The 72,089-nt window shown below is 36.7% G+C and overlaps 5 protein-coding genes and 2 pseudogenes across 6 annotated transcripts; 2 read left to right on the top strand and 5 right to left on the bottom strand.

The window, feature by feature from the left end:
• Window positions 1–12,805: 12,805 nt before the first annotated feature.
• On the top strand, window positions 12,806–15,016 carry LOC143597096 (ABC transporter G family member 10-like). Its single transcript, XM_077075692.1, has one exon. It carries the CDS (start codon window positions 13,099–13,101, stop codon window positions 14,935–14,937), a length of 1,839 nt encoding a protein of 612 aa, XP_076931807.1. The 5' UTR covers window positions 12,806–13,098; the 3' UTR covers window positions 14,938–15,016.
• A 3,900-nt stretch (window positions 15,017–18,916) lies between these two features.
• LOC143597098 (peptide-N4-(N-acetyl-beta-glucosaminyl)asparagine amidase A pseudogene) lies at window positions 18,917–20,759 on the bottom strand (annotated as a pseudogene).
• Window positions 20,760–23,254: 2,495 nt separating this feature from the next.
• On the bottom strand, window positions 23,255–29,083 carry LOC143597100 (polynucleotide 3'-phosphatase ZDP-like). Its single transcript, XM_077075694.1, has 15 exons — window positions 28,778–29,083; window positions 28,361–28,420; window positions 27,231–27,284; window positions 26,802–26,876; window positions 26,500–26,703; window positions 26,349–26,408; window positions 26,041–26,094; window positions 25,730–25,804; window positions 25,324–25,380; window positions 25,162–25,238; window positions 24,055–24,136; window positions 23,867–23,983; window positions 23,668–23,789; window positions 23,520–23,589; window positions 23,255–23,426 (listed from the first exon to the last, which is right to left on the bottom strand). Exons 1-15 carry the CDS (start codon window positions 29,081–29,083, stop codon window positions 23,379–23,381), a joined length of 1,461 nt encoding a protein of 486 aa, XP_076931809.1. The 3' UTR covers window positions 23,255–23,378.
• A 14,949-nt stretch (window positions 29,084–44,032) lies between these two features.
• Window positions 44,033–45,876, bottom strand: LOC143597099 (peptide-N4-(N-acetyl-beta-glucosaminyl)asparagine amidase A pseudogene; annotated as a pseudogene).
• A 2,484-nt stretch (window positions 45,877–48,360) lies between these two features.
• Window positions 48,361–54,192, bottom strand: LOC143597101 (polynucleotide 3'-phosphatase ZDP-like). Its single transcript, XM_077075695.1, has 15 exons — window positions 53,887–54,192; window positions 53,470–53,529; window positions 52,340–52,393; window positions 51,911–51,985; window positions 51,609–51,812; window positions 51,458–51,517; window positions 51,151–51,204; window positions 50,840–50,914; window positions 50,434–50,490; window positions 50,272–50,348; window positions 49,161–49,242; window positions 48,973–49,089; window positions 48,774–48,895; window positions 48,626–48,695; window positions 48,361–48,532 (listed from the first exon to the last, which is right to left on the bottom strand). Exons 1-15 carry the CDS (start codon window positions 54,190–54,192, stop codon window positions 48,485–48,487), a joined length of 1,461 nt encoding a protein of 486 aa, XP_076931810.1. The 3' UTR covers window positions 48,361–48,484.
• Window positions 54,193–61,608: 7,416 nt separating this feature from the next.
• LOC143597097 (uncharacterized) lies at window positions 61,609–63,704 on the top strand. Its single transcript, XM_077075693.1, has 3 exons — window positions 61,609–62,526; window positions 63,340–63,435; window positions 63,650–63,704. The coding sequence occupies exon 1, from the start codon at window positions 61,609–61,611 to the stop codon at window positions 62,380–62,382; it is 774 nt and encodes a 257-aa protein (XP_076931808.1). The 3' UTR covers window positions 62,383–62,526; window positions 63,340–63,435; window positions 63,650–63,704.
• A 3,562-nt stretch (window positions 63,705–67,266) lies between these two features.
• On the bottom strand, window positions 67,267–68,609 carry LOC143597095 (protein DOG1-like 3). Of its 2 annotated transcripts, none has more exons than XM_077075690.1 (2): window positions 68,105–68,609; window positions 67,267–67,613 (listed from the first exon to the last, which is right to left on the bottom strand). In XM_077075690.1, exons 1-2 carry the CDS (start codon window positions 68,570–68,572, stop codon window positions 67,275–67,277), a joined length of 807 nt encoding a protein of 268 aa, XP_076931805.1. In that variant the 5' UTR covers window positions 68,573–68,609; the 3' UTR covers window positions 67,267–67,274. The 2 variants fall into 2 exon arrangements, with proteins under 2 accessions (XP_076931805.1, XP_076931806.1); XM_077075691.1 differs by having other exon boundaries at window positions 68,150–68,609.
• Between the last annotated feature and the right edge of the window lie 3,480 nt (window positions 68,610–72,089).

The raw sequence follows: 72,089 nt of genomic DNA, 5'->3' as shown, positions 1-72,089 counted from the left end.
CAAGGATGGGAGGCTCGCACACCTCGTGGCATCTATCAAGAAGGGAGGAAGGAACGACAACAGGTACAGGGGTAACGGACGAAAGCCCGTCGACATTAGCATCAACATGGTCCATGGTAAGGTCAGGGGAAGAAAGAGACCGATAACCGAACCATGCGCATGGAAGGAAGCAGAAGTGCGCTTCCCGCGAGTGCCGGGAGGCCCAAACAAAGAAGGCCCCATTGTCATTAAAAGCCAGCTGGGGCACTACATCACCTCCCGCACCCTCGTTGACAATGGCGCATCGTCGACAGTGATGTACAGGCAGTTCTTCGACAAGCTCGACGATGAAGACAAGGAACGCCTGGAGACGGTCTACGCTTCAATGGAAGGGTTTGACGGCAGCATGAACACTCCCTTGGGCATCCTATCTTTCCCCGTCACTCTCACCGATGGGAATTATTCACGCACGGAGGATGTGGATTTTGTTGTAATGAAAAAACCACATCATACGTATGACATCCTATTCGGGAGAGACGGGATGGCAAGATTCAACACCGTGGTATCCTCAGTCCACGGCATGATGGGATGGCCAACAACTGAAGGCGTAGCGATGATCACGGGCATTCCCCAGGTATGCATCGCATCTGTCTCCTCTAAACCCAAACCGAAGATGGCCAAACAAACCATCACTGAACCTGAACAGTGGGCATTCAATGGGAAATATCCCGATCAGGCCGTTACCATTGGCCCGACAATTGTTGATCCAACACGCACCTTACTCAAGCGCTTACTGCAGCGAAACGCAGACATCTTCGCGTGGACACCAGCCGACATGACTGGTGTACCCCGGGGTAAGGCAGAGCATAAGCTCAAATGCGATCCGGCCGTTACGCCGATCGTACAAAAGCGCAGAGTAATGGGGCCCGAGCAAACCAACGCGTGCAGAACCCAAGTCAAGGAACTCCTTGATGCGGGCATCGTGCGCGTTAGCAAATATCAAACGTGGGTTGCAAATCCCGTAATGGTACCGAAGAATAACAAACAATGGCGCATGTGCATAGATTTCAAAGATTTGAATAAAGCATGCCCCAAAGATTGTTATCCGTTGCCAGAAATTGATCTCAAGGTGGATTCGGTGGCACCATTTCGCCTTAAATGCTTCTTGGATGCGTATAAGGGGTACCATCAAATCCACATGGCTGTAGATGACCAGGACAAAACCGCCTTTCGGACGCCCGATGGCACATTTTGTTATAAAATGATGCCATTCGGACTTAAGAACGCGGGATCCACGTACCAACGACTAATGGACAAAGAGTTTCACGCCCAAATTGGGAGAAACTTGGAAGTCTATATGGATGATTTGGTCATCAAAAGCCCCGAGCCAGAGGCGATGTTGAAAGACATTGAGGAAACTTTCAACACACTTAGAAAGATAAACATGAAGCTCAACCCGAGCAAGTGTTCATTTGGGGTGGAAGAAGGGAAGTTCTTGGGAGTCATTATTACTAAAGATGGCTTCAGAGCGAACCCTGAAAAGGTCGAAGCCATTGTCAAAATGGAATCACCTACCACCATAAAACAGGCTCAAACACTGAATGGACGACTAGTCGCGCTTAACCGCTTTTTGGCAAACCATGCGGATAGGTCGTTCCCATTTGTGTCAACGCTAAGAAATTGTTTAAAGAAAACGCACTTCCGCTGGACACCAGAAGCGGAAGCAGCTTTTCAGGAGATTCGATCACGCCTGATCGAACTCCCAACACTCACAGCACCACAAGCGGGGGAGGAGTTAATCCTATACCTCTCCGCAACAGATAGAGCAACCGGGGCAGTCCTGCTTGTAGAACGAAAAGGCATCCAGATGCCAATCTATTATGTTAGCCGCGTGCTGGCAGACGCGGAAACCCGGTACTCTACCCTGGAAAAACTGGTCTTGGCACTTATTCACGCTTCACGCAGGTTGAGACGATATTTCCAGGGTCACCCAATCACTATTCTCACCAACTTCAAACTCTCAAATGTTCTAGGCAAACCCGAGTTATCGGGACGTCTAGCCAAGTGGGCAATTGAATTGGGAGAATATGCGATTCAATACAAGCCGAGACCAGCCATTAAAGGCCAGGTCCTGGCTGATTTTATTGCAGAAGTCCCTGCTTCACGGGAGAAAGAGTGCCAGGAGGAGGTTCAACCCTCCCCAGCACACGAAATCAATGAGGTCTGGCGACTCTACACTGATGGAGCAGCTAGTAACGAGGGTTCAGGCGCAGGGTTAAAATTAACAAATCCAGCAGGCCAGGAATATACTTATGCTATTCGGCTGGATTTTCCAAGTACGAATAACGAGGCTGAATATGAAGCATTCCTGGCCGGATTGAGGATTGCGCGTAAAATGGGTGTAAAAAATTTGGAAGCCCATGTAGATTCCATGCTAGTGGCAAACCAAATAAACGGGACGTACACGGCTGTGAACGACACAATGGCCCTGTACCTTGCCCAGGCCAAAGCCATCATGCGCGATTTTAATGATTGTAAAGTGATACACGTCAAGCGCAGCGAAAACAAATCTGCGGATGCGTTAAGCAAGCTTGCATCACTGGCCTTCACCCACTTGGGAAAGGACATCCGCGTGGAACTCCTCGAAACACCATCAGTCCCGCACAAGGAAATTTGCGTCATCCAAACCGGTACAGAAACATGGATGACCCCAATAATAAAATACCTTGAAACAGGAACGTTACCAGAGTCGAAGTCACAGGCAAGAAAACTACGCTGTAAAGCATTGAATTATCAGCTGGTCAATGACATCCTTTACAGACGTAACTTTCTTGGCCCATTGTTAAGATGCGTGGACAACCAAGATGCCGACTACCTCCTAAGGGAGGTTCACGAAGGCATCTGTGGAGTACACGCAGGCCCCCGCGCTGTGGTAGCCAAGCTAAACAACGCGGGATACTTCTGGCCGGGGATGCATATGGACGCGTTGGCATACATCAGAAAATGCAGATCTTGCCAGCTTTACGCACCCAACACGCATCGCCCGAAAAATGAACTTGTTCCTGTCACTTCCTCGTGGCCATTTCAGAAGTGGGCCATTGACGTGACAGGCCCATTTCCTACAGCAGCTGGGAATGTTCAGTTCCTAGTGGTAGCCATTGACTACTTCACCAAATGGATAGAAGCGAAACCTTTAGCCCAAACAACCGCAAAGCATATCAAAAAATTTATTTGGGAATTTATTATTTGTCGTTTTGGACTTCCACAGAATTTGGTAAGCGATAATGGCACCAACTTTGCTGACAAGAAGCTACAGCAGTGGCTGAAAGAACTTCAAATCACCCACACCTTTACCTCAGTGGCACACCCGCAAGGTAACGGTGAGGTGGAAAGAGCAAATAAGAGCATCGTCGAAGGCATAAAGAGAAGACTCTTGGAACATAGATCCGGTTGGGTGGACGAGCTTCCACACGTCCTTTGGGCAAACAGAACGCTGAAGAAGACCAGTACGGGAGAAACCCCGTTCAGTCTCACTTATGGCACTGAAGCCATGATCCCAGTCGAAATCGGTTTACCCTCACCAAGGGTCTTAATCCAACCAGAAGACAATGATGCGGAAAGACGGTTAGACCTTATGCTAACCGAAGAGCGCAGAGACTTAGCCGCCGTGCGTGAAGAAAACTACAAACGACAAATGCAAAAATACTACAACACGCGGGTAAAACTCTGCAATTTCAATAAAGGAGACTACATACTGCGTAACAACGAGGCTTCGAACCAACAACGCCCAGGAAAGTTGGCCCCGATTTGGGAAGGGCCATACGTTATCAAAGAAGTTCTGGGAAAGGGCGCATACCGGCTCGAAAGGCTCGATGGCACTCCCATCCCTAGAACATGGAATGGAGCTCAATTACGCAAATGTTATATGTAGATCAATTCCAACTTGTAAAGAAAAGGCCTAGAGCCACTTCTAATGGAAATGATTCTCCTTTCATGATGTATTGATAGCTTGTAACCTATGAACTTCCCTTACGGGAAGAAGTAGTTGCGTGTGGAAGGCGGCAATACCCGCATAAACACAACGCCAAAATGTTAAAAAGTTCTAAGGAAAACCTACACGCAGGTCAGATGTAGGTAAAGTTTAGCCATCCTTGTAAGTGCAAGTGACGGTCTTACCCGCACAATCACAAACAAGGAAGCCAAACTTAACTTACCATCTACCACGTTAAAAGGTTAACTTATGAACACTTAAAAAAGGATAAGAAAAACCTACACGCAGGTCAGATATAGGTCTAAAGTTAAAGCCATCCTACTAAGTGCAAGTGACGGTTGCACCCGCACAATCACGAAAGAGGAAGCGAAAACTTTAGTCCATTATCAACCACGTTCAAAGGTTTAACTTAATGCCTTAGAAATTTCGAAAAGGAAAACCTACACGCAGGTCAGATAGAGGGTAAAGATTAGCCATCCTACCAAGTGCAAGTGACGGTTTTACCCGCACAATCACGAAGGAGGAGGCAAAACTTTAACCCATCATCAACCACGTTCAAAGGTCCTTATTCTAAACACTTGGAAAATTGTTAATTCAAACTAAGTATGCAAGTCATAAGTTTATAAAGCAAGGAACCCAAGGAAGGAAATAACAATCTTATACGCAAAAAGATTAATATTTCACAATCTATTACAAGAATGGCTGGGTAACTACCCGCCTAAAAGAAATCTATACAAAGCCAAGTCTATCCTAGCAGTGGGAAAAGATCTTCAGGATCAGGCTTCAGGGCCACCTCCGCTTGGACCAGCACCGTCAGAGCGCGGCTGCCCAAGGAAAGCCTTAAGGATGTTCAGCCCATCATCAGCAGCAGCAGCTTCATTCACCTTTTCCACCACTGGATGCGGGAAGGAAGCGTACTGGTTCACAGCTTGGTCATAAGCAGCTTCAGTATTAACATTGAATAAAGGGAAGTTGGAGGGCGGAAAGCCTCTCTCAGCAAACCCTAGACCAAGCAGGAAGCCAGTCTTCTCCCCATCCTCATGAGAAGCGTTGAGGGCTGCGCTCATCGCATCGTCATAAGAGGTCTCTGAAAGGACCCGACGCACAACCTACAAAAGAATACAAGTTAGAACATTTTCTAATTACGAGCGGAAAGCGTAAAGAAAAAGATAAAGATACCTGAGGCAACGCTTCTCGAAGCAGCCATTGGAGGGTAGCTTGACTTTCTTTGTAAGCACGTTCGGCTCCGCTTTTATCAAGGTTGGCAAGTTGAACTTCCTTGGCGGCAGCCTCTTCGACGCTTTTGAGTTTCCTTTCAGTACGGTCAAGCACCCCCCTCTGGTCAAGGATCTCCTGCAGCTTCTTGGCATCTTCCATTGCCAAGGCGTCATGAGCATGCTGAAGAGCCTTTAATTTGCATTTAAGCTGCTCATTCTCTTCGCGAAGCGGCTCAGCAACAGCTTCAGCCTTGGCAGCCCTCTCAGTTGAGTTTCGCGCAGTCTCCTTAGCCAGCCGAAGCTGTTCATTCACAGCTTGGGCAGCCTTGGAGCGGGCCTCGAGTCGCGCCTGGACCTCAACCTCGAGGGCCTTGAATGCCTTCTCCTTCTCGGCTGCGGCAGCGGCCAACTGCCGGTTCTCCTCCCGAAGAGCCCGCGCTTCAGATACATCTTTGGCGCGAGCTGCTTTTAACTTGTCGTTTTCACGACAAAGCAGCTCGACGCGGGGCTGCGTCCGGGCCTGGAGAACCCGAAGCTCATTGGTTAGCCTACCCTCTTGGTAGCTAGCCATGGCTTCCCCCAACGCACCATGAGGAGCAGCGTGGCGAGCCCAGTCCACGCACTCCACAGGGGTACGAAGGGTTGTTCCTCGGCGTATGTTCCATCTTGGAACATACACTTCATTGGAATCCGACACTGCAAAAGAAACAAAGGCAGTTAGGAAAAGATGATAAAAATATACAAAGGAAAAAGAACCCTACGTACCTGTAGGGTCAATAACAGGCCGATAGCCGCCAAACCCATCACCTGAACCTAAAGGAAATCCATCCAACAGGTCAGGTAGACGGGAAGGTGGCATAGATCGGCGGGAAGCCCGGCGCGTACCTGATGGTCCGGCCATCGGTGCCGGTGGCGCAGGTATAGTGGCAGCCGCTGTGGTAGCCATTGTTGGCGCCACCTCCTCAGCAACAGTAACCGCCGGCTCCGTGAAAGATGCTGTAAAAATTGCACTCACGGCCGGCGGAGACAACTTCTCAGCTGGAACAGCCTCAGGAAGGCTGGAACCAGCGGAAGCAGGCACAGACGCCTGGGTCGACGCCTCGGGAAGGCTGACCGAGCCTTCCCTCATTGGCGGAGGAATACTTGCTCCAACTCCACCCTGGAATGCGTCAACATCCACACCTGCACAAGCAAAAGTGTTAGAAAAATTTATTTGAAACAACAAATCTAGACAAGAATTATGGGGGCACTTACGGGGTTTCTTGAGCTTGAACGTACGGACGAGCGGGGGCGAACCCGATGGAGCCGGCCTCTTGACACCGGTAACCGTCGTCGTCGCTGCCTCCCCGGAGGTAACAGCTACAGCCTCCGGAGCGGTGGTCTCCTCACCACCGGGCTCCCCCGCCACCTCTGCACTATCTGACTCCGAGTCAGATAGGACTACCGGGTCGGCCGTAGAGGCCACCTTCTCCTTGCCTTTCCCGACGGCAGCCTTTTTCTTCCGCACCAGTGGAGGACCTTCTGCGGATTCCTCAGAAGAAGAAATGTCAACTCCAGCAGCAGGCACAGCATTGAGAGGTTCAGGGTAGAAGATAGGCTTACCTGGCCGTCGGTGGCTCAGGATCTCTTGGCCTGGCGGGTAAACCTCCACGAACCGACCCGCGGTCTGCTCTAAGATGGGCAACTCGTTCTCGTCCAGAGCACGAGTACCCATCCGCGCGGGACCATCTTCCTCCCGCGGGTTCAGGAGCGACTGAAGATCGTTCCCCTCTGAAATCAACAAGAAAGTTAGAAAAAATCGAAGTCAGCAAAATGAAACAAGACGTACCATAAGGGATAGAGTTCGAACCATATTCAAGGACGATCGGAACCTTATCCGCATTCGCCGCCTTCCACACCCGGCTCATCCCCAGCATCACCATCGCCGACTCCGGAAAACGGAAAACCGGGGACTGGACCCGGGATATCTTCGAGAACCATTCCGCCTCCTCGTAGTTGAGGGCGGGAAGGTTCGGAAGCGCCTGGCCATTCTTGAACTTCATGGCGATGGGGATGGCGCGAGCGGATATGAAGAAGAACTCTCTTCTCCACGAGCGAAGACTCCGCTCGGTGGTACAAATCTTTAAACCCTTGATACGGGTTGTAAGAGTGTACCACCCCTGGATGCACCTCCAAGTGTAGAAGGTCATCAGACGGTCAACGAGGGGCTCAAGGCCCAGTATCCGGCACACCCACTCAAAGTGCCGGACCTTGGCAATGGCCATGGGGTGCACCTCTGTCAGGTGCACACCGTGCCTCTCCAGAACACGGTACACAAACTTTGTCAACGGAAACCTAAGGTTTCCGTAGACAAAGAATGCAGCATAAACCCCGATCTTGCCACTAGGGGCATCGTACACAGTATGGTGGGGTTCAGGAAACTCAGGCTCGAGAGACTCGAGCATGAACTTCCTGACAATATACTGGTACAGATCGACAGGAAGAGAGCACTGGCATTCGCCAGCAGTCTTCTGGTCATCAGCATCATGAGAAGGCATGGTGGAAGAAAGAAGAGATTTCAGAGTAATGCTTTACTGAAAAGAGAAATTCGCCGGAAATTACTGGAGAAGAAGAGATGAAAGTGGAAAGTGTGAATTGCAAATAACCCTCTCCCCCTTTATATAGTAATCGCAATTAATGCGATGAAATTAATACGGAAGAGAGAGAAGTCAAAGGTGCAATGAAACTATGACACGTGGCAAAGGCAAGCTGGCAACAGCTGTCAAAAGGACGTGTGCCAGAGATTTCGCGGCTACGCGCCCGGAATCCCGTGCCCACGCGCCTGAAAAAGCAACTGGAATGACCACATAATGTCATGTCGCCATAACTTCTGGCACGTCCTGACACAGTCAGAAGAAACCGTCGCACGACGTTTGAGGTATTGGGTTGTTATCCATCCACCAACTCTTCAAATTTCAAAATTTAAAAAATTTTTTGAAGACTAAGGTTCAAAAAAGTAAGCGGGAAAATACCCCTTACCTTGGCAAACAAGTAACCATAAGCCGGGTGTGGGTACAGTGTAAAGGCAAAACCCTTCACATACCTAACACCCGCAGGGAATTGAAGCCAAAATATTTGGCAACCAAGTAACCATAAGACGGGTGCGGGTACAGTGTAAAGGCAAAACCCTTCACATACCGAGCACCCGCAGGGAATGGACGCCAGGAATACCTTGGAAGTAAAGTAACCATAAGACGGATGCAGGTACAGTGTAAAGGCAAAACCCTTCACATACCTAGCACCCGCTGAGAATTGAAACCAGGAAGGATCTTCTGGGCAATGCTTGTGAAAACGGAAATAATATCCCCGCATAGCGGGAACATCGAGTACTACGTTGTTTGAGGCTCCAAGATGGAATTGGTGGTTTAAACATAATTGATCACTATGTTCAAAAAACTACCAGAACCACAGGGAGAATCCGCACAACTAAGACTCAATGCTCCTGACTTGCGAGGAGGTTACAGACCTACCCGCATCATACCCAAAGACCAAGCAGGAAACTCGGGAATTTCTGCAAGTGACAAGGACTTCCGCGGGAAGAACCCCCACGGAAAACCTTACAAAAACCCCTTTTCAAAACCCTTTGCTTATAAGTCCAAAAGTTCACCTCACTTTATTAGACATTCGTGAAAGGAACATTGGACTGGGGGGACTTGAAGAGGTAGGTCCCAGCAGGGCTCAGTTGGTCCCGCATGACTCACCTTGAACAGGGATGTCTGCGCAAAGACCATCTACTCCCGCAGGACCCACCATGCTCAGAGAAGCCTACGCGCAGTATGCAAGCTGCATACGCAGGGAAAAGCCTCCCAATGGTAAAGTAACCCGCCTGTTCCCGCAGTTGCGGATACAAGCCATCAGGGAAGGCTACCCGCACAGCATAGCTACACGCATAAGGCTTAACACTTACAAATATTCAGTGTCACCTGAAAGAATGAGCAGAGGCGGGAGGGGGAAAACTCCCGCCAAAATGGGCCAGTCTGTATGATGGAGGATCTTTTGCGTGATACCTGACGAGGTAAAGACAAAAGATCTGACCAAGAATGCGACAGCTCACTGACAGCAGCGTGGCAGACAGCACGCCACAGCACTGTGACCAATAGCCGCCGCCTGCCCACCAACTCCTGCCAGACCACGTGCCTAGCCTGCAGTGGGTAGAAGACGAAGAGTGCACGGCACGCCTGCTCTGTGTCAGCCGCTACCTATCCACCACTCACAGGTAGGGCACGTGCATAGGTTACAGTTGGTAGCGTGTTGGGCCGGCTAAACCCCTTGGAAACCCACCTTCGGCTATAAAAGACAGCAAATGGTATTATCATTTCATCATCTACTATCTCGTATAACTTACTTGATAATTGCTCTGATAGTATTCATATACTTTTATATTTAAAGAGCAATATAGACTGATTCTCACGCCGGAGGGTGGTCACAAGGAGGAACCCCCCCCCCCCTTCTCAGTGACGAGCTTACGGTGTCTGTTTTGCAGGTTCCTTGAAGTACAACTTACTCTGCTGGACCTAACCTTCGTGGGTAACATTACTTAGCCCCCAGATTACCCATAATCTGCCCGGGGTCACTTAGTGTTTCTTCAGTTATTAATTAAAAAAGTAATGATACCATACAATAATTTATTATAGAAAAATTGGATTTTAATTATCAAACTGTTAACCTTTGGCCATTATTAATCATAACTAACAATGTAACTACCAATTATCCAACTTTCAGTTTTGTTATCTACAATAATCCCAGTCTAACAAATCGCTAACTCTGTTAGTTAAGTTTTTTAAGATGATGTGAAATACCCAAATAATCACCCTTGATTGAAATAATTACAAAACAAATTAGGCGGGGCCCTTAAAATATTAAAATAACTAATAAAATATTATCTTGGCTCTATCCCCAAGACCAGCAGTCACCACCAATGACGTCGCCGGAGCCTTAACATCGTCGGAAAATCCACCATCAACTGGCGTTCTTTCGGTCAAGCTCAATAACCGGTTAGGATTTCTAAGGATTAAGGGATGAAAAAGTAATTCAGTTAGACTCATTTGTCCGATTTGCAACTGCTTGATCCGTCGCTGAATCATTGTCTTCGGAGGTTCGCACACACCGCTGCTTCCATTATACGCCGGTGGAGGCGATTGTAGACGAATCGTTGTAAAATGCCTTATTCTTCCGACGAGCACGGGCGCGGGGAAGAATGTCCGAAAACAACGAAGGCGGCGACGTTACCGATGGCGTGGCCCAGCTCCGTTCGAAAGAAGTTGAAACTAAAACCCTAGGATTCGAATGGGCGCCTCCGTTACGACTTACGACAATTAGATCTAATGAAATTCGAAATTGGTGGAAACTAATTAGAGCTGGATTCTTTCGGTTTGATAAACTACCATCGCTAAAACCTCCGGTAGGTAGCAATCGACGTCAATGATAGGTATAAAAGTTCCATATATCTTGTAGCTCCGATTTGTTGTTATAGTTGGAACTTGGTGTGTTTGTTGGAAGCCGTTGTCTATGGTAGTGGACGGCCGGTGAAGGAGGGCTAGCTACTGTGGTGGTCACCGGTGGCAAAAGATGACGGAGATGGACAACAAAGTTGGACCACTTTTATTAATAAAATACATTTAAATATATTAATTATTTTCGAATATGTTGCAAGTCCCAACCCATACTTTGAATATTTTTCTTTCTTTTTTAACAAAGGATATTTGGGTAATTTCACAATATCTTATAGAACATAACTAACGGAGTTAGCGATTTTTTAGACTGGGATTGTTGTGGGTAACAAAACTAAAAGTTAAGATTACTAATAGTCATATTGTTAGTTGGGATTAATAATGGCCAAAGGTAAATAGTTTTGATTATTAAAATTTAATTTTTCTTTATTATATTTATATATTAGTTGTGTTATCCCTCTCTTGATGCTAGGAGATGGAAAAGCCAAATAATTGATATTTAGAGATGGGACCATATATATAGTCTCTCTTTTGTTTTATGCATGAAAATCTAATCCATGCTGTATAATAAATCATTTTTTTTATCACATGTTATTCTCTTATATATTCTTACTCTTTCTTCTCTTCTTCCTATCCTATTAACTATACATACCTTTTAAAGCTTTTTATATATATATTTTGTTTAATAATTTCTCCAATTGCTTTTACAAACGTATTTTATTTTTAAAAAAACGTTAGGCTTGATTATAAAACATTTTTATTAACTGAACATTTTCATTATTTAACTTGTCTAATATAAATTATACTATATTATATATATATATATAAGAAACATTTATATATATATGAAACATTTTAATTTCTAAAACTTACTCAACGGGTTCATTGTTAAAAACACGTGGATCTTTCACTGAACCCGACCAGCCTTATTTTCTCCTGTACATCGTAATGTCATTCTTTCTATCAATATATTGCCGATCAATACCCTATTGATTCTCTTTTACCGCACATTATTCGACTAATCGAAAGCTTCGAATTGTTCCGATTGTACCGTTTATGTTCTCATAATATATTTTACTTTAGTTGTTACCATGTTTTTAGTGTATCATCTAATGTTGTATCGAAAGAAGTATTTAGAGATTTATGATTTATTTTAAGTTTGTAAATAGCATTTGTAATTTACCTTCGTACTTATTTAATGTATTACTCAACTTTATTTATCAAAAGTTAATACCGAATTTAAGTTGTCCAACCCGTGTAAGATATACGTACCTAATCTAGTATAATTATATAAATGAGTTTGATTACAGGGAGTTATTTGAAAATCTCAGAGAATGCTCAAAACGGATAAAAAAATAGACCCTTAAAACAAAATTAAAATAAATAAGATGTAAATTAGGCTCCCGGGAGAGCTTGCCAGGGCCTCCTCCGGACCAGCCCTCGATTTCGATATTTTTTCCCAGTCTATATGTATTAATCTTAATACATCTTAATCTTAATTTTAATCTTAAATTTTAAACTTAAATACATATAAATAACACCTTTAAAAGTTTTATGGTTGCTTCATACATCCTCTCAAGCCACCATATTGTTTTATTTGTAAATGGATGCTTCTCATGCAATTGATCCGAATTCACGGGTATGGGTTTCACCAAATCCAGATAACTCGTTATAACATCTCATTATATTAAAAATTAATCTCACAAAATATTTTATATAAAAATCCTATAAAATAGGAATATCCTAAAATTCAATATCCAATTTTATTTAAAAAAAGACATTATTTATAATTAAAAACAATTTATAGTAAAAAAAATAAGCAGGCCATAGGTCTCACCAAACCCAAATAACTTTTAAACGAATTATAACATCACATTTATTTGTGAAACTCTTTTATCATCAAACCTTAAATATATTATTAAGTCTTTTACAATAAATAAAATTATATATATATATATATATATTAGAAACGAAAAATGAAAACAACCCCCTAATACGTGAGATAAAACCTAATTTTATATAATATTTAAAGATTAAATTACACCACAAAATGTAACTCCAAGTCGAAATATTAAGGTTTTTCTTATTTTGCCTTTTTTCAGTTTTTGTAACTATGATATGGAAATATCCTTAATAGCCATCAAACCAAACACTATACCAAATGGTCAACCAGCAGTTCACCTAGTAAAACCACTCACAAAAACACACAATCACTGGATTTGTCTTCTCTATTTACCAATATTCCACCCTACCCTCACCAAATTTCATTTATTCTTTGCCAAAATAGTCAACAATACTTTTGCATGGAAACACACAACAAAAGGTGGTTGTGTTAGCTCATCTCCTCTTTTCTTTTCTCTTGCTTCTTTCACAAATCAAAATAACACTTATTTACATCATTCCGCCTTTCAAACACACCCAAATGGAGCTGCCGGTCAGGTCACCGGTGTCCGGAGTTGACCGGAAAACTTCATACAAGATTGAAACCAAGAATCTTGCATACAAAAGTTCAAACCTTTATGATGATCTCAAGGAGGGGTTTCTTCAAAATTATTTCAAGAAGAAACCAACAAAGTTTATCTTAAATGACGTGAGCTGTGAAGCTCACCCTGGGTGCCTTACAGCAGTTGCCGGCCCTAGTGGGGCCGGAAAGACAACCTTGTTGGATATTCTTGCGGGGAATCTCTCTTCAGGAAAAGTGTCCGGACACGTTTTGATCAATAGCCATCCTATTGATACAAAACGGTTTCGGAGACTTGCTGGCTATGTAACCCAAGATGACGCTTTATTCCCATCGTTGACCGTCGAAGAAACGCTCATGTATAGCGCGCTTTTAAGGTTAAGATGTACTCGGAAAGAAGCGGCTGATCGCGTCAAGATCTTGTTAAACGAGCTCGGTTTGGACCATGTGTCGAGCTCGAGAATTGGCGAGGGTTCGAACCATGGGATCTCGGGTGGTGAACGGAGGCGGGTTTCGATTGGAGTTGAGTTAGTTCATGATCCTTCGGTTATTCTAATCGACGAACCAACTTCCGGGCTTGATTCGAATTCAGCTTTCGGTGTTGTGTCACTCCTTAAATCAATGGCGATAAGTCGAGGTAAGACGATCGTGTTGACAATCCACCAGCCCGGTTTTCGAATCTTGGAGCTTATCGATCAACTTGTTTTACTCTCGAATGGATTCATCCTCCACAACGGATCGTTAAAATTGCTAGAACATAGACTCAAAGGGTCCGGTCATTATATCCCGCCTCGTGTCAATGTTCTTGAATTCGCCATTGATGTCGCGACAACCTTGGTCATACAAACCCCTAAAACATCATCAGAACCGATCAAGATTCATCAAGAACACGAAGAACACGAAAAACACAAGAAAGAACAGGAAAACGCCCTCGAATTCCCATACCCGAATACCCCTCTCCAAGAAGTAACAATTCTAAGTAAAAGATTCTTCAAGAACATATTTAGAACCAAACAACTATTCCTCACAAGGATCATTCAAGCCATACTTTCCGGCTTAATCCTCGGAACCATCTTCGTAAACATGTCGAATAATAAAGGGAAACTCGCCTTACAAGCGCGACTAGGGTTCTTTGCATTCAGTCTCACTTTCTTGCTCTCTTCATCCACAGAAGGATTACCTATTTTCTTACAAGAAAGACGAATCTTGATGAGAGAAACATCAAGAGGAGCATATAGGGTTTCATCATATGTGATCTCAAACACTCTCATTTTCCTTCCATTCTTGTTAATAATCGGAGTTCTTTACACGATCCCGGTCTACTGGCTCGTGGGATTACGCGAAAACATCGAAAGCTTCTTCTACTTTGGATTGGTGGTATGGATGGTGATCTTGATGTCAAACTCATTCACAGCTTGTTTCAGTGCACTGGTACCAAATTTCATCATGGGGACATCTGTGATATCTGGTTTGATGGGATGTTTCTTTCTGTTTTCTGGATATTTTATAGCTAAAGATAGCATACCAAAATACTGGATTTTTATGCACTATATGAGTTTATTTAAGTATCCATTTGAATGTTTGATGATCAATGAATATGGAGGTGAAAAAGGCAAGAATATGTGTGTGGAAATGGAAGGTGGGAAATGCAGAATGTATGGAGATGAGTTCTTGAATCAGCAGCAAATAAAGGAGACACACAAGTGGAGTAACTTATGGGTGATGTTAGGGTTTATATTTGGATATAGAGTTTTGTGTTTTTTGATTTTGTGGGTTAGATGCCATAAAACCAGGAATTGATTATTTATTTATTTTACTCGTTTTATTATTTTGATTTAGGTGTATTAATGTTGGTAAATGTGTTTATGATTATTTTTACAACTGGCCGGAAACATACAATATATCGTATACTCATTTTTTATAGTTTAATATTATGATGTGCATGTGTTAACTATTATATAATGATAACCCTTCTCCTCAAAGAGCACTAGTTGCCTTTCAAATTCTAAAAGATCCAAATGGTGTTCTCCAACTGCTTATATGGTTTGATTTGATTCAAAAGAAGTTCGCTTTCTCTGCTCTTCAAAAAACCTAACATGGTAGTTTTCTATTATAGGGCTTTCTATCTATAGATTAAGTCATTATCAAACCAAGGAGTGAATTCGTTCAGAAGTCATTCGTTAAGAAGTCAGTTGACTGCTTCTATAAATAAGGTGGAGCGTCCTTGGCCCAACATTATAGCCCTTCTTAGTACAGAAATGTGGTTAATATCACGAAGAATAAAGAGTTCCTGTACACAGTAAGACAGTAGTAGCAGTAGCTATTGTAGCGTAAGACAGTCACTCTCAGGCTTTATCGTCTAAAAGCAGGGGTGAGCTTTCTCACTATACCTCGCTCTTCTTTTATCCTGCCTGCTTTCTTATCTGGTTGACTTCTCAATTGAGAAATGGAATGAAACTGGCAGTGCTCTCTTCGGAGCAGTCTGTTCTCGCGTATCGATAGATAGCAGGTTTGTTTCCACGCTCAAACCAAGCACCTTCTTGGACTGAGACGGGGAAGCTCCGCGCTAGGGGCTCATGTTTTTTGGCTCCTTCCAAGCCCGGAAGTTCGCTTCTGACGACTAGCTTCTACCGCTAGCGTTTGGACCGGATCCACTAGATTTTAGTGTGCTGAAGATTTTAGTGGAGCGTCCTTGGCCCAACATTATAGCCCTTCTTAGTACAGAAATGTGGTTAATATCACGAAGAATAAAGAGTTCCTGTACACAGTAAGACAGTAGTAGCAGTAGCTATTGTAGCGTAAGACAGTCACTCTCAGGCTTTATCGTCTAAAAGCAGGGGTGAGCTTTCTCACTATACCTCGCTCTTCTTTTATCCCGCCTGCTTTCTTATCTGGATGACTTCTCAATTGAGAAATGGAATGAAACTGGCAGTGCTCTCTTCGGAGCAGTCTGTTCTCGCGTATCGATAGATAGCAGGTTTGTTTCCACGCTCAAACCAAGCACCTTCTTGGACTGAGACGGGGAAGCTCCGCGCTAGGGGCTCATGTTTTTTGGCTCCTTCCTGGCCCGGAAGTTCGCTTCTGACGACTAGCTTCTACCGCTAGCGTTTGGACCGGATCCACTAGATTTTAGTGTGCTGAAGAATTATCTTCATACTCCAATCCGTACGAAAGGCCCCCTTTCTTTTGGCATGGTATCGCCACGTGGAGGAAGGATATGCATTACTCAAATCACTTGGACTGACTGGTCAGGTACTAAAAGTCTAAAAGTATTAATCTGGTTATATAATACAACCCCGGTCTAATAAATACGTTTCACCAGCATAATAGTTAAGGACTAAACTTTTTTTCTTTTCAATCATCTTTACGTAATTAGCTTTAGAATTCAACTTTAACAAAACTAAGTTAAAAATTCTAAATTCATGTTTTAAAATCCTAGTACTGAATAATCAAAAAACCCACTATCACAAATTATAATAAAATATATTATTTACATCAAAACAAATGACAAGGGGACAACAAGTTGTGTCGCAAGCCTCTAGTATTTGAAATTTTTTTTAAAAAAAAAACCCCGCAAAAAAAGGGTTTGATAAGACTTGAACGGATGACCTATTAGTTTAAGGATATATATATATATATATAGGATTAGTTTCATTTGAGAACTTAAAAAAGGTTAAGAACTTTTAGGAACTCTTAAAAACCAAATATTCTTTTTAACTTTTTTTATATATTAACATTATTTGAGACTTGCTTTATCATATTTATAAAAAAAAAAAAATTTGATTACATATATAAATCACAAGTTACACATGTGTAAAATTTATGTAATAAAAATTTACATATGCGTAAAAAAACATAGATATGCGTAAAAAAAACTAATGTTCATAATTGTAATCGTAAATATAGATGTCAAAATTGATAAAACTACACTTAAATAACGTCAACATACAAAATTTTTTATAAAAAACGTTAGTTATTAAGAGTTCCTTCAAGTTCTTAAATAATTTAAGAGTTCTCAAATGATACTAATCCTATATATATATATATATATATATATATATATATATATATATATATATATATATATATATATGTATATATATATATATGTATATATATATATAATTGTTTTACCACTACTCCAAGTTCAACCTTGATATTTCGTGTTTTGTCTATTTATTTTGACGGGGTTACTGAAAATTATTAACATGCAATCTCTATGAAAATTTTAAAAAATATTGGAGTCCTGGGACCCCAACACGTTTAAGAAGTATGAGTTTGTCGTAAAATAAAACTAGACTATTTTATTTTACTTTTCTTTTAAGTATAAATAGTTGATGAAAATAAACACTACTGAAAATAGAATCATCTATTAAAATGTCATTGAGCGTCGTATCAGCCGGTAATTTACGAAATCTAACAATAAGCAAAAGATAGTAAACTAAATAAAATTGTCACTAACCATCGAAGGACATCCTAACCTAGGGAAGACTAACAATGACTGGCAGATTACTAATTTTTATTAACCAATAAAAACCGTTCCAAAACAAATCAAAAAAATTAATAAAAAAATCATAACTCAAAATATAAATAAAAAACAAAAAATGTAAAAACACCAAAACGTTTCCTCCATTGCCCTCGTTCTTTAAAAAAAAACCCGAGAAATGAACTGAAAACGAATGTCGGCGAAAACGAAACATAAACCAAAACTGAACCGAATTGATCGAAACCGAAAAAATCGATCAAAACGAAACTAAAAAACTGAAACTGAACAGAAATGAAACTAAAAAACAGACCACAATGAAACAAAAGGCCGAAAACGAATCCGAATTCGACCAAAAGCAAACAAAAGAAACCGAAAACCCAACCCGTCCAGTGCTCCGAAACCGACCAAAAAGAAACAAAGGAAACCGAAACCCAACCCGTCCAGTGCAAAACTCATGTCGGCTCGAAACCTAAACCGAACTCGTTCCAATCCAAAACCCGTTTCAACCCGAGCTTGCCCCTTTTCCTTAAGACACTAACCCACATCGACCCATTTCTTTAAATTTGTCGACCCAATTTGACCCGAAAATAAGATGGTGGAATTTCAAGTGACCCATTTTGACCCATCTTATTAAAATCTATGACCCAAACCAACCCATATGATTTTTAAAACAACCCAAATTGACCCATTTGAAATGGTTTGGGTCAAGATTGCCACCTCTAGACTTTAACTTAATGCCCGGTATACAGTTTATAAAGAGAACTTTCAAATGATTAGAAACCTGCAAAAATAGTTAAAGCTTAAAAGCTATACATATACACTAAATAAGTTTGGCAAAATGGGCAGGTCAGTTATCTCCTTAACAGGTCAAACGGGTTGTTTTAAAAAATAAAAAAGTATCAATTTGGTTCAAGTCACGACCAAAATTGACTCACCTTGAAATGAGGCAGTTTAGACATAAGTACGAAAGCGGGTACAACGGCTATATATTCCTTTAAGGCGGTTACTAACGGGCCTAGTGGCGGTAGAGGTAACAGCGATAGTTGCAGGGTGACGGGTGAAATCATAAGGTTTTACCTGCTAATAAAGGTCAAGTGGGTTCAACGTGTCGATATAAATATATAAACAAAAATTGCCAACAAATATTTCAGGTCAACCCCACCCGTTTGATCCCGTATCAATAAATTACTCATTTTCGCCTTTGGCCCGTTACCCAACACGTCCAGTTTTCCACCTCTGGTCTTAAAAAACATACCCAACTCCGCGATAAAGCTGCATAAATTATTTATTATTTCATTACTCATCAAATTTTCACAAAGAAACCAAAAGGAATAATACAAGTACAAATCATACGAATACCCGATTAAACCGAATCAACCCTTCTAAATCGCATGACGATCCGGACCACTGAATCTCGAATTTTCACTTTTACTACACGTATAACCTTCGTTATCATAAATAACCGTGTAGTTCGAGCTACTTACATCTCTAAAATAACAATATTCATCATCGCCATAATTATACATCTGTTGTGTACTCCCCAATCCACTAACCACCAAATTCCCCTTCACAAACATCACACCCTGACCATTTTGTACATTCTCAAGAACACTCGTCAATCGTTTACCACCCGAATCATCAACTCGTTTCTCATTAAACCCCAATGTAATATTTGCTACCTCAGCATAACTGTCATTTCCTTTATCCTTCGTATCCGAATATATATCAAACAAAAACGATTTTAACGATTGTTTCGACACAACAGAAGGGTTCTTGCCATACACAGAGTCGTTAAACTCGATTATCTGATTAACAATTTGTAGATCAGCATCTTTTTGCATCACCATAATGTTAGTGTAGTTAAACTCTTGTGTTGACTCGGTTACTATCTTCCCGTGTGATGATTCGACCCACCCGGATGACTTTATCGACCGTGTGACCTTCGTGACAAACTTCCCGTTTAAACCCGTGTAATTCGAGACCAACGAAACATGAAGAGGCGAAACGCTTTGTGTCATAAACTTCCCAGTTGTTTTCTCCCGGGTTTCATCTACCCACACGTGTAAATTCGCGTCAACGTACCAACGTTCAACGCGTTCGTGACACTAAACCCGAACTCATGCGACTTTCTGTTTAAAACCATCCCCAAAAACGGCGTCACCTCGATATCATACGTCGGTAGATCAAACGACCCGATGCCAGTAATCGGCCTCCACAATAATGGGTTAACCCCACCCGTGTAAACCACGGTAAACGGCCAGACCGCACCGATCACCCGACCGTCTAAACTAACCACAACCTCCCTAAATGGCCCGTTACCCGGGAAACCCGTCAAATTATTATCGGATATGTACTCGTTCGGCACGTTTGTCGGCCAAAACTCATCGTTTTCGTGAAACGAAACGTATACTTCGAGAACGGCCCGATACGCATTTTGCGGGACCGTAAATGGTTTCACCTTAGCATCGGTCGAGTTCTGGATTTCGAACCATAACCCGTCGTTTAACGGTGAGGTTCTCGAAACGGGTATGATTAAATCCGCCCACTGACCGTTAAACAAATCAAATTCCATTTTGCTTAATCTATTATTGTTATCAAAAGGGTAAAAGTGGAAAGTAATATTGACATGGTAGACGCCCGTGTAGGTGTCATCAACAATGTTTCCTAAATAAACTGATAGGGTGTGGTTTGCCATGAGCAGGGAATAATACCTGGTGATGTCTTTCTTGACATTCCACTGGATCCCGGTGGCGCGTGGCTCGGCGGTGCAGCTGCGGAGGAGCTCGACGCCGCCGAGCCAGACGCCGAAGATGCGGTCGAACTGTCGGCCTTTGCAAGTGGCGGACCATTCAAGGACGATTTTAGAGAAATTGGTGGCTGGGCAGTGAGACGGGGGCGAGTATTGGGTGGTGACTGGGGGGCTGCCGTAGGTGTAGGCGAAGTGGTGTTGGAGGATGAGGGTTGAGCAGGGGTTTGTGTTTGGGAGTTGGATTGGTTTGGTTACTTCGAAGTAAGTGTAAGTGGTGGTGGTGGTGGTGGTGGTGGAATTGGTGGTTAGGTGTGGGCGGAGTTTGGTGGCGGAGATGAGAGAGAAAGAGAGGAAGAGGAGGAGGAGAGAGAGGATGGTGGAAGCCATGGAGTGAAGTCAATTTACAGTCTAGCCATCACAACGTATATACCAAAATTGAGTCTTCAAACTTACTGGTTTCTATTGCCTTTACTGCTCTAGTTAACAAAAGAGAAAATCATAATCTTTTTTTTCCATAGAAACATAATTCAAGCGGGTTATCAGTATTCCTTTTTCGAATCGCAAAACTTAATCCTTTAAAATTCGCATCCGCTGATTTTAGAGACATAACATTACTATACATGACCCGTTAAACTCGGATAAGTAGCTCCACAGCTTCAGACGCGAGAAAACCAAAAGTGTTAAAAGCAAAAGAAATAAATAAATATTGGTTTTATAAAATATATTTGTAATTTAAGCAAACAGGTATGGAAACGTACTGGTGTCATTGTTTTATATTATGTAACATTTAAACTCGTGGTAACAAATATCAAATGAAAAGTAAAAGCCCAGAATATATAATGTGTTCGTTTAACAGGTTATTTAAATATGTGTAAAAGAAATAAAGAAAGAGGGAGGAAGGGAGAGAAAGCAGTGGCGAAGCTTGGACTAAGACATCGGAGAGGGATCAAAACGTATACAAAAATTCACAAACAATGGGGGGCGGACTCAAATTTTCGGCCGAAAACGCCTAAATTTACACCACGCATAAAAAATTTCGGACAAAGACGGGTAAATTTACACTACTAAACAAAAAAAACAGGGGGGCCGGGACCTCCCCCGGCCCTAAGTAAACTTCGTCATTGATAGAGAGACATAGACGTCCGTGCAATTATATCGTCAACTTTTCAAATTAAATTGGCATAATAATAATAATATATTGAAACACTTAAGATTATTTAACATTTTGTTTTTGTATATATTTTAATAAAATATGACATAAAAAAATAAGAGATCACAAAAATAAAGGATATAACATCTAGGAATGAGCTCGGGATGGTACCGGTACCGACCGATACAGATCCCGAAAATCCCAATCCCGAAATTCAAAAATAGTTGGTACTGGTACCGGTATCGTACAAATACCGAAAACTCAAAACTGGTTACCAACGGTACGATATCGATACCAATCGATACCCGTACAGAAAACGCTCATCCCTAGTAACAATAATAATATTTATAAACAATAACATAAATATAAGGGATCACATAAAATTGGGGACACGACATAATAATATTTATAAAAAAAATATTAAAATAGGGGATCACAAAAAATATGGTACATGACATAATATATTTTATAAAAGATGACAAAAAAAATAAGAACTCACATAAAATAAGGGCATGCCATAATAATTTTTAAGAAAATGACATATTTAATATTCTTAAATATTTTTTATATATTTGTAATAGGTCCTTCAATATTATATATTTTTTTCTTTTAGGTTCTTTATTTGTTGTTTTATTTTATGTTTTTTTATAAAGTTTATTTTATTTGATAATGTTTTAAATTACATACATTAGTTTAAGTTTAATTTAGTATTTGAATTAAATGTAAAATAGTGATATAACAAAACTCGTCGAAGCCCCTTTTAACATAAAACCACAACAGGCTCAGATAGCTTTAACAGAGACTTTAACGAGTATACAGTCAGCATCCAGTCATACTGTATAACATAATATTACATGATGAATTTTGGATAGAACTCAACAACAACACACAGTTAATGATTATTATAAAAATATAATTATTTAAATGAAATCTCAAATAACTAATAAGTAACTTCTTGTCTTTTGCCCCCTTTTTAATTTACTTTAATTTATTTTATTTCAGTTTTGATTACTTTATCCATATATCAGAAATTATCATGACTTACAGTGGAAGACAAATATTTTAGGGAGAATTCAAATATACTACTCTACTAGTTACTCACAAACGGACCCATATCAATTATTTGTTTAGCTAAATTCTTTTTCAAAAGCCTTTTCTGGTTATAAATTATTTTGTTTTGTTATATTTATCTTTACTTTCAGTTCTTGCTATTTTAAACACATTGAATATAAGTTAACCTAGGTAAAATAATAGTAAAATGAATTCTAATAGTTCAACTATGATCAATTGACGATAATAATTAACATTGACAATGTGACGAATAAGACCAATAACACTTTCAAGTTTCAATATCGTTGCAAACCGCTGGGCCAAACCCGAATTCCTTGACTTAAGCCCCCAGTTTCGTCAATCAAGTTTTTTTCTCCAATTTGCCAATCTTTCGTTATTTGTTTATTATCAAGATTAAGTTACCAGTTACATGTTTATGTATGCTGTTAATATTGTCATCACTGAGAACTATTTCAGGCTTATATCTTATTCAGCAGTTTTTTTACGCCCTCTTCTGAAGCTCGAACCACAACTTATTGCGTAACACCAACACCTTTACCACCACACTACAAGGGGTGGGGTTGGTTCAAGAGTTATAGTCTCAATTTTCCATTTAAATATTTGTTTCCACTAGTACACCATCACAAGAGAAGAACTGAGCTTACCATTAAACTAAGAAGTTTAAGTATTAACCCTTCATAGATTTCATGCAAACCTACTTAGGTAGAGCTCTCTTCATACATCAGAGCAAGTCAAAATAACAAAATAGTAGACTTAGTGCAGCTTGTTATAATATCCTTCCTTCTTCATGCATCAAAGTATTCCTCAGGAAGGTAAAACCTCAACCCAATTTTCTTCAACCACAATAATATTACACAATTATAATAAATAAAATAATTAATAAAGATAGATATGCATACACAAAATCAAATGATGATGTATGTTACCTCTGCAAACTTCTTGTCAGCATCACTATGATCATCTTTTCTTCCAGCAGCATCACCAACATAAAATGACCTTAAATATATGTCACGAATCACTTGTTATAATGTTAAACTTACAAAATGAAGTTATGAAAATAATGATAATACTTACTGGTCCAAGTCGATTGGAATTCCCGAGTTAAATTGTTGTTCCATGATGCGCCACATTCCCGATTGCGGTTTGCGAAAGGGGTCCACTTCTTGACCTTTACTTGCGCCACAAGCAATGAAAACCTGTACAAGTTTTTTAAATGTTAATAATATTAATATAAACAAAAGCAGTTATATGCGGTGAAACAGTTGACCACCACCTGAATCGGGACATTCACGAGCTTGATGAAAGCGTCTAGTCTTCCAATTTTGGAATCTACAGCTACTTGACGCTTGTTTTTCCACCGCTCGATATTTGACTCGTTAGTGAAGATAACCTGGTCGAGGTGTTTGTGGGTCACGTTATAAAGTAAAAAATAAAAGAAAAGGAAAAGGGGAAGTTGTGAACCAGTTTGTATCCATCATTATACAAGCTTTGTAACTTCTCTGGTATTGAAGGATACATAAGAGACCACGCATTTGCACCTACTCTGTAATTATACAAAAACGTTACGAGTAAATGACTATTTTACCCTTACAAAAGTTACACTTTAACCACCTTGAATTTAGAAGCAATTATACTTTATCCCACATAAATAATTCTAATTATCCACATATATAATTCTAAATAGTATTTAAATAATCTACATCTCTCTCACTGAAAATGTGAACTAAACAAGACATTAGAGAGAGATGAAGTAGAAAGAGTAGAGAGATAGAGTAACCAGCCAAATTAGGTTTTTAATTTGCTGTTTGATTATGTATTTTTATTTATATTTTTTATGCAAAGGTTTAATTTACTGTTAAATAGGGGGTGTAACGAGCCGGCCTGAACCCGAGCTTAACTAGACTCAAGCTCAGCTCGTTTAAACTATAGAGAGCTTGAGCACAAGCTCGGCTGGCGCACGGTTTCTCAAGCTTGAGCGCGGCTCATATATTATTTTTTAACCAATTTCTAACTATTTTTACATAAATTTTAATTTAATTTTTATACATTACATATATTATTTATTTAAATTAATCATATTTATATATATATATATAGTAACTATTATATAAACGCATACAAATATATTAAATGAAATTATATAAATAAAAGGCTCGCTTAGGCTTACGAGCCAGCTCGAGCTCGATAACCGAAGCCCGGGCTTGAGCTTGTCTTGTAATAAATAGGCTTATTTTTAGATTGAGCTCGTTTATACTCGGCTTGATTCGAACTTTTAGCGAGCCAATCTCGAGTAGTTCACAAGCGGCTTGGCTCGTTTCCCTGAAACTAACGGATCAAATTAACCCTGTTAACTTTTAGGACCATGGATGAAACCAAAGAAGGTGGTTAATTGTTAGGGAATAGGGATTATATCGTAATTTTAAACCATAGGAACGAAAGCCATAACTTGGGCTAATTCATAAGGACCATCCATCTAATTTACTTAGAATGTAATTATATAAACAAATATATGCACTGAAAGGGAATTCAAAAGCAGACACCTTGAAGATAATATATATTAGCAAGTACCTTTGAACTGATGTTTTTGCAAGACATCCATCAAAATCAAACGCAGCAATTTTTTTTGAACCATGGAGGCCTTCATCCTACATATTATATGACTGGTTAAGATCAAAGCATGTCATGGTGTTGAGTTATTGAACTTATAAAATCTCGTTAACATGGGCTCACCCGTTCAAGATATATGATCGTCTGGAACGCCTTCCATTTTGGTTGTAGTGTTGCACCCTATAAAAAAAATTATTATAAGTATATAAGGTGTTAGAATGAGCAGGGCAGGTAATGGGTCAAATAGGTTTACAAGAATTGTAATACTTGATAGTAACCTAACATTTTGTATAATATAATTTAGAAGGTTTTTATGCATTAAGCAAACACTTAAGTGACTTTTGATCCATTTCCTTTTAAGCTATTTTAAATTTTCGTGTTTGATCCATTAAGATAAGGACATTTGCAAAAAAAAAAAGAAAAAGATAACAATGATAATGATAATAATATAATCAACAATGAAGAAATAAGATGATTTAACATGTTAACTCGTGAAATTTAAGTAAAATTCACTTACGGGTGATCTTACCTTATAATTGTCCTTGACATCGCTAACTGCAAAGGCTATCTCGAATCCAATGGCCTCATCTGGTGAATCAGATATCTAAAATATAGAAAGTTAAAAGTATCATAAATTATGAAACTCTTTAAAAAGAGCAAAAGAGTTAAAAAGTCAGGTAGAAAATGTAGCATGAATTAAGTTTGTAACTAAGATGATTTTTTTTCTAGTTAAAGTTAAACCATTATTCTTGCTACGCAGCTTCCAAATAAATATATAGCGACGATTTTCACAAGTCTAAGAAGCTTGAAAATTTGAAGCTCAGAAACAGATGTTAATACCTTTTCACTCTTCTGATCTAATCCCTGCAACTCTGTTTCACCATCTTCATTTGACTGTCACCAACCAGAATAAGCCAATGAAAATAAGAGCAAACAAATGTTTTATGGTTCATAGAAATATTAACAAGTTATGTATCACACTTAGCTTCACAAGCATGGATCTCAGAGTAATGGAACAAATCTTCAAACAAAAAAGTTTAGAAACTATTTTTAAAGGAAAATTGCGCATCCAACGTTGTATTAAGTGGCAACTGTTCGTAAAAAATGCAGCCAGTACAATTATATAGGTATCTTGTAGTAAGCAGTACCTTCTTAGAAGATTGATCCTGTTCAGCCACCAGTTTCTTCAGCTTTTCTTGATCGCTGCTCTGAACAACGAGAAAGTATACAACTCAATACAAATGATCATATAATATACTGAATTCCCTAATCAAATAATGAAAAGAATCCAATGTTCACCTTCAAATCTGTAAACCCTTCGATTGATTCAGGTGAAACAAGGTCTACATCTAGAGGAAAAAAGCAGTCTAAGTGATGCCATTTAGTATTCGCAAACCCGCGTGGGTCCCAACTACTCACTCCCAATCTTAAAGATTTGGATTCTATCTTCTCAGAGCATTTCTTGCATGAAGATCTTCCTGACTTTGCATACTCTGCAACAATCTTTATACAAGTAGAAAGAAGTAAGGTTGTTGCACTGAAAAACTATTGTTGAGTGGAAACGATTACTACAATTGTATATCTATAGCGTCACAAAATACCTTTTCGTTTGTAACATTCTTTTTTTCTTGACTAGTTTTCTTTTTCTCTTGGCCAGTTTCCTCATTTTCGTTGGTCTATAAGCACAAAGCAGAAACACACGAATGTCATCAGTTTACTCAAGGTATGAAAAATGAAAAAACATATCATAAAGTAAAAAGTAGATAAATTGACCATGAAACTTTCATACTTTTCCAATGCTTGATCATCTATACTTTAGCTCACAAACAATGATCTTTGGAATTACTTATTTAACTAAACTTTCTCACTTTGAACTTAATTAGTTATATTGAATGAAAACTGGAAGAAAAAAAATAATGATATTGATATGACTGTGAGAATTAAAGTATGTTATTGATAAATCATTTTTAGATGTAGCTAATTAAAAGACCATGACAATTTCAATATGAAAAAATACCACATTTACCTACCTTTAGTTTCTTTAGATCCCTTTTGTCTGACTCGGTGACTTCGTCTCCTTCTCTCTGTTTCAAAAATAACAGTTATCTCCTCAAGAAAGATTCAGACAAAAAGTAAAAAATGCAAATGCAGTGTTATGCAACATCTCATAACATCACTAGTTGCAGCATTACATATAATGAAATTAACATGTAAATCAAAAGAAAAACAAGATACTATCAAATTATTTCAAATCTCTCATGTTGGATATAATGTTATACTTTTGTTTTAGTCACTAGTATTCTGGAAAAGACCAATAGGTGAAGGTCTGAAATAAGGCTTCTTAGATGTCTTTATTAACATGCCATTTACAAATGACACTGAAATCACAGTACACGTGGATATGTATTTATCTTCTTTCTTCTTTTCCTGTTATTCAGTCTTCACACTTATCTTCTTTTGTTCTACTACATTTCACATAGTCATAACTCAAAGTATCTAGCAGCCAAATTTAACACATAAGTGTGACTATAAAGCAAATATTACCTATCATCATTAAAATCCATACAGGCATTTTTTATCGAGTACCGTACCGAGCACCCTTCGTCCCGAAACCAGTACTCATTTTTCATTTTTACAGTTTTGACACTTTTAGATATTTCAATGATATCAGTACCAACTACCAAACCCAAACCGACAAAATACCTTAAGGTATTTGATTTATACTTTCAGTCGTTTTCGGTTTCAGTTAGGGATGAGCAACAACCAAACCGTTAACAGACCCGAACCGAAATTAACTTATAACCAAATTAATCAAAAAGTGGATATCGGTTATTTTTGTACCCTAGGTTAACCGAAATTAACCACATCGAACCATTCATATATTCATGTTATTTTTTATACCTTCATTTTATGTATTTATATCGACATTTCATGTATTTATACATTCAATTTCATGTATTTATGCATCCATTTCATGTATTTTTAAGTCAAAATTTAAGCCCAAGTTTGATTTAAGTTATTAACCAAACAGAACCAAAAAACTAACTGAATAAACCAAACTGATTAACCGAAAACCAATTTGTTAATTCGGTTGAGGCTGATAACCAAACCGAACCGTGCACACCCCTAGTTTCAATACCGATCTCATCTCTACAAGTACCTTTACAGAAGCCTTATCCCCTTCAATCACCAACTGCTTCAACTTCTCCTGATCACTCCCCTAAACAAAACAACACAAGTATCAAATCATTCAGTACCAAAACCTTGGGTTAAGTTATCTACACGGTCTCCTAAATCTAGCAAGGGTACAAAGACACAACGGATCGCAAAATATAACACAATGCCGAGCAAAACGTAACACAATGCTGAGTAACATAACACAATGTCGAGGACAAAACACACAATGATAAATAAAAATTTTAAAAAAATGACCTTAACAAAAATTCTAAAATCTACAACTAGAAACCGAAAAGCAAAAACCTAAAATCTAATATCGCAGTTCAATAGGAGTCGTCTTATACCCATCCTACGACTTCCTAACCAAACAAAATAAAGGGAAAATCAATCAAAGTTATACCGTAAGTTCCAAAAACCCTTCAATATCAGCCACAGCCACCGAAACCGAATCCAAGGCCGAAAAGCAACCGAAATGATGCCATTTGACGCTATCGTAGCCTCGAGGATCCCGAACCTTCAAGCCTAACCTCAGGGATTTGGAATCGATCTTCTGGGAGCACTTCTTGCATGCTGACTTGCCTGATTTTGCGTACTCCGCGATGATCTTCGTTGAAGAAGACATTGCGTACAATAGAGTGATTAGGAAGCTAGGGTTTCTGGAAATGAAAAGGATGCGAGGAGGATTATTAAAGGATATTAATAACATATATCAGTGGAGATTAATTGATGATATATTAGTGGAGTTTAAACAGTATAGGGTGGGTGTTGTGCCAGTCAGTGAGTGAGGACGGTGATGAACGTTTTCCCGCCATTCTTGACTAATGTAGTCGGTCCAGGTGTGCAAAAGAGTCGGCCACGACTCTGCTCGATATATTTTCTGAAGCTTGGCTTGATTCGAGCCTATGTTTTAAAAACCGGTATTTTACTTGTACCGGATTTGATTTAAATAGCATATTCGGGTGAACTGGGAGGTTCAACCAGGTTTGAATAGTTTGTCCAGTAGTTCAAAATGAATACAACTTCAACTAAAAATAATTTGAAAGTACATTAATAAACACCACACATGAATTAAACATAACAAATGAACAATAATCGAGTCGAATAGGAAGTTTACACTTTGTATACGAACTTATCAATTACAAAATATGTAAAGTATCCAACATTGGATTTACATATACAAAATTGGTTGATTAAAGAATCGTCGTTTACTATGTTTACTCGTATCAATTTTATCCGCTAGGATAAAAGTAAGTTTTAAAAATATGAGCCACAAAAAATATCAAAAATTTCTTGGGTTTTAAACCAGTTTGCCGGTTTAAACCGGTATTTTAAAAAAACGGTGGTACGATGTTCTAACATACTACCCAAAATGTTGGCCTTTAAATACCGGTTGCCTTACCAAAATCCGGTATAACCGGTTTGACCGGCTGGTACGAACCGATTTTTAAACCATTGCTAAGTTTTTTGGCTAGAGCTTTGCTCGTAAGCAAACCTGACTCGAATTGGCTTGGTCTATTTCAAGGAAATACTTAAACGAACAAAGGCTCAGCTTGAGCTAGGTTTCATTGGTATCATAAATATAGAAATGAAGAGTTATGATCAAATAAGAAGTTTGGTTTTTGTATGAAGGATAAAAAGGAGGGTTTTTTTGTCTAAAAAGAAAATTATAACTAAAACCCCTTCTCCCCTCCAGGCTTCTATGCCTCGAACCTGACATTCCTTTTACCTCTTTATCGTTTACTCCCCCAAATCCCCAACCTCAATCACGCTTACAGCATTCTCAGCCTATTTCCTATATTTTTGTGAGTGAGTGGGTTTTGTAAATTATATGGTATGATTATGTGTAGTTGTGAGTAGATGAGAGAGAAAATGTCATATGTGAAAGTTAAATTTATGGTTTCATTATTCACACCCGTGTAATTTTTTAATATTTTCTGAAAATAACTGTAAGTGAATGAGAGAGAAAATATAATAATAAAGGTATAAAAATCATTATTTAATTGAAAAAGAGAGATAAAATGCAATGATTTTAGTATAATTATATGATATACATGTATATACTGTAGAGAATAGAATAGGCTGGGAATGCTCTTACAGAACCGTTGCTGCCTTTCCCTGCTGACGCAGCCGTAGTCACAATCACCGCTCGCCGTCGTCCCTTGCTTTATAACGTTAAACCGCCGCCATCACTTTCTGTTGATGTCGCGGCTGACGTTTATGCGCCTGCCGGATTTTGTTTTTCACCAGAATTGTGTATTTTCTTCACAATTGTGTTTCTACAAATTTCAGGGAAATTAGAGCGAATGTGATTGTTGAGACAAATATTTTAATGAAGAGCAGATGAACCATAGAACAAGGAACTGTAATTACTATTAACCATCATACCCTACCAAGATTTCCAAAACTTAACAAAGTTTTCTTTTAAACTCAAGGCAACCCATTTCATTTTAAAAACTAGTTCAGAGTATAAAATCAGCGGAAATTCACAAGCACTAAAACAAGTTCTCAAAAACCGGGAAATGTGCCCAAAACCAAATTTAAATACATTAAGTAATAACTTAAAAATAAACAGTCTTCATTATTAAATTTTCCCGACTAGCTATGCCTTCAACCGAACGAGTAGTCTCGAGCACGTCCAAGCGGTAAGCATCCTCCTCTTAACCTGAAACTCACACTAACATACACACAAAGTCAGCTTGAGCTGAGTGAGTTCAAGTTTTAAATATTGACATCTATACAAATCATTCCAAGTGTTTAAAATATTGACATCTATATAAATCATTCCAAGTGTTTAAAATATTGACATCTATATAAATTATTCCAAATGTTTAAAATATAATACGGGATATGAACAGTTAGGCCATAATGAACCATAAGTAGTCATACTTATATATCTATATAATTATATCCCTATGCTTATCATCCAAGTAATAACATCAGGGTCGAGAACACGGACAACCCAAACACGTAACATCCGAGTAATAACATTAGGGTCGAGCACACGTACAACCCAAACACGTAACATCCGAGTAATAACATCAGGGTCGAGCACACGTACAACCCAAACACGTAACATCCGAGTAATAACATCAGGGTCGAGCACACGTACAACCCAAACACGTAACATCCGAGTAATAACATCAGGGTCGAGCACACGTACAACCCAAACACGTAACATCCGAGTAATAACATCAGGGTCGAGCACACGTACAACCCAAACACGTAACATTCCATCCAACGTATGCAAACACAAAGTAGGCATACGCAAACATCCTTAGTCGATAACTACTATTTAACATCGCCAATAATTGGCCATAAAATAACGCATGTATAAACATACGTATATATATATATACACATCATTCCAAAATATACCATACTAAAAGTAAGCCTATGGTCATAAAGTAACACATGCGTATACATACATAAATATCATCTCAAGACATGCAATGATACGAGTAAGCCTATATCCTTGAGCCTAGGCCATAAGTAATATATATAACCTTAAGGAATATATGACCATAAACGAGTCTCAAATATCCTAAGGCATAGAATATAATTCACACATAGTTTCATAAGTCCACAAATACAAATAAGGCTATGTAATACCATCCAAAGAGTTTAAACGAGTAAAATCGGGTAAGATTGTAATACGGTGTGTATGCTAGCCCAAAACTTGAAAAGAGTAAAAGGGGGCATCATGAACTCACCTGACACGAGGCACACAATCACAACGGGCTAGAGGACCCTTAAGTACTCCCACAACTCAAAAGCCTGTCGGATTATGAACAATAATTACTAACGGTACCAAATCGACTCGTTTATCCTACGAGGCGTTCTAATATGGTTTGATGGACCTAAAGCCCCAACCATACTAATACTTTTTACATAAGCCCCCGAGGCCATGTATTTGCCAAAACCACCCTTAGTTAATTCCGGGGATAAAGGATTTCCAAACTACACCCGAAAGTTGTTAATTTTATCGAATACGCGCGTTAACGGGTTGTTTGTGCACTTAGCAACCAAATCAGCCCCGTGTGGACCAAATTTAGTAAAATCACAGCCAACAAGTCCACACGACGCTACACGAGTTGGATGGGTCGGAAATTCACAAGCATGATGCACAAACTACCAATAAACGCGAATTCGCGTTATACCGACCCGTTTGAGTAACCGACAACCAATTCAGGCCCATTAACATAAAAATTTAGTTTTCACAGCCCGTATAACATATCAAGGCTACACAATCTGAATTGGTTGTTAATTCCCTCAAACAACGCGCTAAACGCAACAATCAACAAACTAGACAAATGAAATCCTAGTTTTTCAATCTATTGACAATTGATCAATCAAACGAGCTTCGTAGCCCACGATACTAAGGTAAAACACATATGACATACCTAGGAAGATGACGGAGCAAAACCTCACTTCAAACAGCCCCGACAAGAATACAATTGAACATTCACCGGTTAAGCCTAAAACGAACGTATCGATCAATAACGAGTATAACATGCAGATTTTAGCATGCAAAGATGTATTTTATTACATAGGAAAACCATAGAAATAAATTATGAAATTTTTAAAAACGTTTAATAAATGTCTTAGGCTTCTAAAGATATTTTTGTTTTATTTTTCTAGTGCGCATAAAAATCATAAACATCCCTCCAACACAGAAAGGTATGTGCAGCTATTTCAGTGCGCAACAAAATGGTTTTATTTTTATAAAAATCATTACCCAAAACAATTAAACGATTCCAATTGGGTTTGGTTCCTAACTCAAAATATTAACTTCCAAAAATGGAACCAACCAATTTGGACTTGTCGAAAAAGAGTTATGATGTCGGGAAGACATACCAGAATCCGTCATCCCGCATCAGCTTTGACACTCGATCTTATAAAATCATAAAAAGCATTCAAATCTCGTCCAAAAGTTACATATTATACCTTTCTGGAAACTAGACTCAAATTAGAACATCATAGAAACAAGAATAGATCAAAAACAATATATTTTCATCTAGTTACAGACCGAACAATAAACGAGTACGAATCTGTCAGAAACTGTTATGAACAAAACTCAAACTCTAACATGTTTATGACATCTCTAGGGTTCTAAATTATCAATTAACATCATATTCATCAAAATTATAGAAGTTTGTACATTTAGGGTTTATCAAGAACTCATCAAAACATAAAATTGATACATAAAACTTACCAATTAACGTTAGGAATCCTGAGAATCAATCAAAGGCACCACCAATTGCAAGACCCAAGGTTGAATTGAAGATAACTAGGGTGTGTTGGTGGTTTGAAATTGTGAGTGAGGGAGAATGGCTGCAATCATCGATGGTTTTGGGGGGAATTAGTGTTGGGGATTTTTATTTTAATATTCTTTTAATTCTTAATTACAATAATAGTCCTTGTTGAAACAAGCTTGGCTTTAAACGAACTTTTTAACAATGAACCGGGTTATAACGAACCATTGTGACTAAAATACTAACCCAAGTTAGTAAAAATAAAGCCCCGTCGGTATCTTTGCTAAAACAATTTTATAAAGGCCGAAAACGTACAAAGCACGCGCAATCGATCGCAATTTCATGAAACGAGCTATAAACTAAACACATAATCATTTAGAATGAAATTTCACACTGATAATATTATAAATATATGCTTGAGGTATTATTTCATATTTCATCAACGTTCGGGTCAGACTCGTGTGATTCAATAATTCTCCAATTACCACAACGTGAATGTTTGTGCAATAACCGACACACTTAATTTACCCCAATTAAGTAAAACGCATGAATGAGTGTTTGAGATAACGGAGATTGTATTAACGGTGTTAACCATAAATTGCCGGGTATCGCAAGCCGCACCTGCCCCCACAGGTGTCAGCACAGAAAACAAACTCCAGATTCGTTCGTTTTACGCGTTACCAGTCGAATAACTCAAAACCCTATCAAACGAACTCCGCTTTGGGCAAATAATATATCCACGCGTTTTTCTCGACAAGAAGCATCAAAGACACCAGTTCCTGTCACTAGAAACTGCCGCCATCGTCGCCGGAAAACTAAACAGTCGCCGGATTTTAATCCTAAACAAAGAATTGATCAATAAACGAGCATAACAGGCGGATAAATGGACTTATAAAACATATTAAAAAGGCTCCTAAATTAGAAAGGTGAAACCCAGCCTATAAAAAAAAACTTTTATAAACGATCAAGCCGGTTACAAAATTTCCGGGGCGTTACAAAATAACCGGAAAAAAAAATTTTTAATTTGTATTATACCTATACAGATATGTATACTTTCATTTAATCTCTAGTTTACGTAATGTACACATATGTACATTATCATTTACCATAAATTATACATGTGTGTATAAAAAAACATATATGTACATATATGTATAATTTAGCTAAACCGAGAATTTTATTTTTTTCGTTTATTTTATTTTATTTTTTTTTGGAAACCGGGATGATAAATAAGAGTTTTGGTTTTTTTTTACTTTTTTTAATTTTGTGTTTTTTGTTTTTTATGATTTTTTTTAATTTTTGGGTTTTTTGTGGTCCAAAATGGTTCTCATAGTTCTCAATTCCCAAAAAGTTCTCAAATGATCCTGATCCTATATATATATATAGGATTGGGTTCATTTCGAAAGTATTTTTATTGCGAGAAGTGCGAGATATGAATCCAACCAATCACATTTTTTCTTTCATTTTATCATTTATTTAATGAAAAAGGGTGTTATAGTCAAAGATGTATTTTTTCATATTTGATAGGTCATAATATATGAAGAAGTTACAATTAATTTGTTTTTATATTTTTTAATATATAGTAAAATCAACCTATATTGAATTCTTTTTTTAAATCAAATTCATTTTTTTTATTTATCCATTTTAAATTTTTATTCTTGTAATTTGAATTTTATACCTATATCCAAATAATGGTTGTTAAAATTCAATAGCACCGTATACAATATATAAATGAATGTACACATGAATAAAATCGCACATACACAATACGAAATACCACCTACATAGTATATATAAGAACCTACACATTACACAAATGAATCTACACACGATAAAATTGCACATACATCATTTGAAATACTACCTACACATACATATACGAACTTACATAGTACATATATGAACCTACACACTATAAATGAAACTACACGCAATCAAAATTATACATACACAATTCGAAGTACCAAATGCACACTACATATGCGAACCTACACACGATAAAAATTAGATATATACAATTCAAAATACCACGTAAACAGTACAAATATGAACCTACACAGTAAAAAATAAACATTTTTATTACATTAAACTACATATAATAAATAATGGATAATGATATTAACATACACTTGTAAAATTTTTATCTACACATTCATGATACCACCCACACAGTACATATATAAACCCTACACGGTACAAAATAATTTTTTTTTATTTTCACATTAAACTACATATAATAAATAACAAATCATGTTAATAGCCTACAATTGTAAAATTTTCACATACGTTTTAATGATTCCACCTACACTATTTTATGTATGTAATACATAAATCTGTGTATTCAATATATAATATTTAACGTATTTAAAAAAAATATGATTGAAGATATTATAGTATTTGATTAAAATTATATTTTTTAGCATTAGGTTGGTTTATGACATCAATTAAAAATTAACAACTAAAAAAATTTATAGGTAATTTTCAATTAGTTAGTAATAATAACAAATAAATGTTATTAATGACTTAAGTTTCATTTGAAAAGTCAACAAGACAAATACCAAATTATCCTTCTCCATTGAAATCTTGTTACATTAATATCTTCATAATTACAAGTTTGCCATAACATTTCTAATCCGTTGATTACACATGTCAATGGTCCAGATTGATTTCTCGCACTTCTCGCTGTAACTTGACTTCTCGCATGAGCCATCCCCTATATATATATGGTAAGGATCCTAAGAAAACTCTTGGCATATTGAGAACTTTGAGAACCATTTTGGACCACTAAAAAAATCTCTATAAAAATATGTAAAAAATTATAAAACAAAAAAAAATTAAAAGTTTAAAAAAGTAAAAAACCAAAAATTCTTATATTTCATTATGGTTTCATTAAAAATTTTTTTTTTCTAATTCGTGTTATACCTATACACATATGTATACTTTCATTTAATCTCTAGTTTACGTAATGTACACATATGTACATTATCATTTACCTTAAATTATACATATGTGTATAAAAACAACGAAAAAAAAGTTTTTTTTTTAATTCGTGTTATACGTATACACATATCTATACTTTCATTTAATCTCTAGTTTACGTAATATACACATATGTACATTATCATTTACCTTAAATTATACATATGTGTATAAAAAAATAAAAAAAAATTAATTCTTATTATACCTATACACATATGTATACTTTCATTTAATCTCTAGTTTACGTAATGTACACATATGTACATAATCATTTACCTTAAATTATACATATGTGTGTCAAAAAAACATATGTGTACATATATGTACATATCATACATATATGTATAATTTAGCTAAACCAAGAATTTTATTTTTTTGTTTTTTTTAGAAACCGGGATGATAAATAAGAGTTTTGGTTTTTTTACTTTTTTTATTTTTGTGTCTTTTTATGATTTTTTTATTTTTGGGTTTTTTGTGGTCTAAAATGGTTTTCATAGTTCTCAATTTCCAAAAAGTTCTCGCATGATCCTATATATATATATATATATATATATATATATATATATATATATATATTAGTTCTCAATTCCTAAAATGGTTCTCACCGTCCGCCACTATCATCGATCACCACCCACCACCATCGTCCGCCACCATCCACCGACCTCCACCACCACCGTCTACCACCGTCCTCCATCAGGTGGTGGAGGACGATGGTTGGTGGTGATGGATGGTGGTGGCAGACGATGGTGGTGGGTGGTGATCGATGGTTGTGGCGGACGGTGGGTGGGTGGTGGGGGTAGATGGTGGTGGTGGCGAACGGTGGGTGGTGGTAGTGGTGGTGGATGGTGGCGGTAGTGGTGGTGGTAGAGGCGAACGATGGGTGGTGGTGGTGGTAGAATCTCGTCTCTCAATACGAGATTTAAAAATCTCTTTTTCCAAGAATTTGAAAATATGGACGGAAAAGGTAGAAAACATGAAAAACAGTCTCTCAAGACAGTATTTTGAGATAAAAAGTTTATAGGAAAAATTTGAACTTTTGCTTCAACATTTCAAAATTATTTGGACTTTGACGTCAATATTTTCCTAAATCTGGTTTGTTCCCTAACTTTCTTTAAAGATTTGGCCTGCTCCCTCATCTTTATTATCTTTTTCCAATGCGTCTGGAGAGTCCAAATTCTAAAAAATTCTGAGGAAAAAAGGCTATTTTGGGCTTTCTCTCTCTAGAAAGTGCTATTTTAGGAATTTTTCCTATAATAAATTGGCAAGCCCCCTTTCCCGTTAAACCTGCTTTTCCGACCGGCGCATCTTTCCGGCGAACCAGCAACCTTCTGGCGGCTATATTAACCACAATAAACGCACAATTCACTCAATCACTTCGTGTAACGGCCTATAACCTCAATAATAAACTCGTATTCATCAATTATAACGTGTAATTTTACCGTTCAATTAGCTGGAAATTTCTCCATAACCACCGGCCAGTCTTTAAAATCACATTAACACAATTATCGATAAACACTCCAATTAATAGTATAAATAGATCCTAAACATCTTTCTAAACTCGCTCACAGCATCAAAATTAAACAAAAACATTCTTTAATATCGTAATCGGCCTTCATAGTTCTTTTTTTTCGGCCACCTGCCGTTCACTGTCAAAACTTTACAACTCCAGGTAATTTTTATATGTTTCTGATTTGTTTTTTACCAACAAACAAAACCCCTAAAGTTAATTGATCAAACTTGGAACAAATTGACAGAATTAAGAACCTAGGGTTTTGAGGAAAAAGATGAACTTGAAGTTTATATACTTATATTACTGTTTCTATCTTTAAATCAATTGTTAAGCTAGTCCAGTTGGTTTGTATTCTTGGATGTAAACCAGAGGACTCGGGTTCAAACTCGGGTCAGCCCCTTGTCAATGTTTTATTTTTTAAACCTTTTCTTTCATATTATAAATCAAAAGCAATTTGTAAAAAATATTATAAGTTAAATAATTTTTTTTTAATTAAATAAAATTTAATATAAACTAAATTTTATCATTTTTTATCATCTAAAAGCCAAACAATTTCATATTCGTTAAAGTTATCGCATCGACCGTTAATATATTATTTATGCTTTTCGTAACTATTTATAAAACGCTTGTTTACGAGATAAAATTTTTATCGTTAAACCCCTGTGCTTCATAAAGACTAAAATTCTTGTTTAAATGATAAACCAAATAGTATTAAAATAGACCGTTAAATTAGTTAGCTTTTATTTTGTTAACTTTAATGCGTTATTATAATTATAATTATTCGAGATAAATTTTCCATTTAAAATTCGTACGTTGTAATATTGTAACTCGCATATTAGTGTTAAAGTTTAATATTAAAACAATATAAACCGTTAAAAATCCGTTAAAACTTAAAATAATATTAAATAATATATATATATTAAAACAACGTTTAAACTCTAAAAATCAAACTACTAAATCCCGATAGCTAGTTTTGATTCCTTTATATATTTCCTTTATAGTTCGTGACGTTTGATCGTTCGGCATTCCTTATACTCGCTTTCGGTTTTTCGTCCAAGTATCCTCAAACTCAAAGGTGAGTTTTTCATAACCCCTTTTTCATCCTTTAACGTTTTTGGGTGTAGCACGTTACAAACTTTCATTTGTTATTTCATGTTTAATGTTTTAAACTAAAATTCATATGCGTGTCTTGTATGTACTGTTTCATATCATATTGCTTATAAATTATGTGATTATGTGCTAGTTGTTTATTGTTTTTGTTGGTGGAAGAGACTCATACGCATACTCAAACGCAAAGTGGGAGGGTCCGACGGGATGTTCATGCGCCGTCCATTTTTTTTAACTTTTGTTAATAAAGGACGGTATCATTATCATTATCATTATCTATACTCCAAGTAGCTCGGCCAACGGGGGTTCCTTAGTAGATTTGACTTAAGTCAAGCGAACGGGAATATCATGTATTTACTTTTTCTTTTACTTTATGATTGAGACATTACATCTTGACTTGTGAATTTTACACTTTTCATATTATATATATATATGCAAAACTTTATGAATTCTCACCAACATTATTGTTGACAAATTATATTATTTTAAACGTGCTGCATGTTGAAGTTTAATTTAAGGATTGAAGACTAGATTAGTTGGACCATTAAGTTATTAGAAACATATCATAATGAAATTCAAAGTTATTGTATTGTTATTTGATTAATGTCAAATTGTGTATTTGTGATGTAATGAAATAAAATAAATATAATTATTGTCGCTTTAATAGCGTTACGAGCTTATGAGTGATCTGTACGTTACACCCGGTCGTATTCCGCTTAAAGCCGGGGTGTTACACTTGATTTATTGGTGATTGCAAGAGAAAATCGGTTATAACTTAACAGTGTTCAGTAGAACAGCCGTCAAATTTAGGCCCGTGCCATTGTTGTTTTTGTTCACTATTTCCGATTTGTTCTTGTTTATTATTGTTATAACTGAAGACGGGATGGTTGTGATCGGAATGTTCAACGGTTTGGATTGTTGTTGATAGATTTGTCATGGGAATTTGGATATGGTACTGGCGATTGATAAACCTGGAGAAAATTGAACTAGTGGGTGCGCTAGTGACGACATTAGTGAAAAAAGGGTTGGTAGCACTGGGGCCGGGTTTAATTATCTTACTAAAAGGCCCATTTATTGTTTCTTGTTGATTAAGTTCTTAACCCTAGTCCATCTTTATTTATACCCTTGTTATGTAATTGTAATCTTTGCGCATCAATAATGAAATAACCTAGTTGCAGCCCATGGATATAGGTCCCTCGCTGGGACCGAACCACGTAAAATTCTTGTGTCGTTTTATCATTTGTTTTCTGTTTACTGCGAGTATAAAGTTGTGTGCTTGTTCGTGTGTTGTTCCATTACGCCACTTTGTTCCTAACAAATCATACTATGTGAATTGGGATACCTATTAGTTAGTAACAAAATATTCATTGGGATTTTTAAGTTCTTTCTCTTTCCAGTCTTACTATTAGGGTGTGCAAAGTTCAAAACCCGACTCAAACAGAGAGAACCCCGACCCGACCTGATAACCGAGATGTGTGGATTATGAAGACCGAAAACTAGATCACTTGGAGACAATCGGGTTCGGTCCTAGCAATGGTCGGTTCATCGGTTTTCCTCAATTGAATAGAGACCGGAAATTCCGCTCCTGTAGGTCTGAATCGAAGAAAATTATATGGTCTGAACCGCAACAAATGATGTGCATGCGTTTCAAATGCATCTTCTGAAAGATTAACAGAGTAATCCACAATCAAACGGGTAAATTTTCATGTTTTGTTTGTAATTGTCTTCATGATCGATTCGCAGTTTCATTGTGATTTTGAAGTGTATGTTCAATTAGGTACACGAATCTTCAGATTATATTGAATAGCATGATATAATTGTTCAATTTTGGTGCTTAATTCATCAATATAGGCTTAATTTACTGTTTGGTTCAGTATGCCCTCCAAGTATTCGATGAAATGCCTCCATGAACAAGTAGCAGTTTGATAGAATGGAGATGGTGAACCAAAAACCACAAGAATCGAAGCGATTGCAGATTAACAGTGGCAGTTTAATAGAAGATTGAATTGTATTATGTTCAATCAGAAGCAGGCAAGTAGCTACACACATGCATATTATTTTAGTTTTTGCATACTCTTTTTTTCATCTATCGGTTATTCGGGTTTGTAAGGGTCTTCAGGGTCACATACCCAAACCCGACCCGAACCCAACTGGAACAAAAATTAAGGACCGAAACCATATGTATAAAATTAGGGTTGGTCCGGTGTCGGGTTTTTTCGGTCCGACCCTAATTCTACACACCCCTACTTACTATTATACAATTTTACTTTTAACCATAGTTAAAATACATGTCCTAAAAGAAAATTTCATTTTATACGAAATAAAACCAGTACAGTAAAGCATTACTACACAAGGGTCAAGTGAAAATAAATTTAAAATTTTCGGGGGATATGTTCGAGTTAAATCATGCTAGTTTTTCTTCGGTGTTTTTTTTTCTTTTTTTGTGTGTGGGACTGTGTGTCATATATTCGCTGCAAACCCGAAGAACCTCTTCTTTTGAAAAATAAAAATAAAAGAAAATCAACTTTTCTAGATGTCATATTTCAAGATATTTTACAAATTTTGCACATCAAAGAGGGGAAACTTAGAAATTGGCCCATGCAGGATTTTTCATAAAAAACTAAAGTTTCAATATCAAAAGATAAATTAAATTCTAGGTGGTTGGATATAATCAAGTTAATGAACAGATTACACAGCAAAAGAAAGTGCCAATATCCCTTGCTAAAGTGAGCCTTTCTGTTGTCACAGACTGGTTTTTGTTTTTCGGTTCAACCCGGTTCACAGAGCCTGTGGGCCTCGGTAGGTGTGTTCATAATTCTGTTATAACGCAATTAATCTGAAACCAAAACCGAAAAACCAAACAGAATTTTTATTCGGTTCGGTTTGTAACCGAAACTGTATGAAACAAACCAGATAAACCAGTAACCGAATTGATGAACACCCCTACACGTAGGTGCACACAAAGCAGGCTTCTCTGAGCTGAGCCTGAGTGCCAGCGCCATTGACTACTGTGTTCCAAATGGGGAATAATAACCTGCAAAACATACCTAATGTCCAGAGAATAATTCTAACCAGGAATACGAGCATGAGACCACATGGGCCCGACATGTTTCTTAACTAGAGGTGGCAATTTTAGCCAATTTACTTACGAATGGGTCGATTCTGATTATGTTTCTCTCTTAATGAGTGAAATCAAAAGGTTTAACTTAAGAGTGGCAAATGGGTTGGGTTGGGTCAAAATGGGTCATGGGTCGGAACGGGTTAGGGTTGAAATGGGTTAGGGTCGGAATGGGTCAACTAAAAAAAGGGTTGTTTTGGTTTGGGTCGGAACGGGTTAGGGTCAAAAGGTTCGGGTCCGGGTCGGAATGGGTCAAGGTCGGAACGGGTCAAAACGGGTTTCGGATCGGGTTTTTCTTTTCTTTTTTTTTTTTTTTTTTTAAGAACGAAGGCAAAGGCGGAAACGTTTTGGTGTTTTTACATTTTTTGTTTTTTATTTATATTTTGAGTTATGATTTTTTTATTAATTTTTTTGATTTGTTTTGGAGGGGTTTTTATTAACCAATAAAAACCCCTCCAAAACAAATCAAAAAAATTAATAAAAAAATCATAACTCAAAATATAAATAAAAAACGAAAAATGTAAAAACACCAAAACGTTTCCTCCATTGCCCTCGTTCTTTAAAAAAAAACCCGAGAAATGAACTGAAAACGAATGTCGGCGAAAACGAAACATAAACCAAAACTGAACCGAATTGATCGAAACCGAAAAAATCGATCAAAACGAAACTAAAAAACTGAAACTGAACAGAAATGAAACTAAAAAACAGACCACAATGAAACAAAAGGCCGAAAACGAATTCGACCAAAAGCAAACAAAAGAAACCGAAAACCCAACCCGTCCAGTGCTCCGAAACCGACCAAAAAGAAACAAAGGAAACCGAAACCCAACCCGTCCAGTGCGAAAACTCATGTCGGCTCGAAACCTAAACCGAACTCGTTCCAATCCAAAACCCGTTTCAACCCGAGCTTGCCCCTTTTCCTTAAGACACTAACCCACATCGACCCATTTCTTTAAATTTGTCGACCCATTTTGACCCGAAAATAAGATGGTGGAATTTCAAGTGACCCATTTTGACCCATCTTATTAAAATCTATGACCCAAACCAACCCATATGATTTTTAAAACAACCCAAATTGACCCATTTGAAATGGTTTGGGTCAAGATTGCCACCTCTAGACTTTAACTTAATGCCCGGTATACAGTTTATAAAGAGAACTTTCAAATGATTAGAAACCTGCAAAAAATAGTTAAAGCTTAAAAGCTATACATATAAACTAAATAAGTTTGGCAAAATGGGCAGGTCAGTTATCTCCTTAACAGGTCAAACGGGTTGTTTTAAAAAATAAAAAAGTATCAATTTGGTTCAAGTCACGACCAAAATTGACTCACCTTGAAATGAGGCAGTTTAGACATAAGTACGAAAGCGGGTACAACGGCTATATATTCCTTTAAGGCGGTTACTAACGGGCCTAGTGGCGGTAGAGGTAACAGCGATAGTTGCAGGGTGACGGGTGAAATCATAAGGTTTTACCTGCTAATAAAGGTCAAGTGGGTTCAACGTGTCGATATAAATATATAAACAAAAATTGCCAACAAATATTTCAGGTCAACCCCACCCGTTTGATCCCGTATCAATAAATTACTCATTTTCGCCTTTGGCCCGTTACCCAACACGTCCAGTTTTCCACCTCTGGTCTTAAAAAACATACCCAACTCCGCGATAAAGCTGCATAAATTATTTATTATTTCATTACTCATCAAATTTTCACAAAGAAACCAAAAGGAATAATACAAGTACAAATCATACGAATACCCGATTAAACCGAATCAACCCTTCTAAATCGCATGACGATCCGGACCACTGAATCTCGAATTTTCACTTTTACTACACGTATAACCTTCGTTATCATAAATAACCGTGTAGTTCGAGCTACTTACATCTCTAAAATAACAATATTCATCATCGCCATAATTATACATCTGTTGTGTACTCCCCAATCCACTAACCACCAAATTCCCCTTCACAAACATCACACCCTGACCATTTTGTACATTCTCAAGAACACTCGTCAATCGTTTACCACCCGAATCATCAACTCGTTTCTCATTAAACCCCAACGTAATATTTGCTACCTCAGCATAACTGCCATTTCCTTTATCCTTCGTATCCGAATATATATCAAACAAAAACGATTTTAACGATTGTTTTGACACAACAGAAGGGTTCTTGCCATACACAGAGTCGTTAAACTCGATTATCTGATTAACAATTTGTAGATCAGCATCTTTTTGCATCACCATAATGTTAGTGTAGTTAAACTCTTGTGTTGACTCGGTTACTATCTTCCCGTGTGATGATTCGACCCACCCGGATGACTTTATCGACCGTGTGACCTTCGTGACAAACTTCCCGTTTAAACCCGTGTAATTCGAGACCAACGAAACATGAAGAGGCGAAACGCTTTGTGTCATAAACTTCCCAGTTGTTTTCTCCCTGGTTTCATCTACCCACACGTGTAAATTCGCGTCAACGTACCAAACGTTCAACGCGTTCGTGACACTAAACCCGAACTCATGCGACTTTCTGTTTAAAACCATCCCCAAAAACGGCGTCACCTCGATATCATACGTCGGTAGATCAAACGACCCGATGCCAGTAATCGGCCTCCACAATAATGGGTTAACCCCACCCGTGTAAACCACGGTAAACGGCCAGACCGCACCGATCACCCGACCGTCTAAACTAACCACAACCTCCCTAAATGGCCCGTTACCCGGGAAACCCGTCAAATTATTATCGGATATGTACTCGTTCGGCACGTTTGTCGGCCAAAACTCATCGTTTTCGTGAAACGAAACGTATACTTCGAGAACGGCCCGATACGCATTTTGCGGGACCGTAAATGGTTTCACCTTAGCATCGGTCGAGTTCTGGATTTCGAACCATAACCCGTCGTTTAACGGTGAGGTTCTCGAAACGGGTATGATTAAATCCGCCCACTGACCGTTAAACAAATCAAATTCCATTTTGCTTAATCTATTATTGTTATCAAAAGGGTAAAAGTGGAAAGTAATATTGACATGGTAGACGCCCGTGTAGGTGTCATCAACAATGTTTCCTAAATAAACTGATAGGGTGTGGTTTGCCATGAGCAGGGAATAATACCTGGTGATGTCTTTCTTGACATTCCACTGGATCCCGGTGGCGCGTGGCTCGGCGGTGCAGCTGCGGAGGAGCTCGACGCCGCCGAGCCAGACGCCGAAGATGCGGTCGAACTGTCGGCCTTTGCAAGTGGCGGACCATTCAAGGACGATTTTAGAGAAATTGGTGGCTGGGCAGTGAGACGGGGGCGAGTATTGGGTGGTGACTGGGGGGCTGCCGTAGGTGTAGGCGAAGTGGTGTTGGAGGATGAGGGTTGAGCAGGGGTTTGTGTTTGGGAGTTGGATTGGTTTGGTTACTTCGAAGTAAGTGTAAGTGGTGGTGGTGGTGGTGGTGGTGGAATTGGTGGTTAGGTGTGGGCGGAGTTTGGTGGCGGAGATGAGAGAGAAAGAGAGGAAGAGGAGGAGGAGAGAGAGGATGGTGGAAGCCATGGAGTGAAGTCAATTTACAGTCTAGCCATCACAACGTATATACCAAAATCGAGTCTTCAAACTTACTGGTTTCTATTGCCTTTACTGCTCTAGTAAACAAAAGACAAAATCATAATCTTTTTTTTCCATAGAAACATAATTCAAGCGGGTTATCAGTATTCCTTTTTCGAATTGCAAAACTTAATCCTTTAAAATTCGCATCCGCTGATTTTAGAGACATAACATTACTATACATGATCCGTTAAACTCGGATAAGTAGCTCCACAGCTTCAGACGCGAGAAAACCAAAAGTGTTGAAAGCAAAAGAAATAAATAAATATTGGTTTCATAAAATATATTTGTAATTTAAGCAAACGGGTATGGAAACCGTACTGGTGTCATTGTTTTATATTATGTAACATTTAAACTCGTGGTAACAAATATCAAATGAAAAGTAAAAGCCCAGAATATATAATGTGTTCGTTTAACAGGTTATTTAAATATGTGTAAAAGAAATAAAGAAAGAGGGAGGAAGGGAGAGAAAGTAGTGGCGAAGCTTGGACTAAGACATCGGAGAGGGATCAAAACGTATACAAAAATTCACAAACAATGGGGGGCGGACTCAAATTTTCGGCCGAAAACGCCTAAATTTACACTACGCAAAAAAAATTTCGGACAAAGACGGGTAAATTTACACTACTAAAAAAAAAACAGGGGGGGCCGGGACCTCCCCCGGCCCTAAGTAAACTTCGTCATTGAGAGAGAGACATAGACGTCCGTGCAATTATATCGTCAACTTTTCAAATTAAATTGGCATAATAATAATAATAATATATTGAAACACTTAAGATTATTTAACATTTTGTTTTTGTATATATTTTAATAAAATATGACTAAAAAAATAAGAGATCACAAAAATAAAGGATATAACATCTAGGAATGAGCTTGGGATGGTACCGGTACCGACCGATACAGATCCCGAAAATCCCAATCCCGAAATTCAAAAATAGTTGGTACTGGTACCGGTATCGTACAAATACCGAAAACTCAAAACTTGTTACCAACGGTACGATATCGATACCAATCGATACCCGTACAGAAAACGCTCATCCCTAGTAACAATAATAATATTTATAAACAATAACATAAATATAAGGGATCACATAAAATTGGGGACATGACATAATAATATTTATAAAAAAAATATTAAAATAGGGGATCACAAAAAATATGGTACATGACATAATATATTTTATAAAAGATGACAAAAAAAATAAGAACTCACGCATGCCATAATAATTTTTAAGAAAATGACATATTTAATATTCTTAAATATTTTTTATATATTTGTAATAGGTCCTTCAATATTATATTTTTTTTTTTTAGGTTCTTTATTTGTTGTTTTATTTTATGTTTTTTTATAAAGTTTATTTTATTTGATAATGTTTTAAATTACATACATTAGTTTAAGTTTAATTTAGTATTTGAATTAAATGTAAAATAGTGATATAACAAAACTCGTCGAAGCCCCTTTTAACATAAAACCACAACAGGCTCAGATAGCTTTAACAGAGATTTTAACGAGTATACAGTCAGCATCCAGTCATACTGTATAACATAATATTACATGTTGAATTTTGGATAGAACTCAACAACAAGACACAGTTAATGATTATTATAAAAATATAATTATTTAAATGAAATCTCAAATAACTAATAAGTAACTTCTTGTCTTTTGCCCCCTTTTTAATTTACTTTAATTTATTTTATTTCAGTTTTGATTACTTTATCCATATATCAGAAATTATCATGACTTACAGTGGAAGACAAATATTTTAGGGAGAATTCAAATATACTACTCTACTAGTTACTCACAAACGGACCCATATCAATTATTTGTTTAGCTAAATTCTTTTTCAAAAGCCTTTTCTGGTTATAAATTATTTTGTTTTGTTATATTTATCTTTACTTTCAGTTCTTGCTATTTTAAACACATTGAATATAAGTTAACCTAGGTAAAATAATAGTAAAATGAATTCTAATAGTTCAACTATGATCAATTGACGATAATAATTAACATTGACAATGTGACGAATAAGACCAATAACACTTTCAAGTTTCAATATCGTTGCAAACCGCTGGGCCAAACCCGAATTCCTTGACTTAAGCCCCCAGTTTCGTCAATCAAGTTTTTTTCTCCAATTTGCCAATCTTTCGTTATTTGTTTATTATCAAGATTAAGTTACCAGTTACATGTTTATGTATGCTGTTAATATTGTCATCACTGAGAACTATTTCAGGCTTATATCTTATTCAGCAGTTTTTTTACGCCCTCTTCTGAAGCTCGAACCACAACTTATTGCGTAACACCAACACCTTTACCACCACACTACAAGGGGTGGGGTTGGTTCAAGAGTTATAGTCTCAATTTTCCATTTAAATATTTGTTTCCACTAGTACACCATCACAAGAGAAGAACTGAGCTTACCATTAAACTAAGAAGTTTAAGTATTAACCCTTCATAGATTTCATGCAAACCTACTTAGGTAGAGCTCTCTTCATACATCAGAGCAAGTCAAAATAACAAAATAGTAGACTTAGTGCAGCTTGTTATAATATCCTTCCTTCTTCATGCATCAAAGTATTCCTCAGGAAGGTAAAACCTCAACCCAATTTTCTTCAACCACAATAATATTACACAATTATAATAAATAAAATAATTAATAAAGATAGATATGCATACACAAAATCAAATGATGATGTATGTTACCTCTGCAAACTTCTTGTCAGCATCACTATGATCATCTTTTCTTCCAGCAGCATCACCAACATAAAATGACCTTAAATATATGTCACGAATCACTTGTTATAATGTTAAACTTACAAAATGAAGTTATGAAAATAATGATAATACTTACTGGTCCAAGTCGATTGGAATTCCCGAGTTAAATTGTTGTTCCATGATGCGCCACATTCCCGATTGCGGTTTGCGAAAGGGGTCCACTTCTTGACCTTTACTTGCGCCACAAGCAATGAAAACCTGTACAAGTTTTTTAAATGTTAATAATATTAATATAAACAAAAGCAGTTATATGCGGTGAAACAGTTGACCACCACCTGAATCGGGACATTCACGAGCTTGATGAAAGCGTCTAGTCTTCCAATTTTGGAATCTACAGCTACTTGACGCTTGTTTTTCCACCGCTCGATATTTGACTCGTTAGTGAAGATAACCTGGTCGAGGTGTTTGTGGGTCACGTTATAAAGTAAAAAATAAAAGAAAAGGAAAAGGGGAAGTTGTGAACCAGTTTGTATCCATCATTATACAAGCTTTGTAACTTCTCTGGTATTGAAGGATACATAAGAGACCACGCATTTGCACCTACTCTGTAATTATACAAAAACGTTACGAGTAAATGACTATTTTACCCTTACAAAAGTTACACTTTAACCACCTTGAATTTAGAAGCAATTATACTTTATCCCACATAAATAATTCTAATTATCCACATATATAATTCTAAATAGTATTTAAATAATCTACATCTCTCTCACTGAAAATGTGAACTAAACAAGACATTAGAGAGAGATGAAGTAGAAAGAGTAGAGAGATAGAGTAACCAGCCAAATTAGGTTTTTAATTTGCTGTTTGATTATGTATTTTTATTTATATTTTTTATGCAAAGGTTTAATTTACTGTTAAATAGGGGGTGTAACGAGCCGGCCTGAACCCGAGCTTAACTAGACTCAAGCTCAGCTCGTTTAAACTATAGAGAGCTTGAGCACAAGCTCGGCTGGCGCACGGTTTCTCAAGCTTGAGCGCGGCTCATATATTATTTTTTAACCAATTTCTAACTATTTTTACATAAATTTTAATTTAATTTTTATACATTACATATATTATTTATTTAAATTAATCATATTTATATATATATATATATATAGTAACTATTATATAAACGCATACAAATATATTAAATGAAATTATATAAATAAAAGGCTCGCTTAGGCTTACGAGCCAGCTCGAGCTCGATAACCGAAGCCCGGGCTTGAGCTTGTCTTGTAATAAATAGGCTTATTTTTAGATTGAGCTCGTTTATACTCGGCTTGATTTGAACTTTTAGCGAGCCAATCTCGAGTAGTTCACAAGCGGCTTGGCTCGTTTCCCTGAAACTAACGGATCAAATTAACCCTGTTAACTTTTAGGACCATGGATGAAACCAAAGAAGGTGGTTAATTGTTAGGGAATAGGGATTATATCGTAATTTTAAACCATAGGAACGAAAGCCATAACTTGGGCTAATTCATAAGGACCATCCATCTAATTTACTTAGAATGTAATTATATAAACAAATATATGCACTGAAAGGGAATTCAAAAGCAGACACCTTGAAGATAATATATATTAGCAAGTACCTTTGAACTGATGTTTTTGCAAGACATCCATCAAAATCAAACGCAGCAATTTTTTTTGAACCATGGAGGCCTTCAACCTACATATTATATGACTGGTTAAGATCAAAGCATGTCATGGTGTTGAGTTATTGAACTTATAAAATCTCGTTAACATGGGCTCACCCGTTCAAGATATATGATCGTCTGGAACGCCTTCCATTTTGGTTGTAGTGTTGCACCCTATAAAAAAAATTATTATAAGTATATAAGGTGTTAGAATGAGCAGGGCAGGTAATGGGTCAAATAGGTTTACAAGAATTGTAATACTTGATAGTAACCTAACATTTTGTATAATATAATTTAGAAGGTTTTTATGCATTAAGCAAACACTTAAGTGACTTTTGATCCATTTCCTTTTAAGCTATTTTAAATTTTCGTGTTTGATCCATTAAGATAAGGACATTTGCAAAAAAAAAAAGAAAAAGATAAAAATGATAATGATAATAATATAATCAACAATGAAGAAATAAGATGATTTAACATGTTAACTCGTGAAATTTAAGTAAAATTCACTTACGGGTGATCTTACCTTATAATTGTCCTTGACATCGCTAACTGCAAAGGCTATCTCGAATCCAATGGCCTCATCTGGTGAATCAGATATCTAAAATATAGAAAGTTAAAAGTATCATAAATTATGAAACTCTTTAAAAAGAGCAAAAGAGTTAAAAAGTCAGGTAGAAAATGTAGCATGAATTAAGTTTGTAACTAAGATGATTTTTTTTCTAGTTAAAGTTAAACCATTATTCTTGCTACGCAGCTTCCAAATAAATATATAGCGACGATTTTCACAAGTCTAAGAAGCTTGAAAATTTGAAGCTCAGAAACAGATGTTAATACCTTTTCACTCTTCTGATCTAATCCCTGCAACTCTGTTTCACCATCTTCATTTGACTGTCACCAACCAGAATAAGCCAATGAAAATAAGAGCAAACAAATGTTTTATGGTTCATAGAAATATTAACAAGTTATGTATCACACTTAGCTTCACAAGCATGGATCTCAGAGTAATGGAACAAATCTTCAAACAAAAAAGTTTAGAACTATTTTTAAAGGAAAATTGCGCATCCAACGTTGTATTAAGTGGCAACTGTTCGTAAAAAATGCAGCCAGTACAATTATATAGGTATCTTGTAGTAAGCAGTACCTTCTTAAAAGATTGATCCTGTTCAGCCACCAGTTTCTTCAGCTTTTCTTGATCGCTGCTCTGAACAACGAGAAAGTATACAACTCAATACAAATGATCATATAATATACTGAATTCCCTAATCAAATAATGAAAAGAATCCAATGTTCACCTTCAAATCTGTAAACCCTTCGATTGATTCAGGTGAAACAAGGTCTACATCTAGAGGAAAAAAGCAGTCTAAGTGATGCCATTTAGTATTCGCAAACCCGCGTGGGTCCCAACTACTCACTCCCAATCTTAAAGATTTGGATTCTATCTTCTCAGAGCATTTCTTGCATGAAGATCTTCCTGACTTTGCATACTCTGCAACAATCTTTATACAAGTAGAAAGAAGTAAGGTTGTTGCACTGAAAAACTATTGTTGAGTGGAAACGATTACTACAATTGTATATCTATAGCGTCACAAAATACCTTTTCGTTTGTAACATTCTTTTTTTCTTGACTAGTTTTCTTTTTCTCTTGACCAGTTTCCTCATTTTCGTTGGTCTATAAGCACAAAGCAGAAACACACGAATGTCATCAGTTTACTCAAGGTATGAAAAATGAAAAAACATATCATAAAGTAAAAAGTAGATAAATTGACCATGAAACTTTCATACTTTTCCAATGCTTGATCATCTATACTTTAGCTCACAAACAATGATCTTTGGAATTACTTATTTAACTAAACTTTCTCACTTTGAACTTAATTAGTTATATTGAATGAAAACTGGAAGAAAAAAAATAATGATATTGATATGACTGTGAGAATTAAAGTATGTTATTGATAAATCATTTTTAGATGTAGCTAATTAAAAGACCATGACAATTTCAATATGAAAAAATACCACATTTACCTACCTTTAGTTTCTTTAGATCCCTTTTGTCTGACTCGGTGACTTCATCTCCTTCTCTCTGTTTCAAAAATAACAGTTATCTCCTCAAGAAAGATTCAGACAAAAAGTAAAAAATGCAAATGCAGTGTTATGCAACATCTCATAACATCACTAGTTGCAGCATTACATATAATGAAATTAACATGTAAATCAAAAGAAAAACAAGATACTATCAAATTATTTCAAATCTCTCATGTTGGATATAATGTTATACTTTTGTTTTAGTCACTAGTATTCTGGAAAAGACCAATAGGTGAAGGTCTGAAATAAGGCTTCTTAGATGTCTTTATTAACATGCCATTTACAAATGACACTGAAATCACAGTACACGTGGATATGTATTTATCTTCTTTCTTCTTTTCCTGTTATTCAGTCTTCACACTTATCTTCTTTTGTTCTACTACATTTCACATAGTCATAACTCAAAGTATCTAGCAGCCAAATTTAACACATAAGTGTGACTATAAAGCAAATATTACCTATCATCATTAAAATCCATACAGGCATTTTTTATCGAGTACCGTACCGAGCACCCTTCGTCCCGAAACCAGTACTCATTTTTCATTTTTACAGTTTTGACACTTTTAGATATTTCAATGATATCAGTACCAACTACCAAACCCAAACCGACAAAATACCTTAAGGTATTTGATTTATACTTTCAGTCGTTTTCGGTTTCAGTTAGGGATGAGCAACAACCAAACCATTAACAGACCCGAACCGAAATTAACTTATAACCAAATTAATCAAAAAGTGGATATCGGTTATTTTTGTACCCTAGGTTAACCGAAATTAACCACATCGAACCATTCATATATTCATGTTATTTTTTATACCTTCATTTTATGTATTTATATCGACATTTCATGTATTTATACATTCAATTTCATGTATTTATGCATCCATTTCATGTATTTTTAAGTCAAAATTTAAGCCCAAGTTTGATTTAAGTTATTAACCAAACAGAACCAAAAAACTAACTGAATAAACCAAACTGATTAACCGAAAACCAATTTGTTAATTCGGTTGAGGCTGATAACCAAACCGAACCGTGCACACCCCTAGTTTCAATACCGATCTCATCTCTACAAGTACCTTTACAGAAGCCTTATCCCCTTCAATCACCAACTGCTTCAACTTCTCCTGATCACTCCCCTAAACAAAACAACACAAGTATCAAATCATTCAGTACCAAAACCTTGGGTTAAGTTATCTACACGGTCTCCTAAATCTAGCAAGGGTACAAAGACACAACGGATCGCAAAATATAACACAATGCCGAGCAAAACGTAACACAATGCTGAGTAACATAACACAATGTCGAGGACAAAACACACAATGATAAATAAAAATTTTAAAAAAATGACCTTAACAAAAATTCTAAAATCTACAACTAGAAACCGAAAAGCAAAAACCTAAAATCTAATATCGCAGTTCAATAGGAGTCGTCTTATACCCATCCTACGACTTCCTAACCAAACAAAATAAAGGGAAAATCAATCAAAGTTATACCGTAAGTTCCAAAAACCCTTCAATATCAGCCACAGCCACCGAAACCGAATCCAAGGCCGAAAAGCAACCGAAATGATGCCATTTGACGCTATCGTAGCCTCGAGGATCCCGAACCTTCAAGCCTAACCTCAGGGATTTGGAATCGATCTTCTGGGAGCACTTCTTGCATGCTGACTTGCCTGATTTTGCGTACTCCGCGATGATCTTCGTTGAAGAAGACATTGCGTACAATAGAGTGATTAGGAAGCTAGGGTTTCTGGAAATGAAAAGGATGCGAGGAGGATTATTAAAGGATATTAATAACATATATCAGTGGAGATTAATTGATGATATATTAGTGGAGTTTAAACAGTATAGGGTGGGTGTTGTGCCAGTCAGTGAGTGAGGACGGTGATGAACGTTTTCCCGCCATTCTTGACTAATGTAGTCGGTCCAGGTGTGCAAAAGAGTCGGCCACGACTCTGCTCGATATATTTTCTGAAGCTTGGCTTGATTCGAGCCTATGTTTTAAAAACCGGTATTTTACTTGTACCGGATTTGATTTAAATAGCATATTCGGGTGAACTGGGAGGTTCAACCAGGTTTGAATAGTTTGTCCAGTAGTTCAAAATGAATACAACTTCAACTAAAAATAATTTGAAAGTACATTAATAAACACCACACATGAATTAAACATAACAAATGAACAATAATCGAGTCGAATAGGAAGTTTACACTTTGTATACGAACTTATCAATTACAAAATATGTAAAGTATCCAACATTGGATTTACATATACAAAATTGGTTGATTAAAGAATCGTCGTTTACTATGTTTACTCGTATCAATTTTATCCGCTAGGATAAAAGTAAGTTTTAAAAATATGAGCCACAAAAAATATCAAAAATTTCTTGGGTTTTAAACCAGTTTGCAGGTTTAAACCGGTATTTTAAAAAAACGGTGGTACGATGTTCTAACAAACTACCCAAAATGTTGGCCTTTAAATACCGGTTGCCTTACCAAAATCCGGTATAACCGGTTTGACCGGCTGGTACGAACCGATTTTTAAACCATTGCTAAGTTTTTTGGCTAGAGCTTCGCTCGTAAGCAAACCTGACTCGAATTGGCTTGGTCTATTTCAAGGAAATACTTAAACGAACAAAGGCTCAGCTTGAGCTAGGTTTCATTGGTATCATAAATATAGAAATGAAGAGTTATGAGCAAATAAGAAGTTTGGTTTTTGTATGAAGGGTTTTTTTGTCCAAAAAGAAAATTATAACTAAAACCCCTTCTCCCCTCCAGGCTTCTATGCCTCGAACCTGACATTCCTTTTACCTCTTTATCGTTTACTCCCCCATATCCCCAACCTCAATCACGCTTACAGCATTCTCAGCCTATTTCCTATATTTTTGTGAGTGGGTTTTGTAAATTATATGGTATGATTATGTGTAGTTGTGAGTAGATGAGAGAGAAAATGTCATATGTGAAAGTTAAATTTATGGTTTCACTATTCACACCGTGTAATTTTTTAATATTTTCTGAAAGCGACTGTAAGTGAATGAGAGAGAAAATATAGTAATAAAGGTATAAAAATCATTATTTAATTGAAAAAGAGAGAGAGAAAATGCAATGACTTTAGTATAATTATATGATATACATTTATATACGGTAGAGAATAGAATAGGCTGGGAATGCTCTTACAGAACCGTTGCCGCCTTTCCCTGCTGACGCAGCCGTAGTCACAACCACCGCTCGCCGTCGTCCCTTGCTTTATAACGTTAAACCGCCGCCATCACTTTCTGTTGATGTCGCGGCTGACGTTTATGCGCCTGCCGGATTTTGTTTTTCACCGGAATTGTGTATTTTCTTCACAATTGTGTTTCTACAAATTTCAGGGAAATTAGAGCGAATGTGATTGTTGAGACAAATATTTTAATGGAGAGCAGATGAACCATAGAACAAGGAACTGTAATTACTATTTACCATCATACCCTACCTGTGTTGTGTTTTTGCTTCGTTTGGTATATATATTTGACACTTTTGTTTCTGTCAGAATATGCCCCCAACTTTCTTTGTTAAACTTAATGCAATTGATGATTTTTTTTCTCATACTATTTTATTATTCTTTCTTTTTTAAAACACAATAGATTAAATTAAAACACAATAGACTCGATTTATCTATGAAAAACACAATTAAAAATCGAAAAACACAATTAAAAAAACAATGAAAAAACAAAAAAAAAACATAGAACACAATAAAACGTTATGTTAAAAAGAAATTGTCTTCAGACACAATGAAAAGAGTAAACATTAAAACACATTTTTAGTAAAAACACAACATTGAAAAAACACAATGGTCGTAAGCTATAACACAATGCATACTAAAGAGCCACTAATTTTTTTTATTTTTATATAGCAATATGATAGTTATATTAAAGATAAAAAAACATTCGTTATTATAGTGATTTTTTTTATAAAAAAATGTCGTATAAAAAATTTATTGACGTTTTAAAATGATGGGGGGATTGACATGCACATTGCATGTGGAAAGAAAAAGTCAATAACATATGTTATTCCTTTTATGCGCATCCTCTTATTTTATCTTTAATTTTTTCCCAAACTAATCACAACCCTCAAAATCCAAAACCAATGAACTATATTACTTCTTATCCTTCTAAGAAATATTATACTTCTTATTTTAACTTGACCCTATAAATGGATAAATTGTTAAAAAAAACATATAAATAATATGAAGATATGTGTAACGACCTTTAATAATATTCTCAAAAAAGCCAATGATCAAAACCTCAAACTCTTACAACGACAACCAACACAAGAAAATAAATATTTATATTTTTGTTCCCTTCGTGCTATGCTACGGGTAGTTACAACCCTAGTCGTGGTACGTGAAGGCTTATAATTATCCGAATATTTTGAAGGTTGTCGCACTACACGACAGTCAATAACTTGACTCATCGTGATACGCGAAGTGTAGGTTAGGTAATCGTGACATGCTACATGCCACGTGTCATGTTGTCACACCCCGGCTTAGGGCCTAGGTGCAACGCCCGTTAGTTGGTATCTATTTTGAAAATATATTAGAGTTGTGGGTTTATTTTAGTGGAAGTCTTTAAAATAATATTCTGTTAATAAAATAATGGGTTCATATACCCATTTAATATCATAAATCAAGTTTGACAAAATATGAGTAGAAGTCTTTTTAATAAAATATTAATACATTGAAAACTTGGGATTTGAATACCCGTTTGATAATTTAAACACCTGCCTTTTGAAAATATAGTTCTTTATAATATTCTGAATAAAATATCTGAGCCATCAGATCACCTTTAATGACTATGTCTCCAATCCTCTAATCTATCTTGCCTGTCAGTTCTATTATTTACTGTTCCCTGAAATACGGGGGGGAAATACGTCAGCACACAGCCAGTGAATGACGCTGACTCAATTTTAATACCATTGTGAAAACAACAATAATACATTTGTGACAACTCATTAGGCACCCAACTCAATTGGGATAAAATTACCCTAAGTACATGTACAATTAATCATATAGACAATATCATTTCTCTGAATAGTCCCGTAAACTTCCAGAGGCGTGTTTGATGATATGCATGGCCTCGGGGAAACTCCGAGTCACCATGTATGAATGGATCCAGACACATGTATACTCTTAATCTGAGTATTCCCGTTTCTTATTATTGTAACACAAAGTATTAAGGATTCGTAAATTCTATACAAACAGTCAGACTCTAAAAAGAATTGTAAAAGTTCAGGGCGTATTCACCTTTTATGATTGTAATCATCTGAAACTAATTCTGTTTATAATTAGTTTCTGTTACTGACCCATGTCTCTTATTTCTAACTGATTGATTGACTGCTATCTCGGACCTATAGTACGAGAATAACATTTGTATAAATATCTAGATCAGCGATCTAGCTTCAGACCCGTAGTCTGTTTTGTATAACTTTCACCTTGACAAATCATTTGTTTGTATAAAACATTTGGACCCTCAGTTCTTTTGTTTGTTTTATCAGTTATGTGCTAGGTTTCTTCTTCAGGAAAAAACATCTAAACCAGGTTTCTTCTTCAAGAAGAAATATTACTTTAGCTATAACCGTTGTGAATGAATATTTCTTAATCATAAAGAAATATTATTTAAGTATACCCTTTGTGTGAATGCTTACGTTTCTTAATAATGAAGAAACAATATTTAACTATAACATTTGCTTATGAAAAGTTATATTATGCTTATCTTTAATCAAGGTTCGGGCTATACCCCCGACTATGGTCTAAGCCATTATAATAATTATGATAAAATAATAACTTAATCAGAACCCCTACCTCGCATGGGTATTTGGAGTTTAATGCCCATGACTGATCGAGCAGCACTCCTATTCTATATCGCATGCTAGAGCTTAGACTGTCAGAGCTTCAGAGCTTGGCATGTTCTACGAGATGTGGCATGCAAAACGAGGCTGTATGTGTGAAAGTAGTGTGTTTGGTGTGAATTGGAATGTGCCGAACACCCTCCTATTTATAGCTGAGTTTGGACAAAAGTTCAGGCCGTTCACGTCGCGCGAACCACCATTTAATTACTGAGTCATCAGACATGATGCCACGTGCCCCCACGTGTCACGCATGCAGAATCTTTCCTTCATCGTCGCACGAAGAAACCTTATCTTGTTACTTCGTGTCGTGTGAAGTTACTCAAAGTCGGTTTAATGTCTTTTGTCTTTCACGTAGCGCGAAGACTTAAAGCCTGATCCTTCGCGTCGCGTGAATGAAGGAATTTCATATTTTCATTTTCAGTCCTTGTACTGTCCAAAAATACTAAAGCGGCCCTTATGCGGCTCGCGACAATGTGAGCGTGCGAAGTGCAAAGTGCGCCATCAAAACGTCACATTACGCCCATCGCCCGAGATCGTGTTCGAGTCCGTGCGTGTCAGGTGCTTTTCACCTTCCGCTAGGACTATGGAGAGTGGTTAGCCATATAAGAATATTACTATGGAAACTCTCTTCCTTATAAAGAGCTTCCATTTCTTTTCACTTTTCAATGTGGGATGAAAATTATCTTTCCTATTTATACTCATGTGGAATGCTTCCAGTTTCTTTCATCTTTCCACGTGGGATGAAATTTCTTACTTCCTTAACATAAGATGCCTTGTTTTCTTTCTCTCATTTTTCCCATTATTTGTCTTTGAGATTATTTTCAATCCCTCATCTTTCAAAGTTGACATATTTAGCCTAAACAAAATATGGGATTTTTTCGAGATGCTACACATGTCACGTGGCATAGCTAAGGCTGACTCAGCAAGCCTTTAAGGCCATCACGCTACGCGATAACCTTCATTTGAGGCTGTCGCGATACGCGAGTGACTTCAAAGTCAGCTATAAAGGGTGGTGATCAGGACATTGTTTCGTCGCTCATTCCTCTCGTTCCCTCTTGTTTTCTTATACAATGGCGTTAGTATAATACCACCAATCGCCACCAAAATACGTACCAATTGATCGAGACTTTATCCAAATCTCTCCCTAAACAAGGTGAAACTTTGTGCCATCGTGAAGTTTTCAATCTCGTGATAATCGTTAAAGCTCTTCGGTTTATACCAACACATACTACATTATATTAAATTAGGTGCTTAACACAAAGAAGCTTATAATTTGTAAACTTGCAATGTGAAACATTCGAGTTTTTGTACCACTCACATTTGTGTGAGACAACCAGTTTTCCAACACTGCCATTAAGATTTTTTAAGCATGTATAACTCATGGCAGAGTATAACAGTCTAAATGTTTTCAGACGGTTTTCACTACATTAAAATGATTAATGGGATGATTACTATTGGTATTTTGGGGTTTTTATACATTACTTAATTATATTGTTACTTACTGGACAAACAGTTAGCCAATAAGTAGTATGACCATAGTCACGAATACGCCCAGTGAAAAACACCTTTCGTTAACTTGTAAGCCGAAAAATGTAAAAACATCTTAATGTATTACTTTAAAATTGTATTTGTTTACAAATGAATTTACTCATCAGTGGTTTTTGCTGATCAAATACTTTTAAGCATGTTTAAGGTGATTTGTTGTAAATAAATAGAAACAATGATGCACGACACTCCAGCTTCCAGCTTAACTAGGTGACTTATCATCAGAATAAAGAAATATATTCTTTTTGTAAATTAGGGTTTATCCCTGCAAAACTATAGTTTGTATAAATATGAGTTTTATCCCCTGCTTATGAAATAAGGAGCATAGTCTTTTAAACTCTGATAAAATTTTCCTAACTACGATCCTGATGAAATTTTCCACTACCAAATCTTTTAATAAACATCGGTACCATTGCCCACGTACGCGACCCTCGTTCGATGTAAGGGGTTGGGAGCTGTGACAATATGAGCCCAACAAATATAACCATACGAGTTCATGTACAATACCGCACCGGTGGTGGGGGGAGGTTGGGGCTGGCCACCTCTGGCCACAAACATGCTTCGCCCATGGTTATGATAAGTGTTATTAAGTCGATTAACTCGACCTTGGAATCAAAGAGTACTCAGAACTCGCGGGTTTTGAAGCGCTTTTATACAACTAAATCAGCAACTTGGATTCGATTAACTTGGCCTTGGATTCGGTCAAATCGGCCTTAGAATTGGTCAATTCAACGTGGAATCGATTAACTCAACACAACATAAGGTAACTCACAACTATGATTGTTATTTTACCATGTTCGAGAACTCCCTACCTAGGTCAAGTACTGACAGTCACAACTCCCTTGTCGACTGATCTGGGAGCGTCTAGCGACTTTTACAACCTTGGCTATGATTATTATCGTGATTGTTATTTATATTTGTTAATCACATAAATGTGTTTAGTTGCTAATGTACGTAACACAATGATTTCGACGGAGATGATTTAGATCCTTCATTGGATGTACAAATACATATTTTACATAAATACAATATAAGTTCTGTATTGAATTTGCGTAAGTGTATTTGATAAAACATTGATCATGTTATTTTATATTTTACCTTCTAATCATCACATCTTTAGCTTTAATTATCAAATAACTAATTCATGAAAAATTAAAGAGTTAAGATTATCTCTTCTTTCACGTGGTTTGCTCAATTTAACTAGTTTAGTTCAGTTTCAAAATATTCAACCATTTGTAATTTTATATTAATGGTATCTTAGGTAACTTCGTAATTTTAAGGACTAGCCAATGTCCATCCGTTTTAGAGTCCAAAACTGTTATGCTTATGCAAACTATTCATTATAGAACTAAAAATGTAAATTTTCAAAGCTAGAGACTAAAAACAAAGATTGTACATATCACGAGAACCATCCATATAATTACCTATTTTCCTTGCTCGTTCCTAGGTCTTTTATTCCATTATTTTGGATTGCCGTATTATTTCAATTACTGAGTTCTGTAGCGCTTTGGAGAAATCGGGATTACACTCTTATTTATATCCTTGTCATAGAGTTTGGCCTTTGACCAAAATCTTAAAACATTAGCATCATCATCTATAAACTTGATTTATAAAGAGTGTATTTTTCCTAAAATAGAAAACATTCTTACAAAAATCAAAGTAATAAAAAAAAACCATATTTTCTCAAATTTCACATTTTGAAGGGGTGTTTGGATGGACTTGACCCCTAACTTTCTATACCAGTCTCCTTCATCTTCCGCCTGTAATTCTTGATCACTATCATCTTCAATGGACCCATACCATGAACAACAATTACGAGACGAAGTCCTCTACCTCCACTCTCTGTACCACCACGGCCACCCCAACCCAACACCCATCAATCTCAAACCTTTAAATCCCACCCGCTTCAAAAAGCCCAAATCCAAACCCCCCAAATTCACCCCCAAACCCGGAAAATTCTCCGGCAAAGAATGGCCGGTCCCACCTCCCCCACCCGACCCGGTTCTCAACCCATCCGGCTGGCCCGAGTTAAAACTCAAACCCAAACCACAACCCGTTCATATACTCTCTCCTCAACAATTGGTAAACCTTAATTGGAATCATGTCCAACAAAGCGCGTTGGACTCCGTTAAACGTTTTTATTCGGATAACGTTGAATTGAGCGATGAAGAACTGAGCGATGAGAATGAAGAAGATGATTTTGATGAGGATATGGGCGGTGATGGTGAGAATGTTGATGAAAAAGTGGGCGAGTTTTTTCGCAAGTTGTTTAGTGGAGATGCTGAGTTGAAGGATTATTATGTGAAGCATTGCGGTGGTGGCGGTGAGTTTTTGTGTTTGGTGTGTGGCGGGGCGAACGAGAAGTTTGGGAAGAGGTTTAAGGATTGTGTTGCGTTGGTGCAGCATTCGGTGTCGGTGGCGAAGACGAAGAAGGTGAGGTCACATAGAGCGTATGGGAAGGTGGTTTGTGGTGTTCTTGGGTGGGAGATTGATCGGCTTCCGTCTTCGATTGTTTCGGATCATAATAATAATGATAGTAAGTGTAGTGAGATGAAGGCATAGCGTTGCATATTAATATTTTGAGGTTTATGGTTTGAATGTTTTGATTAGAAAATTGTGGTGTTTTTGCAGGGGAATGACGATAATTCGAATGGAAAAAGTCATGATGTTGTAGAAACAGTTGATGGTGAATCTATGGTTTGTGAGGTTAGTGATGTTTGTAAATCATGATATCGATTACGTGATTCAATGCAGTTTTGAATTTTAATTATTATGCTACCATTGATATAAGTTTGGCCCTTTTTGTGGCTATTGATTTGCATATGTTATTTAGACTGACACATTAGAAAAACATCATCCTTTAAAAACCAAAGGAGGTCCAAAAACGTGACATTTGACACACAAAAAAAATAATAATAATAAAATTTTGTCTATATATTTTAATATAATTAAAAATAATGAGCATGCTACATTTCCGGTTTTTTCGCGCTATTGTGGATGAACGGCAATGGTAAAGTTGCTTCGAAACTGATGATGTGGCGCTTTTTGGGGCTAAAATAAGCTTATTAGTGATGGCCTTAGACATATACAAATACACCCTAGGGCAAACACTAGATATGTGAGGTAAAGGGAGGTTAAGTTGATAATATGACGGTGAAATCTTGATCTAAAGAAGCACGAGCCGCTTTTAGGCATTTGTGTTTCAAAAGCTGGTATGAGGCACGCACATTCAGATACGAGGTGTTGCTCCATGTACAACCACATAAGCTTTACCTAAAAGCAGAGGCTGCACATCTCTTTTTCCTACATTTAATAATGTATCAAATAAACCTTTCAGAATTTTCATCAAAATTTTGACTTAGAAATACACGAGGGAGGCGTTTTCCTGTTTGCCAAACTTGCCTCGCTTATGAAGCGCCCTTTTTAAAACCAACCCATGAAATTACATGTTATGTTGGACAATTCAGATTTCTGTCATCACACATACTTTGTACTCATTTTCAATCATGTCCATTACAGGACATTTCTACTGTCGCAAATGTAGACGAAGAACATAATAAGAATCAGGCCTTGAACGAAGCAGAAGGCTGCACAGGGGGTGCTGTCAACAATCTTGTAAGGGTCACATTATCTTTAATTCTTTAGTATAAATTTTTTATGTCAATTCATCAAAAGATAAGGTTTTGGGTTGTCTCCACTGTTCAGTTAACCTGTTTGACTAAACCAGTCGGCCAACTCGAAATTCTAAACTAGAACTAAAAAGAATAAACCCGCTTACATCTTGTTCACATTCATTGTATAACCTTTACAAATTGGGTGGTTTATGTAGTGCAGGAACCTGTCATCAACAATGGTGCTGCAAACAGAGCAGGTACCGTGTGACCAGAGCCAGGATCCATAACTCATAACCATGACTGTATGTAAATTGACTTGTACGAATTGATTTGTACTGAGGGTATTATAGGCATTTCAATAATATGTTAACAAGAGGTTTTCACCGTGCGTCGCTTTGCATGCATACCAGCCATGTTTGCGATCTTGTTACCAGTCACGAAGGGTAATTAGTTATTAGTTAAAACATAATAAAAAAAAATGAAAAATCATTATTGTTTTAATACTAGTAAGGGTAGAATGTTTCCTCAGACATTCCCAATTTCCCATTGGTGACCCAACCCAATCCTTTAATAAAAGACTAATTTCTCTCTTGTAAACAAACACCACCCAACCTAATCTAAATTTTCACCCTCATTTACAATTTAACCTCAAAACAACATTTTTGTTAAATAAATATAACTTATGATTATTTAAAACTAGTTGATAGTCCCCGCGCGTTGTGCGGGTGAGCTTTCTGGCGTTGCTAAAAGTGTTTGAATTGCTAACCTTTTATATCTATATAATCGTCACGTGAAGTGTTAACTATATATATCCATATAATCGCCACATAAAGTGCTAAATGTACATATCAATACAATTGCCACATAAAGCGCTAACTATATATAAAGCACTAACTTTGTGTATCGGTTTGGTAATTCCAGTCTGAGTGAAACACAAACACCTTTAAGCAAGTAGCTTCTTTGGTTGTTGAACCAATTGGAGTATTTTAAAAGGTGAGGCCTTGCTATACATTCTTGCAAAATACCTGCACACTTTAATCCCCATTCATAAAGCTCACTTTTAGGCCTTTTCATGCTAAGAACTTACATATCAACAAAAATAAAAGAAACTTTACATTGAATGAACAGAAAGATAACCTTTATACAATGCGAAAAGTACCATTGAAGATTAATTTTAATTAAAATGGACAAATGCAAATAACAAATTCAATCTGAATTTTCACATACCTACGTCTTTGCTGTTAAGTTACGAAATTCAAGTTTAGCGAAATTATCCATTTGAAGGAGCGGAATCATTTGAATGCTTCACTATCTTCTCTTCGTGTTTATCATTATAATCTTTAATGGATCAAAGATGTCCTGTGAACATGTGACCTCTTCAAAATACTATTTTTGCTATTATATACCATTATAGAACTTAACAACCCGCGCGCGTTGCAAAATGACCCACAAAGGAGTTTGAAAGACATTTGAATGACCAATTAGGAAGTCAAAATGACCCACAAAGGAGTTTGAAATACACTTGAATGACCCATTAGGAAGTCAAAATGACCCACAAAGGAGTTTGAAAGACACTTGAATGACCCATTAGGAACCATTTTAATGTTAGCCAAGTTTTAAAGTTGGTTCGATGATCCGTTCAAGTAAACAGATTGAAATAACCACCTTGTATCCCCAAATTACCCATGTTCCCATCTTGTTACTTTGATAAAAGTTATGGTTTAAAAATCCATTTCGAATTTAGTATGTGTTTGTGTCAAATCTTTCGAATTTAAAAAAGGTCTCATACAATTTAACTAACTTCACTATAAGTAATTTATCACAACTCACAACCAATACACATATTTCACCAAATAAGTTAACTGTCATATTGGTTACTAATTCCCAGTTTGAACATAATGGTACAACAAAATGATCTTACTTTTTTTTTTTCATTAAATTTACATTTCATTTGCGCATATTATTTAAGTTTGTGGGCTGTTTGTTTATACTAGTAATGAACAAACATGAACGGACACGAACACACAAACACCATTTGCGTTTGTTCGTTAGTTTGGTAAAAGTTAAAACAAACGAACACCAAGACAAAGTTTGTGTTGTTCGTCTTCCTTTGATCCATTTGCGGGCCTAGGGAGAATGCAAAACTTACTAAAAAGTGTTGACAACACAAATGCAAAGAATTCAAAAAAAAAAAAAAAAAAGGCAAGCACTAACATGAAGGCGTGAACTGCCATACTGTGCAACATCATATACAAATGTCATGCTCCTCTATGCCACGGTTTGCATAAAAAGTTGATGTAACTTAAGCTCTCAGTTGCTAAATATATAAATGATACGTATACATCAATAACCAAAACTGGAACGATAACTAACAAATTTATCAATTATACATACCTTTCACCTTGTGCAGCTCTGTAATCACTTTTACTCTCAATAGTAGAGAAGCCAAGTGCCCCCTGTTAAAAAGTCAACAATTTAACAAACATTATTCGAATAAAAGTCAACATTTTAACAAACAAAGAAAGATTAATTTACCAAATCTGGTTAATCATCCATTGACGGCCGTAACTGTGGGTCGATTAGGGTTTTCCGGCCTAGCCACCCCCCCCCCACCAGACCACTGCCACCTAGGGTTACGAAATGTAACCCGGCAACGATGGCTGTTGGGTAAAGAAGTCGCCTGACCCAACCACTGCCAAGACCACACCAACGCTACCTGGGGTTCCGAAATTGAACCCGGCAACAGTAGGTTAAGATGAAGGCGATGGTGAAATAGACAACGATTTCTTATGCGTGCGAGAGAGAGAGAGAGAGAGATGGCGGTGGTGTGTGAAGGTGGATTTTGGAGATGTGGAATGTGATGAAGAAGATGATGGTGGTGTGAGAAACCGTGAAGGTGGGTTTTGTGGTCCAGTAAAAACGAAGTACAACAACAGCTGAAGAATGTACACCAAACAATGCAGAAAACACTTTTAAAGCATAAGTTACAACACTACAATGCACAAACTCGTCTGAAATTGTAATATTATAAATATATAAAAAAATAAAACTTTAAATGATAAGTTTATGAAACTATAATATTATTTGGAAAACATAAGAAAAAAATACAAAAGAATCTTGTTTTTATAAAATTTATATTGAAGTGCTTAGAAGAAAAAATAAATACGATTGTGCTTTTAGATTTTTTTTAAAGCTCAGTCTTTAAGTTATTAAACAAAAGCCAATTTCTATATTATATTAATTGTTAAAAAAAAGATGAAAAAAAAAACATAAACTAGTAATTGAATGACACATGGCGTAAAAATGGGTTGCAAACTAGTTTGTTTTGGTGAATTAATTTGTGAGAATCAACTATAAAAAAATTAATTTTTATTTTCTTTAATGACATGTGACAATCCAACCTTTAATGGGAATGGTCTTAGGGGGAAGGGGGCACCCTACTACAAGCTTTGAACTCATGTGGTAACGTCATCGCCTATTTGGATATGCATAGTTTTCAACCTATGTGGCAAAACCTTTGCTAATTAATCAACCTATGGTTATTTTGTGTTTAATTTAATTTAAATGAAATACAAAACAAAAGATTCTTGGGTACATGTGATAGATAGGTGCTACAAGTGATTTTGTGGGTGCTTGAAGATAGAAATAAAATACAATTACAAGATTAGTTGGTGCATGGATACCTCAAACAAAAAAACATAAGTAACCAAGAACAAACATTCAACACATGTTAACATACACCACAATACCGCTTATTCAAACTAACATCACCGTCACCCGCCGCGATATGGGCGAGAAAGGAGCACTTATAGGCACCAAATTAACAAAAAGAAAACACCATTAGACGGACGGTGGTGGATGACCGGAGGATGATGATGGTTGGTCAGGATTCAGAAGCTGTGTGAGCCCCATTCTGAGGTCTCTTCTCCGGCTCCACTCATGTAACGATAGATGTAGCTTCTTCGATGCCACTAGGAACTCTACTGCCTGTAACGGTGTCAAAATATCTAGCATACCCTTGAAAATATTCATCCTCAACTTGTCTGCTTCCACCATAATCTTGTACAAATCAAGGGCATGAGTGTCCATTGCCTTGTCCACAACCTCACCCTGGCTCCGGTCCCCTGTTGAACCGTTGTCGATTGCTAGCAACATCAGTGGCTCGTCTGCAATACTCTCCTACACGCATATACATGTACATAAGAATTCACAATCGCATAAGATGAAACATACAAACAAACAAATATATTCGGTATAACTCCACTCATAGTGGAGCTATTGAAAATGTTTGGGTTGATGTGTACAAAAAACAAACCGGTACCATACTCGCTTTGACAAAACTAGAACCAGTTCCAACATGAACTGTAGAGTTGACACTAGTTAAAAGCAAACTGAATCGGTCAAAAACCGGAGCTGGTTTGGAGCCAAACAGATCATTTTCCACTTGAAAACCGATTTAGGCAAAAACCGGTTTTGACTTTTGTTGACTCAAACCGAACCAATTTGGAATAAATGGTTTTGTAAACCTCAGGGAGTGTGCGATAGGCCAAACCTTACTTCTACGGTAGAAGATATAGAGGCTACTCATACTCAAAAAAACATTTCTTATACAGTACAGTAATAGAACAATTGCATAAAATTATCATGTGTTAATGAGTTGTATTATATGCCTGTAAGCTCGCTAAGTGTGATGTGAGTTTATCTTCCTCTTTAACCGATTTGGCATGGAGATTATCTATGCTTTTTAGCTGCGAGCTCGATATCTCTCCTATGTTTCCATGCCTAACTCCTTCAAGAAACTCATCCAAGTGCGCGTTCAACTGGGACCCACATAGCGCGTACACAAGCCGGATGGTTAATGAGGGCCTACACCCACCAATCCAAAGAAACGAGTTTTCAAAGGTGGACCCCCAAGATGGAGCGAAGAAGGAAGTCGCGTCATGCTTGGCTAGTTGGGCTCGAGCCATGCTGTAGTTTTCAAAGTGGTCGACGACCTTTGAGGTTATGAGTTGGAGGTAGTCGAGGTCGGTGGGGTAATTGTTGAGTGCTTGGACTAGTTCATCGAGGTCCAGCCGCTGTTGAGCCATCCAGTTATGGTAGCAACACCGGGACTGTTGGTGCTTGATTTGTTTAGCCATGGTTATGGTAAGGTTGTGAGCTAATTCATATGGTCGGAGGACTATAAGACTATTGACCCCCCACAAACAAGGCCTGATTAATGATGAAGAAGTAGAAATATATGGAATGCAAAAGTGAGGAAAAGGACAAAAGAATATCCAAAAGTGAGCACATAGTTTCTATTTCTAGCTTACAAATTGCTAATTTGCTATGCCTCCCACATACAGACAAACTGCATTCTTCGTTTAAAAGTTATTCAGATCAACATGCCATACAATATGGTAGTAATAATATATACAATGCCTTGATTCAACTAGAGGGGCTGGATCTTATTTATTTGTTTGTTTGTTTATTGCTTTGTTAATAAATTGTATGATATTCATTTCATATAAATTAACATATTTTTAACGTCTCTTAAAAGAACTAAATATACAACAGGTTAATTAACTCTAATGACTAAACTAGTAATTTGAAGGGATATTGGATTTGAATAATTTAAACTGACCAATTGGTCAGCGTTAAACGCGACTTAAAAAATGTACCACAATAGCTTCAATACATTTTCCTTCAACGAACTTTTCACCAACGGCTTTTGACTTCGTTAGTTCTTGCTGGCATGGACCATGACGTGGACACTTATGTGAAAAAAATATTTTTTTTGTTATAATAATAATAACAATAGAAGGAAATAATAATACAAACACATACACCACCGTCACCACCACCACCTGCATTCACCGTTGCTTTTCGACAATGGAGTCGGTTACGGTGCCGACGGCGCATCCATACCCAACACAATTGTGTTTTGCACCTACTTTGCAAGACCAACCACCGCCATCTTGAGATAAATTGAAGCTTTCATCAGTGCTACCACTAGCCAAGGTTGTAAAAGTCGCTAGGCGGACTTTAAACGACCGACTGAGGAGCTGGGTCTACTCAGAGTATTCGATGAGTACTCGGACATAGTAAATATAAGGAAAATTAATTTTTGGATATTATATGTATGCCAAATATCATATTTATAACAAACTAGGTGAATATATCAATATAAATAAAAGAAATACATTTTTAAATACTAAATTATTCTAAAATTTGTTAATCATTAATTAAAAAATGATATTCATTCTTTAATATTGAAGTAATACAAATAATGTTTTATTTTTTAGTCAAAATCAACACAAGTTTACCGACTAGATTTGATTATGGCTGAGATTGACCATTTTGATTGATTCTTAGTAACTAGGCGAAGTTAAAGAAAGCCGTCTCGAAGCCTTACCTTGTAGCAAGCATTCGGAGAGTACTTGGTCTTGTAGACCTACTTTTACAACATTGCCACCAGCACCGACAGTCAGTATGGACTCAATCAATGAATCGAATTTGATGCTGGAGTCAATTTGTCGACTTCAACATCAACGATCACTCGCGCTAATTATAGCCTTATCACATCTATCAGATTGACAGTCCCGAAGTACAACCTATTTCTAATTTGATTCTGGTCAATTTGAGTTCTAATCTTGATGCTAGGGTTTGGAAACGCGACCCACAGACGGTGTGCCCTAACTTTTTGACCCATGGAGGGTGAAGGTTCAATTGTGAAGGCGAAAGAGGCTGGCGGAGGTGGTGGAGGTCGGTGGCAGTGTATGTATGTATGTATGTATGTATCCTTTAAAAATTTAGAAGAGCTTCTATAGACTTTTAGGAGTGTTTTCATAAAAAAAATGACGATATTTTTTTTAAATTGACAAAATAATTACAGTTTTCGCATATTATATATGTTACATGCGTTTTTACATAAACTGTTACATATGTAACATGCTGTAATGGAGATTTTTGTCGATTTTTTTTTAATAAATCCTCTTGACATTTTAAAAATTTCTTTTTATGAATATACTTCTAAAAGTGTATACAAGCTCTTCCAAAATTCTAAAATAAAATTAAAAAACATGTTTTTACATGATTTTGTGTTCTCAAAGTTCTCATAACTGGGCTTGGTTTTCAAAAGAAGATGGCTATACACACACACACACACAAGGATATATCCCTCGTATTACGGTGGTTGTTATAGTTTTCGTTTCTAATATTTATATATTTTATTGATTTTAATTTTATTTATTGTAAGGAAGTTAATAATATACTTAGGGTTTGATATGAAAGGGTTTCACAAATAAATGAGATGTTATAACCCGTTTAAAAGCTATCTGGGTTTGTTGAGACCCATGAAACGCTTTTTTTTATTTTTTTTACTGTAAATTGTTTCTTAATTATAAAGAATAATATCTTTCTTTTAAATCGGATATTAATTTTTAATATATCCTTACTTTATAGGATTTTGATATCAAATATTTGGTAAGATTAATCTGTAATTTTATGAGATGTTATAACCCGTTTAAGGGTTATATGGGTTTGGTGAGACCCATACCCGTGAATTAAAGTCAAATGCATGAGAAACTTTCATTTACAAATAAAACAATCTGGTGGTTTGAGAGAATGTAGGGAGCAACCAGAGAGTTTTTAAAGATTTTGTGTGTGTGTGTGTGTGTGTGTATATAGGGGTGGATTCAAGTGAAAACTCATCTTAAAGAGAAAACTTAAAAACTATTAAAAATCTATTTTTAATTTTTTTTGAAGTTTTTTTTCCCCATTATTCTTATATGTTGTTATTGGTTTAAAAAAAAGAACTTGTCGGTAACCTCGTCGGTGTAGTGCACATGTATTGCATATATGCAAAAGTGTTGTATTGCATAGAATACAACATTATTGCATATATTTGATACACACTATTGTATATATGCAATATAAGACTAATACGCACATCGAATGCACATTAGTACGTATGTGTAACGCACATGTGCACTAGATCAACTTTTATTTTATTATTATTATTATTATTATTATTATTATTATTTCCATATAATACAACACTACTACACATATACAATACACAAATATTGAATATATGGAATTAAACACTATTGAACTTAAAAATACATAGTAATATACATGTGTATTACAACGGTTTCGCACAGTAATACGTATGTGCATTACACCGGTTTTTTTTAATTTTTTATTTTTTTAATCTTTTCGAGTGAAGGATAAGAAAATATAAGAATAATGGCAAAATCAGAAATTTGAAAATATTTTTTTATTTTTAATTAAAAATTATTCTTTAGGAGTTTTTAAGTTTTCTCTCTAAATATGAGTTTTCTTTTGATCCTCTCTCTCTCTCTCTCTCTCTCTAATATATATATATATATATATAGGGGAAGTATAAAATGAAAACTCACTTGAGTTGTGAAAACCCGTGAAAACCCTATGTAACATCGTTTTTTTTTGTTGCACACGTAATATGTGTTGTTACATTTAATACAAAACATCGAAAAATCAAAAAACATTTTTTTTTCTATTTTTTTTAACATTTTTTTACTAATTTATATCTATGTTTTCAGGAGAGAGAAAATGTTATATATATGTTTACATTTTTTATTAATTTTAATTATGGACCACAAGATTTAAACTTTAATTAAAAACATGTGGTTG

Source organism: Bidens hawaiensis, unplaced genomic scaffold (genome assembly GCF_021521415.1).
Source record: "Bidens hawaiensis isolate Kalapana, Puna unplaced genomic scaffold, B.hawaiensis_p1.1 tig00047571_1, whole genome shotgun sequence".
Classification (NCBI taxonomy): domain Eukaryota; kingdom Viridiplantae; phylum Streptophyta; class Magnoliopsida; order Asterales; family Asteraceae; genus Bidens; species Bidens hawaiensis.
Note: the sequence above shows the minus strand (reverse complement) of the source record. Positions and strands in the feature narration are given on the sequence as shown.

Bases quoted from the DNA above. Each gene is read 5' to 3' on its own strand.
- LOC143597100 (XM_077075694.1), bottom strand. From the start codon at position 29,083: ATGTTATTAATATCCTTTAATAATCCTCCTCGCATCCTTTTCATTTCC. The intron at 25,805-26,040 runs GTATTAACATCT...TCTATATTTTAG, and splicing joins TAGATCAGAAGAGTGAAAAG to ATATCTGATTCACCAGATGA. The intron at 25,239-25,323 runs GTGAGCCCATGT...TATAATATGTAG, and splicing joins CGATCATATATCTTGAACGG to GATGAAGGCCTCCATGGTTC.
- LOC143597095 (XM_077075690.1), bottom strand. From the start codon at position 68,572: ATGGCTAAACAAATCAAGCACCAACAGTCCCGGTGTTGCTACCATAAC. The intron at 67,614-68,104 runs GCATATAATACA...ATATGCGTGTAG, and splicing joins CACACTTAGCGAGCTTACAG to GAGAGTATTGCAGACGAGCC.
- LOC143597096 (XM_077075692.1), top strand. From the start codon at position 13,099: ATGGAGCTGCCGGTCAGGTCACCGGTGTCCGGAGTTGACCGGAAAACT.
- LOC143597097 (XM_077075693.1), top strand. From the start codon at position 61,609: ATGGACCCATACCATGAACAACAATTACGAGACGAAGTCCTCTACCTC.
- LOC143597101 (XM_077075695.1), bottom strand. From the start codon at position 54,192: ATGTTATTAATATCCTTTAATAATCCTCCTCGCATCCTTTTCATTTCC. The intron at 51,518-51,608 runs GTGAACATTGGA...CTCGTTGTTCAG, and splicing joins AAGGGTTTACAGATTTGAAG to AGCAGCGATCAAGAAAAGCT. The intron at 51,205-51,457 runs GTACTGCTTACT...GGTTGGTGACAG, and splicing joins AGGATCAATCTTTTAAGAAG to TCAAATGAAGATGGTGAAAC.